Source organism: Amia ocellicauda, chromosome 12, assembly GCF_036373705.1.
Source record: "Amia ocellicauda isolate fAmiCal2 chromosome 12, fAmiCal2.hap1, whole genome shotgun sequence".
Lineage (NCBI taxonomy): Eukaryota > Metazoa > Chordata > Actinopteri > Amiiformes > Amiidae > Amia > Amia ocellicauda.
This window is the reverse complement of record NC_089861.1, coordinates 17,556,766-17,628,854: the sequence shown is the minus strand read 5'-3', so window position 1 is coordinate 17,628,854 and position 72,089 is coordinate 17,556,766. Positions and strand designations below refer to the sequence as shown.

The 72,089-nt window shown below is 43.5% G+C and overlaps 2 protein-coding genes and 2 non-coding genes across 25 annotated transcripts; 2 read left to right on the top strand and 2 right to left on the bottom strand.

The window, feature by feature from the left end:
- Positions 1-6,561: 6,561 nt before the first annotated feature.
- On the top strand, positions 6,562-16,305 carry LOC136764458 (mucin-2). Its single transcript, XM_066718549.1, has 7 exons — positions 6,562-6,642; positions 7,149-7,208; positions 7,891-7,947; positions 8,852-13,800; positions 14,473-14,537; positions 15,349-15,491; positions 15,601-16,305. The coding sequence occupies exons 3-7, from the start codon at positions 7,920-7,922 to the stop codon at positions 15,834-15,836; spliced, it is 5,421 nt and encodes a 1,806-aa protein (XP_066574646.1). The 5' UTR covers positions 6,562-6,642; positions 7,149-7,208; positions 7,891-7,919; the 3' UTR covers positions 15,837-16,305.
- A 14,004-nt stretch (positions 16,306-30,309) lies between these two features.
- osbp (oxysterol binding protein) lies at positions 30,310-47,225 on the bottom strand. 22 transcript variants are annotated; one of them, XM_066718525.1, is made up of 18 exons: positions 47,024-47,225; positions 44,763-45,168; positions 41,191-41,399; positions 40,652-40,974; positions 40,271-40,466; positions 39,896-40,010; positions 39,751-39,808; positions 39,488-39,655; positions 39,103-39,348; positions 38,368-38,488; positions 36,491-36,594; positions 36,271-36,366; positions 34,939-35,123; positions 34,239-34,471; positions 33,770-33,808; positions 33,330-33,368; positions 31,352-31,381; positions 30,310-31,159 (listed from the first exon to the last, which is right to left on the bottom strand). In XM_066718525.1, the coding sequence occupies exons 2-18, from the start codon at positions 44,894-44,896 to the stop codon at positions 31,011-31,013; spliced, it is 2,445 nt and encodes an 814-aa protein (XP_066574622.1). In that variant the 5' UTR covers positions 44,897-45,168; positions 47,024-47,225; the 3' UTR covers positions 30,310-31,010. The 22 variants fall into 22 exon arrangements, with proteins under 22 accessions (XP_066574622.1, XP_066574627.1, XP_066574626.1 ...); XM_066718530.1 differs by having other exon boundaries at positions 33,330-33,365; XM_066718529.1 differs by having other exon boundaries at positions 44,763-44,993.
- A 781-nt stretch (positions 47,226-48,006) lies between these two features.
- Positions 48,007-48,099, bottom strand: trnar-ucu (transfer RNA arginine (anticodon UCU)). The gene is made up of 2 exons: positions 48,063-48,099; positions 48,007-48,042 (listed from the first exon to the last, which is right to left on the bottom strand). It is a non-coding gene; the product is annotated as a tRNA-Arg (tRNA).
- A 2,922-nt stretch (positions 48,100-51,021) lies between these two features.
- On the top strand, positions 51,022-51,092 carry trnag-ccc (transfer RNA glycine (anticodon CCC)). The gene has a single exon. It is a non-coding gene; the product is annotated as a tRNA-Gly (tRNA).
- Positions 51,093-72,089: the final 20,997 nt, after the last annotated feature.

Genomic DNA, 72,089 nt, shown 5'->3' with positions numbered 1-72,089 from the left:
GCTCTCTCTCTCTCTCTCTCTCTCTGTCTCTCTCTCTCTCTCTCTCTAAATCCAGATTTTCCCAATGCAAACACTCATGTCATCGTCTACATACTAATAATGAGATGAGGTTCTGATTGGGTTCTGTTTAATATACAGGAACTGAGTCGACCACAACTGCAACCATAACCACACAATCTGATGAAGGCTCAGGTAGGTTACATTTGAACTTGATTTCTCTGCATTTAATCATCACTCTGTCTTTCTTTCAGTTTCTTTCTGTCTGTCTCTATGCTTATGTCTCTTTCTTTCTCTCTGTACCTTCACATTTTCCCAACGCAAACACTCATGTCATCGTCAACATACTAATAATGAAATGAGGTTCTGATTGGGTTCTGTTTAATCTGCAGGAACTGAATCGACCACAACTGCAACCATAACCACACAATCTGATGAAGGTTCAGGTAGGTTACAATATGAACTTGATTTCTCTGCTGTTAATTCTCACTCTGTGTCTGTCACTGTGTCTTTCTCTGTTTCTCTCTGTCTGTCTCTATGGTTATGTATCTCTCTCTCTCTCTCTCTCTCTCTCTCTCTCTCTCATAAGAACATAAGAAAGTTTACAAACGAGAGGAGGCCATTCGAACCATCGTGTTCATTTGGTGTTCATTAATAACTGAGTGATCCAAGAATCATTTCCAGTCTATTTTTAATTGTTCCCAAATTTTCAGCTTCAACCACATTACTGGGGAGTTAATTCCTGATTGTAACAACTCTCTGTGTGAAGAGGAGTCTCCTGTTTTCCATCTTGAATGCCTTGCAGCCCAATTTACAATTGAGTCCCCGGGTGCGTGTGTCCCTGCCGATCTGGAAAAGCTTCTCTTGTTTGATGTGGTCGATGCCTTTCATAATTTGGAAGACTTGGGTCAAGTCCCCACGAAGTCTCCTCTGTTGCAGGGTGAAAAGGTTCAGTTCCCACAGTCTCTCAGAGTAGGACATTCCCTTCAAACCTGGAATAAGTCTGGTTGCTCTCTCTCTCTCTCTCTCTCTCTCTCTCTCTGTCTCTCTCTCTCTAAATCCAGATTTTCCCAATGCAAACACTCATGTCATCGTCTACATACTAATAATGAGATGAGGTTCTGATTGGGTTCTGTTTAATATACAGGTACTGAGTCGACCACAACTGCAACCATAACCACACAATCTGATGAAGGCTCAGGTAGGTTACAATATGAACTTGATTTCTCTGCTATTAATTCTCTCTCTGTGTCTGTCACTGTGTCTTTCTCTGTTTCTCTCTGTCTGTCTATGGTTATGTATCTCTCTCTCTCTCTCTCTCTCACTCTCTCTCTCTCTCTCATAAGAACATAAGAAAGTTTACAAACGAGAGGAGGCCATTCGAACCATCGTGTTCATTTGGTGTTCATTAATAACTGAGTGATCCAAGAATCATTTCCAGTCTATTTTTAAATGTTCCCAAATTTTCAGCGTCAACCACATTGCTGGGGAGTTAATTCCTGATTGTAACAACTCTCTGTGTGAAGAGGAGTCTCCTGTTTTCCATCTTGAATGCCTTGAAGCCCAATTTACATTTGAGTCCCCGGGTGCGTGTGTCCCTGCCGATCTGGAAAAGCTTCTCTTGTTTGATGTGGTCGATGCCTTTCATAATTTGGAAGACTTGGGTCAAGTCCCCACGAAGTCTCCTCTGTTGCAGGGTGAAAAGGTTCAGTTCCCACAGTCTCTCAGAGTAGGACATTACCTTCAAACCTGGAATAAGTCTGGTTGCTCTCTCTCTCTCTCTCTCTCTCTCTCTCTCTCTCTCTCTCTCTAAATCCAGATTTTCCCAATGCAAACACTCATGTCATCGTCTACATACTAATAATGAGATGAGGTTCTGATTGGGTTCTGTTTAATATACAGGTACTGAGTTGACCACAACTGCAACCATAACCACACAATCTGATGAAGGTTCAGGTAGGTTACAATATGAACTTGATTTCTCTGCTATTAATTCTCACTCTGTGTCTGTCACTGTGTCTTTCTCTGTTTCTCTCTGTCTGTCTCTATGGTTATGTATCTCTCTCTCTCTCTCTCTCTCATAAGAACATAAGAAAGTTTACAAACGAGAGGAGGCCATTCGAACCATCGTGTTCATTTGGTGTTCATTAATAACTTAGTGATCCAAGAATCATTTCCAGTCTATTTTTAAATGTTCCCAAATTTTCAGCTTCAACCACATTGCTGGGGAGTTAATTCCTGATTGTAACAACTCTCTGTGTGAAGAGGAGTCTCCTGTTTTCCATCTTGAATGCCTTGCAGCCCAATTTACATTTGAGTCCCCGGGTGCGTGTGTCCCTGCCGATCTGGAAAAGCTTCACTGGTTTGATGTGGTCGAAGCCTTTCATAATTTTTAAGACTTGAATCAAGTCCCCACGTAGTTTCCTCTGTTCCAGGGTGAAAAGGTTCAGGTCCCTCAGTCTCTCAGTAGGACATTCCCTTCAGACCTGGAATAAGTCTGGTTGCTCTCTCTCTCTCTCTCTCTCTCTCTCTCTCTCTCTAAATCCAGATTTTCCCAATGCAAACACTCATGTCATCGTCTACATACTAATAATGAAATGAGGTTCTGATTGGGTTCTGTTTAATCTGCAGGAACTGAATCGACCACAACTGCAACCATAACCACACAATCTGATGAAGGCTCAGGTAGGTTACAATATGAACTTGATTTCTCTGCTATTAATTCTCACTCTGTGTCTGTCACTCTGTCTTTCTCTGTTTCTCTCTGTCTGTCTATGGTTATGTATCTCTCTCTCTCATAAGAACATAAGAAAGTTTACAAACGAGAGGAGGCCATTCGACCCATCGTGTTCATTTGGTGTTCATTAAAAACTGTGTGATCCAAGAATCATTTCCAGTCTATTTTTAAATGTTCCCAAATTTTCAGCGTCAACCACATTGCTGGGGAGTTAATTCCTGATTGTAACAACTCTCTGTGTGAAGAGGAGTCTCCTGTTTTCCATCTTGAATGCCTTGAAGCCCAATTTACATTTGAGTCCCCGGGTGCGTGTGTCCCTGCCGATCTGGAAAAGCTTCTCTTGTTTGATGTGGTCGATGCCTTTCATAATTTGGAAGACTTGGGTCAAGTCCCCACGAAGTCTCCTCTGTTGCAGGGTGAAAAGGTTCAGTTCCCTCAGTCTCTCAGTAGGACATTCCCTTCAGACCTGGAATAAGTCTGGTTGCTCTCTCTCTCTCTCTCTCTCTCTGTCTCTCTCTCTCTCTCTCTCTAAATCCAGATTTTCCCAATGCAAACACTCATGTCATCGTCTACATACTAATAATGAGATGAGGTTCTGATTGGGTTCTGTTTAATATACAGGAACTGAGTCGACCACAACTGCAACCATAACCACACAATCTGATGAAGGTTCAGGTAGGTTACATTTGAACTTGATTTCTCTGCATTTAATCATCACTCTGTCTTTCTTTCAGTTTCTTTCTGTCTGTCTCTATGCTTATGTCTCTTTCTTTCTCTCTGTACCTTCACATTTTCCCAACGCAAACACTCATGTCATCGTCAACATACTAATAATGAAATGAGGTTCTGATTGGGTTCTGTTTAATCTGCAGGAACTGAATCGACCACAACTGCAACCATAACCACACAATCTGATGAAGGTTCAGGTAGGTTACAATATGAACTTGATTTCTCTGCTGTTAATTCTCACTCTGTGTCTGTCACTGTGTCTTTCTCTGTTTCTCTCTGTCTGTCTCTATGGTTATGTATCTCTCTCTCTCTCTCTCTCTCTCTCTCTCTCTCTCATAAGAACATAAGAAAGTTTACAAACGAGAGGAGGCCATTCGAACCATCGTGTTCATTTGGTGTTCATTAATAACTGAGTGATCCAAGAATCATTTCCAGTCTATTTTTAATTGTTCCCAAATTTTCAGCTTCAACCACATTACTGGGGAGTTAATTCCTGATTGTAACAACTCTCTGTGTGAAGAGGAGTCTCCTGTTTTCCATCTTGAATGCCTTGCAGCCCAATTTACAATTGAGTCCCCGGGTGCGTGTGTCCCTGCCGATCTGGAAAAGCTTCTCTTGTTTGATGTGGTCGATGCCTTTCATAATTTGGAAGACTTGGGTCAAGTCCCCACGAAGTCTCCTCTGTTGCAGGGTGAAAAGGTTCAGTTCCCACAGTCTCTCAGAGTAGGACATTCCCTTCAAACCTGGAATAAGTCTGGTTGCTCTCTCTCTCTCTCTCTCTCTCTCTCTCTCTGTCTCTCTCTCTCTAAATCCAGATTTTCCCAATGCAAACACTCATGTCATCGTCTACATACTAATAATGAGATGAGGTTCTGATTGGGTTCTGTTTAATATACAGGTACTGAGTCGACCACAACTGCAACCATAACCACACAATCTGATGAAGGCTCAGGTAGGTTACAATATGAACTTGATTTCTCTGCTATTAATTCTCTCTCTGTGTCTGTCACTGTGTCTTTCTCTGTTTCTCTCTGTCTGTCTATGGTTATGTATCTCTCTCTCTCTCTCTCTCTCACTCTCTCTCTCTCTCTCATAAGAACATAAGAAAGTTTACAAACGAGAGGAGGCCATTCGAACCATCGTGTTCATTTGGTGTTCATTAATAACTGAGTGATCCAAGAATCATTTCCAGTCTATTTTTAAATGTTCCCAAATTTTCAGCGTCAACCACATTGCTGGGGAGTTAATTCCTGATTGTAACAACTCTCTGTGTGAAGAGGAGTCTCCTGTTTTCCATCTTGAATGCCTTGAAGCCCAATTTACATTTGAGTCCCCGGGTGCGTGTGTCCCTGCCGATCTGGAAAAGCTTCTCTTGTTTGATGTGGTCGATGCCTTTCATAATTTGGAAGACTTGGGTCAAGTCCCCACGAAGTCTCCTCTGTTGCAGGGTGAAAAGGTTCAGTTCCCACAGTCTCTCAGAGTAGGACATTACCTTCAAACCTGGAATAAGTCTGGTTGCTCTCTCTCTCTCTCTCTCTCTCTCTCTCTCTCTAAATCCAGATTTTCCCAATGCAAACACTCATGTCATCGTCTACATACTAATAATGAGATGAGGTTCTGATTGGGTTCTGTTTAATATACAGTTACTGAGTCGACCACAACTGCAACCATAACCACACAATCTGATGAAGGTTCAGGTAGGTTACAATATGAACTTGATTTCTCTGCTATTAATTCTCACTCTGTGTCTGTCACTGTGTCTTTCTCTGTTTCTCTCTGTCTGTCTCTATGGTTATGTATCTCTCTCTCTCTCTCTCTCATAAGAACATAAGAAAGTTTACAAACGAGAGGAGGCCATTCGAACCATCGTGTTCATTTGGTGTTCATTAATAACTTAGTGATCCAAGAATCATTTCCAGTCTATTTTTAAATGTTCCCAAATTTTCAGCTTCAACCACATTGCTGGGGAGTTAATTCCTGATTGTAACAACTCTCTGTGTGAAGAGGAGTCTCCTGTTTTCCATCTTGAATGCCTTGCAGCCCAATTTACATTTGAGTCCCCGGGTGCGTGTGTCCCTGCCGATCTGGAAAAGCTTCACTGGTTTGATGTGGTCGAAGCCTTTCATAATTTTTAAGACTTGAATCAAGTCCCCACGTAGTTTCCTCTGTTCCAGGGTGAAAAGGTTCAGGTCCCTCAGTCTCTCAGTAGGACATTCCCTTCAGACCTGGAATAAGTCTGGTTGCTCTCTCTCTCTCTCTCTCTCTCTCTCTCTCTAAATCCAGATTTTCCCAATGCAAACACTCATGTCATCGTCTACATACTAATAATGAAATGAGGTTCTGATTGGGTTCTGTTTAATCTGCAGGAACTGAATCGACCACAACTGCAACCATAACCACACAATCTGATGAAGGCTCAGGTAGGTTACAATATGAACTTGATTTCTCTGCTATTAATTCTCACTCTGTGTCTGTCACTCTGTCTTTCTCTGTTTCTCTCTGTCTGTCTATGGTTATGTATCTCTCTCTCTCATAAGAACATAAGAAAGTTTACAAACGAGAGGAGGCCATTCGACCCATCGTGTTCATTTGGTGTTCATTAAAAACTGTGTGATCCAAGGATCATATCCAGTCTATTTTTAAATGTTCCCAAATTTTCAGCTTCAACCACATTGCTGGGGAGTTAATTCCTGATTGTAACAACTCTCTGTGTGAAGAGGTGTCTCCTGTTTTCCATCCTGAATGCCTTGAAGCCCAATTTGCATTTGTGTCCCCGGGTGCGTGTGTCTCTGCCGAACAGGAAAAGCTCCTTTGGTTTGATGTGGTCGATGCCTTTCATAATTTTTAAGACTTGAATCAACTCCCCACGTAGTCTCCTCTGTTCCAGGGTGAAAAGGATCAGTTCCCTCAGTCTCTCAGAGTAGGACATTACCTTCAAACCTGGAATAAGTCTGGTTGCTCTCTCTCTCTCTCTCTCTCTCTCTCTCTCTGTCTCTCTCTCTCTAAATCCAGATTTTCCCAATGCAAACACTCATGTCATCGTCTACATACTAATAATGAAATGAGGTTCTGATTGGGTTCTGTTTAATATGCAGGTACTGAGTTGACCAGAACTACAGCTCCCGCTGTAACCACAACTGCAGCTCCCACTTTAACCACACAGTCCGAGGAAAGCTCAGGTAGGTCACCACATTAATTCTCTATCACTTTAGAGCTCCATAACTTCACAAAGCAATAGCACACAAGATCATATTCAGATTTGAATGTAGCAGGTATAGAGCCGACCACAACTGCATATCCCACTATAACCACAACTGCAGTTCCCACTCCACTAAAAAAGAAAATTAACCCTGTTAACAAAAAAGAAAGCTGATAAACTCTTTGGATGGAACATATAGCAACACTCAATCATGCTTGAATAGTTAGAGACGTTGTCCTTAATACTAATTAATATAATATAATTATTAACAGTTGTGTTAACTAAATTGTTTTAGCTAGTTATCCCTTAATTTTATACTTTCCTTGTCTCTCAGTTTAGAGGTTGAGAACCCCCCCCGGCTCTCTCTCCTTCTTTCTCTCAGATCACACGTCTGCTCAGTCTCTCTCTTCGACAGTTTATGCTAACTCACTCACCCCTGTCCACACAGCTCTGAAAATACATTGAATGCTTTTTTGTAATCTGCAGGAATTGAGTCAACCACAACCACAGCTCCCACCATAACCACACAATCTGTTGAAGCCTCAGGTAGGTTATCATATTAACCTGGTCTCTCCATTGCTCTCATTTTGCCTCTTTGTCTCTTGAGACTTGACACGCAACAGATAAATACTAATAAAACTGATTTATTATATTTAAAACCTGCTGCTGGTGGTGCACCATATAATTTTGACCTATGATTTTGATAACACACTAAAAACACTACTGATTTTATAAACCTTTAAATTTGTATTGTTGAGAACTCAAAGTAAACAAACATCAATCTCATTTTATTGACTACAGAAGAATAAATTGTTTGAAAATTGCTCTTAATAAATCAAACATTTTGTGGAACATTTACATTTTCTGTCCTGCCTGCTTCATGAGGTTTGCAGTTAGAATGGCGTGTCTTTTCTCCTCATCCTTGTTAAATCGATAGTATGAACACAACTGATGCAGTTCAGCGAAATAAACAATCAGTACAGTACAGTACAATGTAAAATACAACAGCAGTCACAACTTCCTTTCCAGAAACCGCTCTGTCCTGTCTCTCTTTTTTCTCTCTCTTTGTGTCTCCCCATCTGTGTGTTTCTCTCTCTCTCTCTCTCTCTCTCTCTCTCTCTCTCTCTCTCACTCTAGAGCTTCATAACTCAACAGAGCAAACACACACAACATCAACTAAATACCAATACATAATTGTGGTTCTAATTTGGTTCTATGTAACATGCAGGTACTGAGCCCACCACAACTGATGCTCCAATGGCAACCACAGTGTTTGAAGTGCCAGGTAGGCCAGTAAATGAACTTCTTCAGTCGACAAAATCATTCACAAAATGAGCCTGACATGAGCAGGTAGTGTTGTAGCTTCCCATTTCCCTCCCCACAAGAAGAAGGCTTAGGAATATTAACATGACTCCTGCATTGCTATATAAGAAATATCTGCTAGTTCTCCAATTCAGCAGCCTTTTGTAAGGGCAGTAGTCTGGATGATTATGGAATGAAAATGAGGAGAGGCTGGTGTGCAAACAGATGTCTGCTGGCCCAGATCTCTAGTCCTCAATGAGACACTGATTCTCCCAGACCCATCTGCACAGCTCCAAAGAATAAATAAAACAAACCAAAACTTGATTCCTGTTGTGTTCAGGCACCACTATTGGTCAACTTCTAACCACAACTGCAGCTCCCAATACAACCACAACTACCTCAGCTCCCACTATAACCACAACTACCTCACTTACCACTACCACCACAAACACTGCTGTTCTCATTACAACAACTGCAGCTATAACTATTACAACAGCAGATCTCACTTCAACCATATCTGCAGCTCCCAGTACAACAACTTCAGCTCCCAGTACCACCATATTTTCATTGGAAGGTGTGTGCACATGATCAAACTGAAATATTGACTCAGTAGTGTAGAGTACATAAAAAAATATGGAAACCGAACACTATCAATTCCATAAAAATGTTCTTTAACCTATTTAACCTATTTAAAAACTAAACATTAAAAATAATATTAATACATGTGGATAATATTAATATATGTGGATATATACATGTTCAATGTTCAAATAATATCTTAGAGTATGAAAACAAACCATATCATGAGTGAACCTTAATCTCTCTGCTCTCATATTCCTGCTCACATGGCTCTGAAACGGTCTTTATTGCTTTTCTATAATATTCAGATGCTGAGCAGACCACGAGTACAACTCCCACAACTGCAAATACAGCTCCCACTACCACAATTGAAGCTCAGACTACAACAATTGAAGCTCCCATTACCAATACAACTACAGCTCCCACTACCACAACTACAGCCCCCACTACCACAATTGAAGCTCCCATTTCCAACATAACTACAGCTCGCGCTACCACAATCAAAGCTCCCATTACCACAATTGAAGCTCCCATTTCCAATACAACTACAGCCCCCACTACCACAATTGAAGCTCCCATTACCACAATTGAAGCTCTCACTACAACAATTGAAGCTCCCATTTCCAACACAACTACAGCTCCCACTACTACAATTGAAGCTCCCACTACCACTAAAACTACAGCTCCCACTACCACAATTGAAGCTCCAATTTCCAATACAACTACAGCTCCCACTACCACAACTGAAGCTCCCACTACTACAATTGAAGCTCCCACTACCACCACAACTACAGCCCCTACTACCACAAGTGAAGCTCTCACTACCACCACAACTACAGCTCCCACTACAAAAATTGAAGCTCCCACTACCACAACTACAGCTCCCACTACCACAATTGACTCTCCCATTTCCAACACAACTACAGCTCCCACTACTACAATTGAAGCTCCCACTACCACCACAACTACAGCCCCTACTACCACAATTGAAGCTCTCACTACCACTACACCTATAGCCCCCACTACCATAACTGAAGCTCCCTCTACCACAACTGAAGCTCTCACTACAACAATTGAAGCTCCCACTACCACAACTGAAGCTCTCACTACAACAATTGAAGCTCCCACTACCACTACAACTACAGCCCCCACTACCACAATTGAAGCTCCCTCTACCACAACTGAAGCTCTCACTACCACAATTGAAGCTCCCACTACCACAATTGAAGCTCTCACTACAACAATTGAAGCTCCCATTTCCAACACAACTACAGCTCCCACTACCACAATTGAAGCTCCCTCTACCACAATTGAAGCTCTCACTACCACCATTGAAGCTCCCATTTCCAACACAACTACAGCTCCCACTACTACAATTGAAGCTCCCATTTCCAACACAACTACAGCCCCCACTACCACAACTGAAACTCCCACTACCACAATTGAAGCCTCCACTAAAACAACTGAAGCTCCCACTAACACCAAAACTATAGCCCCCACTACCACAATTGAAGCTCCCACTACCAACACAGCTACTGCTTCCACTACCACAGTTGAAGCTCCCACTACTACAATTGAAGCTCCCACTACCACTAAAACTACAGCTCCCACTACCACAATTGAAGCTCCCACTACCACAATTGAAGCTCCTATTTCCAATACAACTACAGCTCCCACTACCACAACTGAAGCTCCCACTACTACAATTGAAGCTCCCACTACCACCACAACTACAGCCCCTACTACCACAATTGAAGCTCCCATTTCCAACACAACTACAGCTTCCACTACCACAGTTGAAGCTCCCACTACTACAATTGAAGCTCCCACTACCACTAAAACTACAGCTCCCACTACCACAATTGAAGCTCCCATTTCCAATACAACTACAGCTCCCACTACCACAACTGAAGCTCCCACTACTACAATTGAAGCTCCCACTACCACCACAACTACAGCCCCTACTACCACAATTGAAGCTCCCACTACCACAATTGAAGCTCCCATTTCCAATACAACTACAGCTCCCACTACCACAACTGAAGCTCCCACTACTACAATTGAAGCTCCCACTACCACCACAACTACAGCCCCTACTACCACAATTGAAGCTCCCATTTCCAATACAACTACAGCTCCCACTACCACAATTGAAGCTCCCACTACCACAATTGAAGCTCCCTCTACCACAACTGAAGCTCTCACTACAACAATTGAAGCTCCCACTACCACAATTCAAGCTCTCACTACAACAATTCAAGCTCTCACTACCACCATTGAAGCTCCCATTTCCAACACAACTACAGCTCCCACTACCACAATTGAAGCTCCCTCTACCAAACTTGAAGCTCTCACTACCACCATTGAAGCTCCCATTTCCAACACAACTACAGCTCCCACTACTACAATTGAAGCTCCCATTTCCAACACAACTACAGCCCCCACTACCACAACTGAAACTCCCACTACCACAATTGAAGCCTCCACTAAAACAACTGAAGCTCCCACTAACACCAAAACTATAGCCCCCACTACCACAATTGAAGCTCCCACTACCAACACAGCTACTGCTTCCACTACCACAGTTGAAGCTCCCACTACTACAATTGAAGCTCCCACTACCACTAAAACTACAGCTCCCACTACCACAATTGAAGCTCCCACTACCACAATTGAAGCTCCTATTTCCAATACAACTACAGCTCCCACTACCACAACTGAAGCTCCCACTACTACAATTGAAGCTCCCACTACCACCACAACTACAGCCCCTACTACCACAATTGAAGCTCCCATTTCCAACACAACTACAGCTTCCACTACCACAGTTGAAGCTCCCACTACTACAATTGAAGCTCCCACTACCACTAAAACTACAGCTCCCACTACCACAATTGAAGCTCCCATTTCCAATACAACTACAGCTCCCACTACCACAACTGAAGCTCCCACTACTACAATTGAAGCTCCCACTACCACCACAACTACAGCCCCTACTACCACAATTGAAGCTCCCACTACCACAATTGAAGCTCCCATTTCCAATACAACTACAGCTCCCACTACCACAACTGAAGCTCCCACTACTACAATTGAAGCTCCCACTACCACCACAACTACAGCCCCTACTACCACAATTGAAGCTCCCACTACCACAATTGAAGCTCTCACTACAACAATTGAAGCTCCCATTTCCAACACAACTACAGCCCCCACTACCACAATTGAAGCTCCCTCTACCACAACTACAGCTCCCACTACTACAATTGAAGCTCCCATTTCCAACACAACTACAGCTCCCACTACTACAATTGAAGCTCCCATTTCCAACACGACTACAGCACCCACTACCACAACTGAAACTCCCACTACCACAATTGAAGCCTCCACTAAAACAATTGAAGCTCCCACTACCAACACAGCTACTGCTCCCACTACCACAATTCAAGCTCTCACTACAACAATTCAAGCTCTCACTACCACCATTGAAGCTCCCATTTCCAACACAACTACAGCTCCCACTACCACAATTGAAGCTCCCTCTACCAAACTTGAAGCTCTCACTACCACCATTGAAGCTCCCATTTCCAACACAACTACAGCTCCCACTACTACAATTGAAGCTCCCATTTCCAACACGACTACAGCACCCACTACCACAACTGAAACTCCCACTACCACAATTGAAGCCTCCACTAAAACAATTGAAGCTCCCACTACCACCAAAACTATAGCCCCCACTACCACAATTGAAGCTCCCACTACCAACACAGCTACTGCTTCCACTACCACAATTGAAGCTCCCACTACTACAATTGAAGCTCCCACTACCACCACAACTACAGCCCCTACTACCACAATTGAAGCTCTCACTACCACTATACCTATAGCCCCCACTACCACAACTGAAGCTCTCACTACAACAACTGAAGCTCCCACTACCACTACAACTACAGCCCCCACTACCACAATTGAAGCTCCCACTACCACAATTGAAGCTCTCACTACAACAATTGAAGCTCCCATTTCCAACACAACTACAGCCCCCACTACCACAATTGAAGCTCCCTCTACCACAACTACAGCTCCCACTACCACAATTGAAGCTCCCTCTACCACAACTACAGCTCCCACTACTACAATTGAAGCTCCCATTTCCAACACAACTACAGCTCCCACTACTACAATTGAAGCTCCCATTTCCAACACGACTACAGCACCCACTACCACAACTGAAACTCCCACTACCACAATTGAAGCCTCCACTAAAACAATTGAAGCTCCCACTACTACAATTGAAGCTCCCACTACCACTAAAACTACAGCTCTCACTACCACAATTGAAGCTCCCACTACCACAATTGAAGCTCCCATTTCCAATAAAACTACAGCTCCCACTACCACAACTGAAGCTCCCACTACTACAATTGAAGCTCCCACTACCACCACAACTACAGCTCCCACTACCACAATTGAAGCTCCCACTACTACAATTGAAGCTCTCACTACAAGAATTGAAGCTCCCACTACCACCACAACTACAGCTCTCAATACCACAATTTTAGGTCCCACTACCATAATTGAAGTTTCCACTACCACCACAACTGCAGCTCCCAATACCACAATTGTAGGTCACATTTCCAACATAACTATACCTTTCACTACCACCACAAATAAAGTTCCCACTCTCTTCAATACTCCCACTACCACAATTGAAGCTCCCACTACTTTAAATGTAGCCCCCACTACTATCACTAGTGCAAGTTCCACTACAAACACAACTGTAGCTCCTATAGTCAGAACTGCATCTCCCACTACCACCACATTTAAAGCTCCCAATACCAACAAAACTGTAGCTCCCACTACCACCACAACTAAAGCTCCCAATACCAACAAAACTGTAGCTCCCACTACCAACACAAATGCAGCTCCCACTATCACCACAACTAAAGCTCCCACTACCAACACAACTAAAGTTCCCACTACCAGTACAACTGCAGCTTCCACTACAACCACAACTAAAGCTCCCACTACCAGTACAACTGCAGCTCCCACTACAACCACAACTAAAGCTCCCAATACCAACAAAACTGTAGCTCCCACTACCACCACAACTGAGGCAATTCAGAACTCCCCTGCCCGTATTGGACAGGGTTTAATCCTCATGAAGTTCCGAATGGATTATAAATTTGACCAGAAGCTGACAGACCGGACGTCTGCTCTGTTCATCAGCCTGGCGTTCAACGTCACTACAATGGTACTTCCAATCATGTTGAATACCATACCCTGCTACGTGTTTGTGTGTGCACAAGACCGTGTGTATGTGTGTGAGAGAGGGAGAAATTGTGTGGTTTGTTGGTAAGCTTGTCTGTGTGTTAGAGTGTGGGTGATGTGGCACTGGGCTGTTGAGAGGAAGGAGAAGGTGGAGAAGAGTTATTGATAGAAGCTTCGAAGAGATCTATGTGTGCATCAACCTTTCCTTGCATTTTATTAATTTATATCTGTGCTCAACTCGATAGTCTTTATTCTCCAGAGAGTGTTCCTGCTGGCACATCCTCTCTCTGTTTCTCTTGGACAGCTGTGCTCTTACACACATACATACAGAAATGTTTCATGAATTAATTAACTGTGAGAGGCCGTGGGATGGTGGCACCTGTGTAGAGTTTGCCTGTTCTCTCTTGTTCCCCTGGATTTTCTCTGGTTGAATGGCTGTTCTTAATTGCCCAGTAAAGTGCATGTGTGTTTGTGTGTGTGCCAGTACTGTCCTGTCTTGTGCTCTATGTTTGCTGTTTTACAGTCCAGTTTACTGTGACACTGTACTGGTCATTGAAAAAGGATAGTTGGATACACTGTAATTAGGTATTGGCAAATATGCTAACAGATGCTGGTATTAAATGTAAATCGTCTGTATTGCTCTGCTCTGTTGCAGCTGAATGTCATCTTCAGCAGACTGTATTCCATTACTTACAGGGGATGTTACGTGGAGAGTTTCTGGTGAGTAGCTATGTCTCTGGGGGAACATTCAGTATATTTGGGAATATTAAGAAGGCTGAGTTCCAAATGCTCAGTTTACATGCATCGCAATTCCCATATTCTGAGACTATGTTGGCACATGTCCATGGGTCTTGATTCAATGCCACCGGCCTTTGCCACCACAATGCCTCACAAAGCTGAAGTGTCACCATCTGGCCAATAGGACCTGCTCCTCCCTAATGCATGTCACTCCGACTCTTTCCACACAAGCGCTCTTATGGGTTCGGATCATGGCTCAGAATACCTTTAGTATTCCTGGCCAGCAGAATTGTCTGTGCATTCTATTTAGTAAGGGTGCAGCCACTGTGTTCCTTATGCTCAGCTGGAATGTTCCCATTCATATTCAGAATACAAATATTATGTTTGCCTGGCAGAATATATACTGGGAATATTCAGAATTCTTAATGCTAGTGGAATATTGTGGCCATGTACATACAGTGATTGACATAACCTGGATTAACCTTAAGGCCCTTTAAGCCTAAAGCCAAAATGCGTGGTAGTGCGTTTCTATAGTTACTGGGGTTCCCAGGAGTCCAGTTCTGATAGGCCCAGTCGCTCCCATCAATCCACAGATACTGGCCAGACTGGGAAAAGAGGAGAAGGAAGGAGTGACTGTACTACAGAAGGGCAATAAGACATATCTCACTACTGCCACAATCTAAAGTGAAACCAATTAAAAACTCCCCATTCTGAGTTGTCTCTTTACCTGTGTCTCTTTCTGTCTGTGTGTGTCATTGTGTCTGTCTGTCAATCTGTGTGTCTGTGTGATCAGGAATGGGTCAATAGGGACAGATGTGCAGCTGGTGTTCAGCAGCCCCAGTGTGTTGCCAAGTACCGACACTGTGGTGCAGGATCTAAAGACAGGAGCGATCAACATGTCACTCAATGTGATTTCCAGCAGCATCAGTGCCACATGTGAGTATCGAGAGAGAAAAAGACAGAGACACATACAGAGGCAAAGAAGGAGACTACTACTGCAACCACAACAGTGACCTTCAATTCTTGTCTCTCTGTTTTGATCCAGGGGAAGAGGTCACCACTCCTGCCCCAGCTGTCACCACTCCTGCCCCAGCTGTCTCCACTGTTACCCCAGCTGTCACCACTCCTGCCCCAGCTGTCTCCACTGTTACCCCAGCTGTCACAACTAGTGGAAGCTCTACAGTTGCAGCTCCCAGTTCAGTGCTGCTGCTGCTGCTGTCCCTGACTGCTCTGTACAGCATGCTGAGCCACAGCCTCAACCCCGCACCACACAGACCTTAGACACACAGCACTGTTACACCCAGAGCCCAGTACAGCAAATGTCCAGTAGACTGAACCTTTTAGACTAAACAAACAAAAATATTAATATACAAATGTAGCTATGGCAATAGTATGGCCAGATCAGACCTGCTTCCTAACAGACACATAGACTCCATCTGTCCACAGACTGTCCATCACTGACCACATTAAACAATAGCTCTATTATTTCCACAGGCTTGGGGATTATTTTGTTTTGACAAGCAAAATATTGAGCACAACCAGAGTGTGGAGGTCAGTGCATGGCTTCTTGGGGAGCCATTATTGAACTACTCTTTGTCAGGGATATGTATAATTTGCCAAATGTAAAGACATTTTTGTAGCTGAACAGACTTTATCTTATATAATAGCACTTAAGCACTTTATCTTGGTTGGCTTTTAATATACAGTGAGGGAAAAAGTATTTGATCCCCTGCTGATTTTGTACGTTTGCCCACTGACAAAGAAATGATTAATGGTAGGTGTATTTTAACAGTGAGAGACAGAATAACAATTAAAAAAATCCAGAAAAACGCATTTCAAAAAAGTTATAAATTGATTTGCATGTTAATGGGGGAAATAAGTATTTGACCCCTTCGACTTAGTACTTGGTGGCAAAACCCTTGTTGGCAATCACAGAGGTCAGACGTTTCTTGTAGTTGGCCACCAGGTTTGCACACATCTCAGGAGGGATTTTGTCCCACTCCTCTTTGCAGATCCTCTCCAAGTCATTAAGGTTTTGAGGCTGACGTTTGGCAACTCGAACCTTCAGCTCCACAGATTTTCTATGGGATTAAGGTCTGGAGACTGGCTAGGCCACTCCAGGACCTTAATGTGCTTCTTCTTGAGCAACTCCTTTGTTGCCTTGGCTGTGTGTTTTGGGTCATTGTCATGCTGGAATACCCATCCATGGCCCATTTTCAATGGCCTGGCTGAGGGAAGGAGGTTCTCACCAAAGATTTGACGGTACACGGCCCTGTCCATCGTCCCTTTGATGCGGTGCAGTTGTCCTGTCCCCTTAGCAGAAAAACACCCCCAAAGCACAATGTTTCCACCTCCATGTTTGACGGTGGGGATGGTGTTCTTGGGGTCATTCCTCCTCCTCCAAACACGGCGAGTTGAGTTGATGCCAAAGAGCTCAATTTTGGTCTCATCTGACCACAACACTTTCACCCAGTTCTCCTCTGAATCATTCAGATGTTCATTGGCAAACTTCAGACGGGCCTGTACATGTACTTTCTTGAGCAGGGGGACCTTGCGGGCGCTGCAGGATTTCACTCCTTCACGGCGTAGTGTGTCACCAATTGTTTTCTTGGTGACTATGGTCCCAGCTGCCTTGAGATCATTAACAAGATCCTCCCGTGTAGTTCTGGGCTGATTCCTCACCGTTCTCATGATCATTGAAACTCCACGAGGTGAGATCTTGCATGGAGCCCCAGACTGAGGGAGACTGACAGTTATTTTGTGTTTGTGTTTCAACTGTTGTCACCTTCTCACCAAGCTGCTTGGCGATGGTCTTGTAGCCCATTCCAGCCTTGTGTAGGTCTACAATCTTGTCCCTGACATCCTTGGACAGCTCTTTGGTCTTGGCCATGGTGGAGAGTTTGGAATCTGATTGATTGACTGCTTCTGTGGACAGGTGTCTTTTATACAGGTAACGAGCTGAGATTAGGAGCACTCCCTTTAAGAGAGTGCTCCTAATCTCAGCTCGTTACCTGTATTAAAGACACCTGGGAGCCAGAAATCTTGCTGATTGATAGGGGATCAAATACTTATTTCCCTCATTAACATGCAAATCATTTATAACTTTTTTGAAATGCGTTTTTCTGGATTTTTGTGTTATTCTGTCTCTCACTGTTAAAATACACCTACCATTATAATTATAGACTGATCATTTCTTTGTCAGTGGGCAAACATACAAAATCAGCAGGGGATCAAATACTTTTTTCCCTCACTGTATATATATTAATAATATATATTATTTATATATAGTGAATGACAGTAAAATAATCCCTGTTACTTCTAGCAATGTATAACGGGCTTGGCTTTGCTTGATGCTGGCAATAGTTTCATGTAACTGAACTAATGGCTTTAATACTTCCACAACTTTAAGATAAAGACAAGCTTCAAAGTCAAATAACCACATTGATAGTCCATATACTTTGTTTAACACTAATAGTGCTTCATAACCTCTGCAATTGTTCTTTGGACAAATCCACATAATTTAGGTATAAACACTTGTATAATGGTGCTCAAGAAAATGTGTTCTTCCAAGACTCTGTGAAGCTTTTTTTTTAACATTTCTAGGATTCATGTTATTATTATTTATTTATTGGCAGAGTTTGCACAAAAAACATACATATCATAAACATATCACATTCTGTCTTTGTTACGATACAAACAACCAAGATTTGACTTGCCTATCCAAAGTGTAACAGTTCAGAGATTCCTGTATTCCAACCATATTACTGACGGCAACAAACCAAAACATAAACAAAACATCCTAAAATCTAACTTGGTGAATAAACTTATCAAGTAATCATGTTTTAAATCTCAAGACATAATGAGCAACAGAGCCAAATGAAAAGAAACTGCACAGATATCCACATGACCAAGACAAACCATTAAAACTACACTCTTACCAGCTTGCAGGTGATGATGTTTGCTGGATATTGCTTCCAGGAAAATGTCCACTTCTAAGTAATGGCCTTCTTTTTTCATATTCCAAAAAAAGGTTAATTAAAATATACATCCACAAAAGGTGCAGTGAAGGAGAAATTTTAAACAAACCAAAAAGCCTTCAGGTCAGTGTACACTAGTGGGCGTCTTCTGGTCTCTCTTGCACTTACCTGGTGTGCGACTGCAAGGTTTTTAGTTTTGACCTTTTTCCAAGTATATAGTATTGATTGTACGGATTGTATTTATATGAATAAGAATATTGGTGATATAAACATCTGTCTCTAAATGTGTCCTTTGTTTTATCTGAAAATAAAGATTTAAATATGACCCATCTATGCCCAATAAACTGATTTTAATGACCTGTGAAATGTTACAGAAGTTAATTTAGGGGACCCCCTGACCCCCATTCAGATCAACAGGTGAGCACAGTCTGACAGTGCCTGGCCATGTGTCACAATGGCTTACAGCCAGTCTCCCTGAAATAGCTTCTTGATTGCATTGTATTTCCTGATCTCAGAGTATAATCTTTATTTTGATGATAGTTTATGAGCTTATTTGTTTGGCAAAACTGCTCTTTGCTCCCTCCCCCAGTTCTTAAAGAGGTACACACCTCCTAGTTCATCCATACAAAAGAATATTTGAGCACTGCTCCACAGGCCAGTTTCTGTGTCCTAGTACAGGTTTTAGTCATTTAATCTTGCTCTGTTCTTAAGCAAGGTGTGTTTGATTCAAGCTGTCCTTTCAGTCCTGATGTCTAAACAGTTTTAGTCTAATCGGACATGGTCAATGTGCATGCTAATGACATACTGTAACTTCTGCATGCGTCTAAGGATATGTTTAGATAGAGTAGGCAGAGAAGATAGGAAAGCAAGGGTGTGTAGTACTGTGTACTGTACTGTACTGTACTGTACTGTACAGTATAGTAGTAGCAGCAGCAGCATTTGTGGGCATGGGGGTTAGAAGTACAGCTCCATATTATTATTATTTATTTATTTTTATTGCAAGTTATTTTTAAAAATCTACTAATTTCACTCCATTCTAATATTTACAAAATACTAGTGTGATTTTCAAATTTTATTGATATTACTACTGGTTTTAACATTCAGCCCTGAAAGCGGGATACAATTATACATACTGAAACCCAGAAGAGCCAAAGAGGAGCAGTCAATCACCAGTCAAAGAGTTCGAGCAAATGCAGTAGTGCACACATTTATTTATGCAAGTCACATATTTAAAAATGAAAGTAACAGATTAATTCACGTTGGGTCACTGATGTCTTTGACAACAGGTAAGTTCTCTACCAGGTCCAAGTGTATTTAGCCTGGCCCAACATGGCTTTTATTATTATTATTATTATTATTATTATTATTATTATTATTATTATTATTATTATTATTTATTTCAGGCGACTTTTAGTGGCAAAACAGCAGGGAAACATGTCACTATGCCATTTGTCCAGCTTCTAATTCGCTCAGCTTCAAGCTGAATAATGATAAATGAAAGTAATGGATTGATTCACCTTGGGCCACTTATTTCTTTACAGTTTCCTGATGAGGCACACTTTCTCTACCAGGTCCAAGTGTATTTACTTGGCCAAAGTGGGTTTCAGTGGCAAAACAGCAGGGAAGCATGCCACATATGCAAACCTATCTATCCAAGTTAAATAATTAGGTATTAGGTTAAATCACCTTGGGCCACTTATGTCTCTGTACAGTCCTGACAAGGGGCATTTCCTCTGCCAGTTCAAAGTGTGTTTGAATGTGGCCTAATGTGGTTCCCAGTGGCAAAATAATGGGTATACATGCCGCATATGCCTGTCTGCTGGGTGAGAGGATGTTAAGAAACATTTGCTTTTTATACTGTTACTTGTGCCAATTTATTCTCCAGAATATCCAAAATGAGTTGCAGGTAAGTGTAATAATTAGTCTACTATTTAATATTATGGTATAGAGAATTCACAAATAACTGATTTATTTTCTTCTTCAGGTATGACCACCACTGCACATGCCAGCAGCAGAGCAGAGTGAGTAGCAGTGGCTATGAATTAAATGTATAAATCTTTCAATAAAATATCCCCATAATCGCCTCTTTGCTCACCGCTTTGCTTATCATACAGTCATGAGGTTATTCTTAGCTTCAATGCAGGGCGATTCCTCCAACATCAGGCTTCCCTATTGCTGCAATCCGTGTCTGCCCTGTGCCGGCTGTCAGTCATGCAGTCCGGATCTCTCTCCACCCGGTAATCGCTGCAATCTGCAATTTCAACGTCCTTAGTCTGGGCACCCTTTGTCTGAGTTCAGCACCCTGCTCTAATCCATTTCCATTGATTCTCCACCCATGCTGCTGGAGCCCAGGTTCCAGAGGCGGTTTGTCCGATTAGGCAACTGAGGCATGGCTTCACTGAAAATAGAGCGAACATGTGTGACATCCTACCTGTCTGTCACCGCCATCTTGGTAGACAAGCGTACGATTCACCGATTTGGAGGTCAAAAATTTTCAATATTTGTTTACATTAATGAATCGTCAACAATTGATAAACGGTATGCCATCGTTTTGTGCAGTGTTTGGATGTTCAAATAGACATGATAGGGAAAATGACAGAACATATTATATTTGCCTAAGGTGATTTTACACCAAGGAGACCAGACAGAGGAGATTTCACAGGCTTGCCATTAAAAGTGGTTGACAGATATTGGTCGATAGGACATAAAACCCTCCAGCCATGACAATCTCAGAATTTGCTCTGATCACTTTATCAGTAAGTTGAATTTGTTGGGAGTTGTGTGGTTTATTTCATGTTAATCTAAATTAACCTTGACTGTACATTAAATGGGATAAGATGGTTATTTGGCTGGACAAGGGCGTCTGCTCAGAAATAAATAATAATAATAATAATAATAATAATAATAATAATAATAATAATAATAATAATATCTATATTAAAAGCCTGCACTTGTGATTTTTTTCTATTGATTCTTGCAAGTCAAATGTCACTTTTTTTTAATCATTTATGTTTTCATTGACAAAATATTACATAATTGCTGATAGTAGATAAGCTGGGGCGAAAATCTGATATCAACTTTGGAGGGGACAATTACATGAAATTTTCTCAAGAGCAATTCCTGAGGTGGACACCAGAAGTAGTGCTATAACACATAGCCTATGTTGTGATATGTTAAATGTATATTTCCATTAGCATTTCACTTCTTTCTAATGAACATTTTATCAACTAGTCTTTGAGATATTGGGCTACTACCCGCCCGCATTGAGATTTCCCTGGCTCTCCGTAGAAATAATTTAAAAATAATAAAGCACAACTAATGTGTCACGGGCGTAGCATGCTTAACCCAATACACTGACCCCGCCAACCCATGTCACTGTGTGGAGAGGAAGCTCAGTCCCCCAGCAGGGGTGCCGCACAGCGCACCGACCGGTCACGGTTCGGTTCTTTTCCTACCGTTCGTGTAGCGCAGATGTCCGCAGGTCTGCGCGGATCTGCGCGGCTGCACCAATGGGATCGGTGGGATTGTGTCTATCTGCGAAGAGTGTACTTCAAATCACAGTGCTGGTTTACGTTAATTATGTAATGACCCTTCATTTATTATGTTTTACTTTATCTGACGTAGGCTATCATCTACTTTCCTACATCTAGTCTAGATGTGTCCAGCAAATGTACAACTCGACGTGAAAACTTTAATAGCATAATAGTTCACTTTTATATTAGCGTTCACCCTCACTTATTACTGGACTTGAAAGGCATCCAAAACGGGAATGACGCATAATGTTGCGTCACTATATGAAAATTCCGTGAATCCTGTTGTGCTGAGAGGCAGCCGCGCAGCCGCGCACACGCGCAGTGGGGTTCTGGTTTGCGTTGCCCCTCACATTTGAATCACTGGTTCACAAAATGTAATCGTTTGTATTTGATCTTATTTGTACAACTGCAAATAAATTAATATCCAGTTTGGGGGGGCCTTAAGCGAATTAGTAATACTAATACATAGGCTATAAAACTGCCTTTATTCTAATAGGCAATGCAAATATGCTAAAATACTACCTTCACATAATCAAAATACTGAAAACATTAATCCTCTTATTATCTTCCGCAGTCTGGGTAAAACAAAGGCCTTGGGTAGTCATATGTAGATGTGTGAAGAATACACGCTTGCAGTGCATTTTTCCTATTTTGTTGCCTTACAACCTTGAATGAAAATTGATTTTTGATTTACACAACATGCCTACCACTTTGAGGATGAAAAATATTTTTATTGTGAAACAAACAAGAAATAAGACCAAAAAAAAAAAAAAAACTTCAGCATGCATAACTATTCACCCCCCAAAAGTCAATACTTTGTAGAACCACCTTTTGCACCAATTACAGCTGCAAGTCTCTTGGGGGGGCATATCTAGCCACTGGGATTTGTGCCCATTCTTCAAGTTAAAACTGCTCCAGCTCCTTCAAGTTGGATGGGTTCCACTGGTGTACAGCAATCTTAAGTCATATAACAGATTCGCAATTGGATTGAGGTCTGGGCTTTGACTAGGCCATTACAAGACATTTAAACGATTCCCCTTAAACTACTTGAGTGTTGCTTTAGCAGTGTGCTTAGGGTCATCGTCCTGCTGGAAGGTAAACGCCCGTGCCAGTCTCAAATCTCTGGCAGACTGAAACAGGTTTTCCCCAAGAATGTCCCTGTATTTAGTGCCATCCATCATTCCGTCAATTCTGACCAGTTTCCCAGTCCCTGCCGATGAAAAACATCACCACAGCATGATGCTGCCACCACCATGCTTCACTTTGGGGATGGTGTTCTCGGGGTGATGAGATTTGGTCTTCATGGTGCCGCTTGCTCAGTGGTGTTGCAGACTCTGGGGCCTTGCAGAACAGGTGTATATATATATAATGAGATCATGTGACAGATCATGTGACACTTAGATTGCACACAGGTGGATTTATTTAACTAATTATGTGACTTCTGAAGGTAATTGGTTGCACCAGATCTTATTTAGGGGCTTCATATCATAGGGGGTGAATACATACGCACGCACCACTTTTCCATTTTTTATTTTTTAGAATTTTTTAAAACAAGTTATTTTTTTCATTTCACTATGACTATTTTGTGTATGTCCATTACATGAAATCCAAATAAAAATCCATTTAAATTCCAGTTTGTAATGCAACAAAATAGGAGAAATGCCAAGGGGGGTGAATACTTTCGCAAGGCACTGTATATGCAGGTAAGTCTTTGCGTGGCTCCCCCTCTCCCTGGGTGCAGGACACTGGGTCCACAGGTCCAGTGTTAGGATCCACTGCCATGGCTCGCGTACTCTCTCTTTTCAAAACAAAACAAATCCCTCTTTGATGCTGATAATGGAGACAATCATATAACAAAAAGTTAATTATATGACTTCGACAATGTATTAAAATGTTGCAGAAAACCTTTGTCCTGTGTCTGCTAGCAAAGTAAACAAAATAGATGTTGACTAGGTGTTACCGTTTCTCCACTGTCAGTATTCATTAAAAAGTGATTTGTTTTGCATTGAAAGGAGAAAGTTGTAATGACTTAACTTGGGAAAAAAATAAAAATGAATAGTTTAAAAAACAACAGCACTTAAACCCATTTTCCTCAACATTATTACTGCAAGTTATATCATGTTTTGTATTTTATTATTTAGTATTTAACTGAAGCTTTTCTTATTTATAGTCTAAATATAGTAGTTGAAATTGGTTTAACTTTATTGAAGACCAATAATATCTTAACATCTTAATAAATATTAATACTGTCTTCACCTCGCAATAGGACTTAACCCTTTATCAGTGAACAATAAACAATAAAGTATTTATGCCTCCAGGGCATTTTCTCAGATCAATGTGATTGGTTGTTTAATTACTACAGTATTGATGATTAACAGTATTTTGGCCAAACATTTTCTTCACTTTAGAATAGGCGGTGCATTGATTAATACACAATTAGTCATCAATAAGCCTTATTCTGTGTCAAATAAATGTCATATTGTGTGATTGTTAGTAAACAGTTAATGGCTAATACAGTTTTCAGCAGGCTGTGGGTGATATTAGCAGTGAGGAGCACCAACCAGATCAACATAAGAAACAGGATGGCAGAGACTTTGCGTACAGTTCCCACGGTTAGCCACCAGGTGTTGTAAAGGATCCGTAGACCAGCCAAAAGATGCAGGTGTGTTGCAAGTTTAGTATTATTCATTTTAATATGATTATTTATACTTTACTGTACTGTAATGATTCTGTGCACTGTGTATGTCGAATGTAGTGCATGTGTGAGTGACTGAGTGCTGTGTGTAAGTGGATGCATGTATATAATTAATGTGAAGTGAGTACAGTGTGTGTGTAATTCATGTTTACATTACCATACAGTACAGAGTACAGGTAAAGCAGTTTGTAAAAATACATACATATAAAAATAAAATACATAAGCCACAAACATTGATATTGCTTTTTTTTCTATGTGGTGTGAGTACAGTGTTTGTAGAGAGTGAGTAGTCTGTGTGTATGGTTTGAGTACAGTGTACATAGAGTGAGTAAAGTGTATGTAGAGAGTGACAGTGTATGTACAGTGTGTGTGGAGTGAGTAGAGTGCGAGTAGTCTGGGGGATGTCCAGTCTTACAGGTCTGTCTCTGTCTCCCCTCTTTCACTGCTCACTCCTCCTCCACTTCCTCGCTGTGCCCTGCATGACATTGAAGTTGAAACTGAAATTGATGAGCTATTGACAGCATACCGCGAGGCACACTGATAATCATAATGGCAGTGGTATAGATATTGATGGTGCTATTGATAATGATATTGATCATTCTGTTAATAATGATAATGCGATTGTTGATGATAACAGTAGTGATCAAACTATTAATAATTCTATTGATATCTGTAATGCCAATGATATTGATAATGTTAATAATGTTATTCAAACTGATAATGATAATAATCACATTAATATGCATATTGATTAATTATGATAATACATAATATAAATATTGATCATATGACTCTGTGTATTCCTGAGCAGCCTCTGTCTGTGTCTGCAGTACAGAAGCCCCACGCTGGACCAACAGAGCAGCAGGACACACACACACAGCCTGGCCCAGAACTCAAACACACTCCCACCCCCCACTGGAGAGGGGAGGGAGAGGGGAGGAAGAGGGAGAGGGAGAGTTATATTTCATTTATTTAAAATTACAGTCCAGTCCAGTCCAGTCCAAATGACAGTGACACGTGTGTCTCTCATTCAGCCAGTCAGTCAGTCAGCCAGTGTCCCTACAATGTCTCACCAATGCAATAGTCCCCAATATAGATGTTCTTGGACTGCAGACTGACTGGGACAGAGCCCACACAGTTACAGGAGTCAGAGAGGTCTGTGTCTGTGTCAGCGTCACTCTCTGTGTCTCAGTTTCTGACTGTAACTCGCCCACTGCAATGACCACCTCCTGTTGGAGTGTGCTGAAGGACTCCGAGGCTTCAGAGAGGCGGAGAGGGAAGGTAACAGTCAACAGAGTAGTGCTGTGAAAATAGCGGGACAATGTTATGTTTATTAATATATTATGTTTCTCCAATCTCTCACTGTCTCAGTTCACTCTGCTAATTTAGATCATGATTTCTAGCATATTACACCTTTTCCACACTGTAACTACCACACAATCCCATCAACACCATTAGAATGTAGGCTTGCAACAGACATTATGCAAGTGAGTCTCTTTTTTTTAATAAAAGGGTGATTATTGAACAAAGAAAATATTTCTTAAAGCTACCAATCGCACAAAATGTCTTGTGAAATGTAGCATTAAGAAATACACTCACCTAAAGGATTATTAGGAACACCATACTAATACTGTGTTTGACCCCCTTTCGCCTTCAGAACTGCCTTAATTCTACGTGGCATTGATTCAACAAGGTGCTGAAAGCATTCTTTAGAAATGTTGGCCCATATTGATAGGATAGCATCTTGCAGTTGATGGAGATTTGTGGGATGCACATCCAGGGCACGAAGCTCCCGTTCCACCACATCCCAAAGATGCTCTATTGGGTTGAGATCTGGTGACTGTGGGGGCCAGTTTAGTACAGTGAACTCATTGTCATGTTCAAGAAACCAATTTGAAATGATTCGACCGTTGTGACATGGTGCATTATCCTGCTGGAAGTAGCCATCAGAGGATGGGTACATGGTGGTTATAAAGGGATGGACATGGTCAGAAACCATGCTCAGGTAGGCCGTGGCATTTAAACGATGCCCAATTGGCACTAAGGGGCCTAAAGTGTGCCAAGAAAACATCCCCCACACCATTACACCACCACCACCAGCCTGCACAGTGGTAACAAGGCATGATGGATCCATGTTCTCATTCTGTTTACGCCAAATTCTGACTACCATCTGAATGTCTCAACAGAAATCGAGACTCATCAGACCAGGCAACATTTTTCCAGTCTTCAACTGTCCAATTTTGGTGAGCTTGTGCAAATTGTAGCCTCTTTTTCCTATTTGTAGTGGAGATGAGTGGTACCCGGTGGGGTCTTCTGCTGTTGTAGCCCATCCGCCTCAAGGTTGTACGTGTTGTAGCTTCACAAATGCTTTGCTGCATACCTCGGTTGTAACGAGTGGTTATTTCAGTCAAAGTTGCTCTTCTATCAGCTTGAATCAGTCGGCCCATTCTCCTCTGACCTCTAGGATCAACAAGGCATTTTCGCCCACAGGACTGCCACATACTGGATGTTTTTCCCTTTTCACACCATTCTTTGTAAACCCTAGAAATGGTTGTGCGTGAAAATCCCAGTAACTGAGCAGATTGTGAAATACTCAGACCGGCCCGTCTGGCACCAACAACCATGCCACGCTCAAAATTGCTTAAATCACCTTTCTTTCCCATTCAGACATTCAGTTTGGAGTTCAGGAGATTGTCTTGACCAGGACCACACCCCTAAATGCGTTGAAGCAACTGCCATGTGATTGGTTGGTTAGATAATTGCATTAATGAGAAATTGAACAGGTGTTCCTAATAATGCTTTAGGTGAGTGTATTTTCTTTGTTCAATAATCACTCTTTTATTGTCACGTTTCCATTATAATTAGAGCTGTCCAAGGGTAAATCGAATGGTCTTCTCACGTTTGTAAACCTTCTTATGATCTTATATTCTTATCTGTCTTGCAACTAAAGAGACACATTTTTAAAACAATTCACATGAGCAATATAGTTTCACTTCCAAGGGGCGTCGCTAGACTTCAGATTTTAGGGGGGCTACAGCCCCGAAAACTGTATTTTATGAATATCCCCAGATCTCTCTTTTTTTTGTGCTGATGGTGTTTTCTCAGGGGGTTTAATTTCGGGGGTAGGTGGGGGGCGGGGGGAGCTGACGGTGTTTTCGTGTGATTGCAAGACACGCAAGCCCAGCTCTAACCACGCCACTGTCACTTCCTATCCGGTTACCCATAAGAACTACAAATGGTCTTCTTTTTTTTCATGGCAGCAAAATGCCGCCAGAAAATGATTTATTTTGTGTGTGCCAAACTAGTATCTTATGTGTGTGTGTGTGTGTGTGGAAAACTAGTATCTTATGTGTATGTGTGTGTGTGGCAAACTAGTATCTTATGTGTATGTGTGTGTGTGGCAAACTAGTATCTTATGTGTGTGTGTGTGTGTGTGTGTGTGTGTGTGTGTGTGTGTGGCAAACTAGTATCTCATGTGTATGTGTGTGTGTGTGTGTGTGTGTGTCAGCAATACACTTCTGTAAGTTTGTAACGTGGCCGCTAGCTGATTTTTTATCTTATCTATCAGACAATTGTAGATAGCTGTGCTAACGTTACTCTGAAAAACCCGGTTACATGAAGCAAACTTCGTCATTCTGAATTAAATTATTCAAGTTATTCATTTCTCCTCATTGTGATTGAAGATAAAATAATGCTTTTGTTCGGGGTTAATGGTTTCATTGAAAACATAGGTTGTTTTGTTTATGTATGTTTATCATTGTAATGGTTGTTATTTTAAAGAGTTGATACGAGATTTATTAACGTATTTATGCACTTTTCTTGACGGATAATGTCATTACGAAGAAGATAAAACTTTTTTTTTTTCTTGGCAACACCACCCCAACAACCCCCCCCCCCCCCCCGGGAGGTTGGCTACAGTTCCATGGACCTTGAACATCTTAATAATATTTGCAACTTTTGTCACAGGAACATCAGGCTGCTTGGAGATGGTCTTGTAGCCTTTACCTTTACCATGCTTGTCTATTACTTTCATTCTGATCTCATTCAGACATCTCTGGCCTTTGCGTTCTCTGGTCCATGTTCAGTGTGACGCACACAATGATACCAAACGGCACAGTGACTACTTTCCTCCATTTAAATAGGCTGAATGACTGATTACAAGATTGGAGACGTGTGATACTAATTTAAGAAACAAATTAGTTTGGAATATCACTATAATCCAATTATTTATTATCTTTTCTAAGGGGTACCAACAAATGTGTCCAGGCCATTTTAGAATATCTTTGTAGAATGAGCAATAATTCATCTCTTTTCACAGCTTCTTTGCTTTATTCTATGACATACCAAAGGCATGCAAGTATACATGATACAATAGCTTTTAATTGCATCACTTTTCAGGAGGAATGAAGCATTATTTCAATGAACTGTAAGAGTACCAACAAATTTGAGCATGTCAGTACATACATACAGAATTCTGAAGAAAAAATATGATCAACTATGCTACTAAAATAAATCACTCGAGTTTCCCAATTGAGGGGAAACATCCTGTTTGGTAGCAAAACAACAAACTTAACCCTTAGTACGTAGCTGGTGATGATCCCGAGATAATACTATCCTGGCCAGTACGCAACTTAGTACAGAGCTCTGTTCTAACTCTGCAAGTTCGTTGCAATTGTCCCACTTTGATTGACCTGGTATGACCATATGTTGTGTGAAACGGTCGTGTCCATCCCATGGGGTGAATCGTGATCAATGTGTTGCAGCACTAGGCCAATGTGAACACAAGCAGGGCTGAACTCAGGGGCGAGTCACCCTGGAGTCGCCCTGAGTCCACTCAACCAGGAGTGTCAGACTCTAGTCCTGGGGGGTGTCTGCTGGATTTTATCGTGTATCATCTGAAAGTGTACAGTGAGTGTCTGTGCTCTCCTCACAGGGTGGTGCTACTGTCAGTGTCACTGTCTGAGTATTAATCTCTTCCACTCCCTTAAGTTCAAAACAAGTTTTATTGGCATGACAAGTTGACACAAGTGTTGCCAAAGCATTTCCAGATACAGTATAGGGAGGAAATTAATACAATAAAATAAAAAATAGCCCAATTTCCATTTGTGTCCCAGGATCTGTGCCGCGATCTTTCTTGAAGTGTGGTGCCCAGAACTGTACACAATTATATTTTGTTAATATACATAATACATATTACTTACATTAATAAATAATAAAGCATCACTCACCCAGTGGGATATCATGGATTGCTTGTCCTGAATTTGTTTTCTCCAGCGAGGTGTTATGGGTGAGATGCTGCCAATGTGGAGTTTGTCCTGTATTTATTAGTCTGTATTGCTGCCATGACAGAAAATACCCTTTCAACTACAAATGATCTTGTAAATGGCAGAAAATGCTTCATGGGTTTCTGCTCAATGATAGGATATTGACATTTAACCAGCATCTAGAATTGTGACAGACAGCAGTTTGAGAACACTGCTGACAGAACAGTGCCATCTTGTGTTAGAGCACCACACACACACATGCAATCACTGACACACACACCCAGGTTGACACTTCATAATATAAGGTTTTATTTTTCATTGATTCTCTTGTATCTTTGTGTGTAATCATTGCCCAAAGGTACACAGCAAGTACGGGGAGTCTGCTAAATTCAACACACACTCACACACTCCCCCTCCCGTCTTCTCCCCTTCTCTCAACCACAGATACTCCACATTATATTATTAACATTATATTAACAAAGCCCAACCCTTCACCCCCCACCCCCCACCCCCCACCACACTCACACACTGGAGAAATCAGTGACACAATCCAGAACCCTCCACTACTTCCCCAACACTAACTCCCAAAATACCTGCCCCTCCTCTCTAACCCCCATGGAACTGCCCCAGAGAGAAAGAGAAGGAGGGAGAGGGAGAGTGAGTGAGTGTGGGTAAAGGGGTATTTTAGTATTGATTTAGAATTTGAATTTTTAGTGAATAAAATATGAGGGGTATTTACTTATGATACAAGGTGCTGGGACAATTGCTGAGATGGTGTATGTTTGATCTGAAATCATCTTGGGCAGAGGGAGACACACAGGGAGGGCGAGCGAGAGACAGAGAGCGTAGTGTTTCTGAGATTTTTGGCAGGCAGTGAGATCGACAGAGACAGACACACAGGGGCTGAAGATGCTATATGTGTGTGTGTGTGTATTTGTCAGTGTCTGTGTGTCACTGTGTGTGTGTGTGTGGGTCTGTGTGCCAACTCAGAAGATATCAGGACAGCTACTCCAGTCCTGTGGCTCCTTGGCCTTGGCCTCCCAGTAGCCCCCCTTGTAGATGTGCGTTTCTTCTTGGGTCACTGGGTCCTTGCAGCGCTCGAACCACATGGCCTTGTAGTTGTCCACATGGGGGCCTGATTTAAAAAAAAAAAAAAATTATATATAAAGAACATAAGATTACGTTTTTTCTTGGCTTTATTATTAACTACATTGGACTGCTGTTGAGAGATAGGGGTAGAGCAGGTACTGATATACTGACTGACTGGACACTACACTAATACTGCACAGAGAGAGGAAGGGGATATGGATGGAGTGATGGTACTTGCTTTTCACAGTGTGTACAGCAGGGATCTCATCTGTGTTGACAGAAGAGGGAGAGAGAAAGAGACCTGTGATCAGACACACAGAAGAATATGAAGGAGGAGGAGATGGGGGTGAAGGGGTGAACCCACAAGAGCTACACTGGAGAGAACTAGACAGAGAGAAGGGAAGAAGGCAGGGAGAGATAGAGGGAGCAACTGAGATGAGGAAAAAGATGGAGAGTGTGTACTTGCTTTCCACAGTATCAGACGATGGACTATCATCTGCATCAACTGAGAGCAGAGAGAGAGAGACAGACAGACAGACAGACCAGTCAGCACACAGGAATGGACAGAAACAAAGAGGGAGGGAGGGAGACAGGCAGGGTTTTTTTTTTCTAGCCCAGAATGCTTCAGAAGGTCTAAGGCAATTAAGGCAATCAGGTGCTATGGTGACCTGCCAGGCAATTACAGGAGACTGTCTAACTGCAGAATTCTATTCACCACAGTACACAGAGTAGAGTACTTCTATAATGTACGAGAGAGAGAGAGACACACGCGCACACACACAGGTACCGCTACACCTCCCTGGGCTTGATCATTAGTGCCTCAGGGAGTTTAAACTGGGTCACCAACGCAATGAGAGAGAAAGCACAACGCTTTCTATGCCATAAAAACACAATTTGGCAAAACAGGAATATCCATACAGATTTGACAAATATTTAAAAAGTCAGCCAATCCTGCTCTATGGGAGTGAGGTGTGGGGTCCCCTCAGTGCGGGGGACCCCAGCGGTGCTGGGAACAAGGGTATCTGTCTGGGAGTGGACAGACCTTGAGACAGCGGGCAAAGCAGCAGGATTGTGATGCAGGAAGCTCTCAGCGCAGGCCCAGCACCGCAAACAGGTTCTCCAGCCAGCCTGTAGTCCAGCTCAGTCCGGCAGGCAGCATGGCCACCACACGGGCCTGCTGCCCTGTCAGCAGCACTGTCACGCCTATAATGTGACAGGACTGTAGTGGCAGCCGGGCAAGACCAGGCCACTGATGGACCCTGCAGGGCTTGATGGACAGTGCGTAGCCCTGAGTATCCTTGAGAGAGGCCTGCCCCCCCGCAGACTGGGAAGGGCTCGATCAGTGTAGAGCACATGCGGTACACCAGTGAACCCAGGGCTGAACCAATAGGCCTGCAGTTCCCTTCACTGGTCCTCTTGCTCGACCCTGTCACACAGTGTCTCCCAGGCCAGAGACGCCTGCTCTCCACCCCAGTCCCTCAGAGGCCACTAACGCGCACAAAGCAAAATCATGCTCTCAAAGACGGGCCTCCCTGCAATGCAGTACATCAGGTGGTGGAGCACTATAGTCTGTTAGCTGGGGTTTGGACAATCTCCGTTAACCTGCACACAGTAACGCTACTGGCCTCCAGCTCTTACTGAGGCAGGGATCCCTTTTATTTGGCAGCAGTGTGACATCAGCTGTGCTGCAGCGGAGAGGCAGCCCCCCCAATCCCCCATGCAGGATCTCCTGCCCTTTTCTCTGCCCATTGCTTTTCTCGATTGCAAGAAAACAAAAATGTTGTGTGCCATCTGTTTGTACTGTGCTCTGGTCCCTGGCTCTGATCAGAGCTCCTGGCACTTCATTTTCTGTTCGATCCTTTTCGATTCTCTCGTGCATCAGGTCTGTAGCAGCCTGCTTGTCACTATGCTATGCCAGAGCTCTGTGCAGCTCTAGGGCTCGAGGTCTCCGCAGGGGACTCAGTGACACCTGTAGCACACTGCCACCGGAATGAAGGGCAGCAGGTTTTAAAACTCAAGTGTTAAAAACCCAGTATGCACTGCAAGAGTTTAAGAGGATACAACTACACTGCAAAGCACGATGGTACAAACCGCCTCAAAGTCCCGGGCTCCCTACTTGGTTCTAAACTGTAAACTGTCAACGAAACTACACAGTCAGCCAAGCTCCTCCCACCTGCACAATCACGAGAGAGAGAGAGACAGAAAGGTGTACTTGCTTTTCAGAGCTGTTCCAGTGGGACCCTCCTCTGAGTCTGCTGAGAGGAGAAAATTAACCAAATTAATCAATTAATAAAACAGCTGCCATGGAAAACAGAAATGAGTGTGCATGGAGGGGAAGAAAGGGGGTGAGATCTATACCCATCTTTAGATCAATCTATACCTATAGAGTGCAACGTGACCAGAGACGCAAACCCAAGCACTCTACAGAGCTAACACCACAGCCGAAGAGGAGGAGGAGGAGGGTGGCACAGGATGAGGGGCTGAAATGTTATGGATCAGGTATAGAAACATTTTCAGGCAGAGTGGGGGTGAGAGGGAGAGAGAGACTGGGAAAGGGAGAAAGAGGGAGAAGCAGGGAAAGAGAAGAAAAGGGGATGAATGAAAGCAGGGGTGATGGAGAGAGGGGGGGAGGGACAGATGGAGGGAGGGTACTTGCTTGTCAACAGTGTCTCTGCAGGGCTCTCCACTGGCAAGGCTTGAAAGACAGGAGATGAAATGAGAAGATGTAACAAACAAAAATGACAACAGAGAACGAACGAGTGGAGGGCCATAAATGAGATGCAGAACAGCAGACCGGGGAGGTAATCGGAAAACAAGTGGAAAACGACAACACAGCGCCTTCCTCCTCCTCCCTCTTTCTCTGTCAGAGGTTGCATAGTCAATGTACTGTAGTGTCTCAGTCAGTCATACATAATACTTTGACAGTTATCGTATAAATATTCAATATGAAAAGAATCACTGATAAGTTTACGTCACAGCGCAGCAAAAGTTGAAAATACTTGATCTCCTGTGCGCCGCTCTGCTTTGCCACGTCTCAGCTCCGCCCCAGTGTGAAAACCCCTTTAGTCAGTGAGTCAGTATATCAGTCTGTGTGTCAATCAGTGAATAAATGTATTAGGCCTTGCCTCTCTCCTCACCCTCCTCCACCGCACGGACAGCTTCACTCTCCCTCTTCCTCCGCACGCTCCTCTGCTTCTCCTCCAGACGCTGTTTCTCGGCATTGGCCTCGTCCCAGCGGCCCTGCTCCATCAGCCGCTGGTCCGGCCGTGCCCGGCTGTCTGTGGGTGCCACGCCCTCCTCCTCCTCATTCAGGGTCAGCGCCAGCTCGGAGAAAAAGTACATGTTGTCGGCCCCCTCCCTGGGAGAGAGAGAGAGGGGTGGGTGGGGAGAGGTAGAGAGATGGAGGGAAAGAGTAAGACAGAATTGTTATATTGACTGGCTGGATGGTACAGTATTTTAACACACTAACTCAGCGGTCCGCAACCTTTTTTGCATCACGGATCGGTCTCATATATACAATATTTTCCCGGACCGGGTGTCGGTGTCGTAAAAACATTGCAACTCACCATGTCGCTGTCATTGCGGAAAACCCCGCTTCGCAGAGATAGGATGTTGGAAATGGAAGCAACGTTTTCAGTGCTTTTGTGGGCTTTTATCTCGGGATATTCAGCCTTGATTTTAATAAAACAAAACAAAAAAATATATATATATATTTATCCTTTCCTTGCGGCCTGGTAGCGAATGGCCTGGTGGTTGGGGACCGCTGCACTAACTGACAGATTGACCGAGTATCGCTCTCGCATGCTCCCACACACTCCCACTCACGGCAGGGGGTGTCTCCTCCACAGCTCGCGGGCCCGTAGTGTCTGGTACACGGTTTTGTGCTTGCCCTCTGTGCCGTTCTCTCCCCGGCTACTCTGCATAACACGACTGAACTCCATCTTCTCGTCCCAGGTGCCCGAAAGCACGAAGTGGGCCTTGCCTGCTGCATCCATCACCACACCGGTCACCTGGAGAGGGGAGAGGTTGAGCATAAACTGACTGGATACCATTTTCAGAGAGAGAGAGACAGACAGGGAGTACAGGCAACCACTGTAATACACAGAGGCAGAATGACGGACAAAGTCAGACACTGTAACAGACAGAGACTGACACTAAAAGACAATGCAATACACTGACACTAACAGAGACTGTAAAACAGAGACAAACAAACACAAACAGTCAATGCAATACAGAGACAGACAGACAGACAGACAGACACAAACAGAACTGGAACAGACAACAGACACTGTGAAGGGGCTTTCACAGCATGCACGGCAGTGCTGCACAGAATAGTCAATAGATGTCAATGAAGGTGGGCCATGCAGCAGGAAGGGGGCAGGGCACTCAAGTGGCAGGAGATGCAAGATTTTCAACTCTCAGCATGCTGTGATGTGTCACCCATCAGCCAATCAGGAAATACCAAAAATATTTTTTTTTAAAGAGTGTCCAAATGGAGTCAGTGGGAGAGTGAATATTAAACGTGTGCTTCACACCGTCATCATGATGATGATGATGCGGATCTTCTGAAGTTTAAAATGTCTCTCTAGTAATAGAACATTTCAGCAGCAGCCTTTGACAGGCTTTTAGGCACAGACAATCACTCGAAGGTGAAATCACTGCAGGTGCTGCCTGTATTCCTGTGGCCCCCAAAGATGTTGTTCATGCTGTTGGTCTTTCTGCAGTCGAGGAGGAACGTCGCCGTGGCAATGAGTGCTGTCCCACGTCGGTCAAATGCCACTGACTGTTCCTCTCCAACGCCAGACAATCAGGTGTCACACTGCATTTTCTGAGAGTCATGTTTATACAGCCATACTAATATCTTCACACACACAATAGCCTGCAGGAAGGTTACTTTGGATAACTGTGGGAGGATTAGAATGCTGCATGGGGGGGCTTAAATTACTTAAAATTATAAGAATATTTGTATCCTCCCTTATGGTTTATGCTACATATCTATTTTATAAAGTTTTGTGTCTTCTGTATGAAATCTGTATGATGGCGCTTCGCTGGCGTGTCTGGTGTGAAAGTCCCTTAACAGACAGAGAGACAGAAACAGACACTGTAAAGAGACCGAGACAGACTCTTTGAAAGAGACAGACAGACCGACTGACCGACCTTGCGCGCCACGTCTCTGGAGAAGTAGCTGTAGGGGGCAAACTTGAGGTGACAGCGATCCCCAGTCTTGTGATTCACAACATCTATCTCTCCAGACTGAGAGGGGGAGAGGGAAGAAGAAGAGAGGAGATGGGAGAGAGAGAACGAGAGAGAAGAGGGTTAAAATCTTGACTGACAGACTGACTGACTTGACGGACTTGAATGACTTGCTCTCCCTCACCTGGTCTATCCACAGCTTGCCCACGATGATGTTGTGCACAGTAGTCGTCACTTTTTTCCAGGTGTAGTGATTCCCACTCTTGGCAAAACTGCAGTGGATTGTACCTGAGAAAGAGAGAGAAAGAGATAAACCGGTGAATAAAAATATTCTTAATGCTTTCAGTCCCAGAAACATTCTAGAGCCCTCCTGTAGATTCAAGGGGATTTCTGTCAAAATTTAGATTCCGCCCGTTTTATTGATATTATTTGTACCATTTAAAAACAGACAAATATATAAACACCATTTCTGTTTATCGTGGTTTTAAAGGAAACCAACCCTGACAGTTTTTGTACTGTAGAAAAATGTGCTTGCTTAGTTGTTTTTTTTTTTTTTTTTTACTATACAAACATCTACAAAACATATAGTATATACTAAAGGACTTTTCATATTCATAATAAATATATCACACATACAAGAATTTTTTTTAAGAAATATACATCATATCTTGACAGTTTTTGCCAAGCAGCAATACTGATTTAACATTTATTGGCAGCTGTAAAATAATAAAACTGGCAAACACAACAAAAGAAAAAAACATGGTCACTGACTAAGATGATTAAATATAATGCCTAGTTCATAACCATTATATTCAATCAATAATAATCATTGCTCCCACTGACGTGGAACATTCAGTTCTCGCTGGGAATATCAGGACAGAGACGTTCAGTATAACAGCCGCACAAATTTCCCAGTGCACCACCGTCTTCTCTCTGGATTACGGTTAACAACAATATAGCTCTTTCTAAACCCTGACAACAAAAAACTCTTTTATCTGAAAGTCCTCCGCATCATCCAGAGCGATGCCTCAGGCTGCCCAGATGGATTCTGGGCTACTTTCTAAACTCATCTCAGCAACATTCTCTGCCAAGAACAGCCTCCTTGTGGGTACCACCATGTTTACTTTGTCAAACACCAATTGCTTCAAAAGATCAAATATAGACCTACATCGTTTCCACCTCCACGTATAAACTGAATGTCTTGTGTGTATGGGGAAGTGTCACTGGAAAATGCTGAGGCAGTGACAACTGCAGGCTGGCTGGCACTCTGGGCTTAGATGGTTAACACACAGAAAGAGAGAGAGAGAGAGAGAGAGAGACAGACACACACACACACACACACACACACACACAAACAGAGTGGGAAAGAGAGACAGACAGACAGAAAGACAAACACACCAAGACAGAGAGAGACACAGAGACAACCAAACCTCCTATGGGAGGAATAGAACTAGATAAAGTAATGCGTGAGAAAGACCTAGATGTCTATGTGGAATTCCTCACTTTCTCCATCCAATGTGGGGAAGCAATAAAAAAGGCAAACAATGTTAGGGTATATTGTCAAAAGTGTAGAATTTAAAACAAGGGCAGTAATGTTCAGACTGTACAATGCACTAGTTAGAGCTCATCTGGATACTGTGTACAGTTCTGAGCTCCACACTTGAAGAAAGATATCGCTGCTCTAGAGGCAGTTCAGAGGAGAGCAACCAGACTTATTCCAGGTCTGAAGGGAATGTCCTACTGAGAGACTGAGGGACCTGAACCTTTTCACCCTGGAACAGAGGAGACTACGTGGGAACTTGATCCAAGTCTTCAAAATCATGAAAGGCATCAACCACATCAAACCAGAGGAGCTTTTCCAGATCAGCAGGGACACACGGACCCGGGGACACAAATGGAAATTGGGCTTCAAGGCATTCAAGACGGAAAACAGGAGACACCTCCTCTCGTTTGTAAACTTTGTCATGTTCTTCTTAAAGACAGATGCGGGGTGAGAAAGAGATGGACAGACGGACATTCCTCCCCCTCCCCCCAAGTCTGGGAGCCCAGTGTCTGCCCTACCCAGAGGCATGATGGAGAGGTATTTGCCACGGAACTTGCTGGCCAGGGCGATCTCCTGCCGCAGGGTCCAGCCGCGCTCCGACTCCACATGGTGCGCTGCTGCCGGGGGATGGTGACTGACCTGAGACAGAGAGGGGGAGAGAGACACTTAATATAGTCCAGTATTGACCGACCGACCACCTCGCTCTCCCTCACACAGCAAGTGACCTGGTAGAGAGCGATCATAAAGAGTCCTTCACTGACACACTGAATGGTGAAGGCAGAACATAGCTTCAGGGTGACTTCATGTACACAAACACCCACATGCATCTCTTTCAACTAGAACATTCTTTTGTTTTTAACTTGGGCCGACTCTGCCACCCTAGTTGATCTCGACAGGGAATTTCCCAGCTACACCCCTCTGCTGCAGCTCAACCAGCAGTGCAAAAGCAACAGCTGTCAAACACAACCAACATGACGAACTCCACTGAAATGTGTTATTATTACAAAAGTACAGAGCTGTAACAATGGCATTCGTGGTTATTCGCTGTACTAGTCAGTGTGGTTATGGCACTGCACTGTCAATGGCATTTGCTGTAACTTTCTGCACTGTGATGGGAATGCGGTGATGTCGTCGTTGTGGATGTTGATTTGCTGCAATGTTGCGTAACTGGTTAATGTAGTACAGTACGACACACTGACTCCCTGATACAACAATGGACTGACAACCTCTCTCTCTCGCTCTCTCTCTCTCACCTGTTCACAGAGTGACCGGTACCCCCTCTCAGCCAGTCGGTCCAGCTCGAAGGTCTCACCCAGCAGGGGGTTGAAGGGCTTGCCGGTGCGGTGCACAGTGGTGGAGTAGGACGACACAGTGAAGGCCGCCACGTAGCACAGCTGCTCCAGCGCGCTCTCGCACTTGGCCGCCCGATCCAGCAGCTCCGAGTACTCCAGGTCCTCCGACAGGCGCTGCAGCATTGACAGGGGCTCGTTGAAATTCACCTGGGAGAGAGGGAGAGAGAGTTAATACTGACTGAACACTACAGTACGTCCAGATACACAAACACAGTACACTACAGTACATACAGACACACACAGACAGTACGCTACAGTACAGACACACTACAGTACAGTGTCTTACAGGCATGGGGATCTTGGACAGCTCCTTCCCTATGCAGTTCTTCATGATACTCCAGAGGTTCAAGCTGTAGTTGGGCTTGTCCGGGATGCGGCTCCGCCTCTTCCGGTGAGGCACCAGCTCCTTGGACTGGGACGACTCGCTATTCGTCGCCAAATGCTGCTCATCAAGCTGAGAGAAGAACAGAGATGGGGAAAGGGGTTTTAATGCCAGGCTGTGAGTGGTAGTCCAACACTGATGGACTGACGGACGAGACAGAGACTTACACTGCTATCATCCATTCCCATTTCACTGCTGATGCCACTGACATTACTGCCCGACCTCCTGAGAGACAGAGAGAGAGAGTTAATACAGTATGTTAACATTGAGCGAGAGAGCAAAGGAGAGACAGACACACAGGGAGAAACTGACTTGTGGTATTTGGGGTCTGCGGGGACAGTGATGAATTCGGGGGCATCCTCCATGGCATCAAAAAACTCGTTCTCGTCGTCCTCATCACTCAGGTCTCCCTTACCTGGGGACACACCTGAGGGTGGGCAGAGAGAGAGAGTGAAGACCTGTGACATTCTTCAGTGTGTAATGTTAATCGCTGCTCCACATCACCCAGTCCTGAGCACTGCTAGACTGCTGTGGCAACTCTTAAATAAAGCTTTATAAGCTTGAATTTGAATTTCAGTGAGAGGGTCAGTGTGTCAGTGAGTCAGTGTGTCACAGCATATTAGCATCTCTCAGTGTATACATGAGCAGGACGGTGTTTATAGCAATGTCGTCATCCCCCCACGGTACCCTTGTGCTGCGCGGTGGTGGGGGTGGTGGCGGGCAGGACGGTGGCCCCTCGGAAGGCCCTCTCCAGGTGGTTGTGCTGCTTGGCCAGCTGCTCCAGCGTCTCTTCCAGCCGCACACGCTGGTCTCGCTCATACTGCAGAGCCTTGTGCCAGCGCCGGCTGTGTGACTGCGCCAACGACAGGAAATCACGGCATGCCTGGGGAGGGAAAGAGGCAGGGAGGGCAGTTGGGAGAGGGAGGGGAGATGGAGGAGCAGAGACGGATTAAGGTTTAACACAATACAGGCACAAAACACACTGGTCTGACACTCAGTCAGTCAATGTCAGTGTGTCAAGGAGTCAGCCAGTCAGTCAGTGTGTCAGTGCGTCTCTGCCTCACTCACATTGATCATGGCGTTGGAGGTGATTCTGAAGAGTGTGGCCCTCTCGTTGACCTGCCTGATCTTGTCCGTGGGGTCGGCCGCCCCCCCCCGCAGCCCCTCCAGCTCGCTGAGAGACCGCTGCAGGGCCGAGCCGTGCTTGGCGATGAGGTCGTTGCAGGTGCTCAGGTCCTCCACCTTGCTGCTCAGGCTTCGCAGGGTGGACTGCACCTCCGCTCGGTCCCCAAGCCCTCCACCTGCCCCCCCGCCACCGCCGCCTCCACCTCCCCCGCCTGCTCCCCCTGCCCCGCCCTGTGCCACTGTGGGGTCGTCATCGCCAGAGTCGTCTGGAGAGAGAGAAAGACAGACTGTTGACTGCCTGACTGACACACTGACTAACTCACTCACTCACTAATCAACTAACAGATTGACTGACCAATTCCACACATTACCCTGACTTCCTGTCTGATGACTTGACTGACTGACGGATACCCTTCCTCCCTGCCTGAACGACTAACTCCTCGGCTTCTGCCCCCCCTTCCCTCTCCCGCTGCCCCTCCCACCTGATTCAGCCTGCATGCGCACGGCCTTGGCTTTTGCGAGCTCCAGGGCGGTGACCCAGCGTTGCCGCTCCACCTCGGAGCTGGCCTTCAGGTGGTAGGTCTGCGCGCCACCATTGGAGATGACAAAGTTGCAGGAGTCCTCCACCGCGATGTTGGCCGTGGCCAGGTTAATAGTGCCCCGGCAGGTGTGGCCCATCTCTGCCTGTGTCCTGAGATAGGGGAATGGAGAGAGAGGGACAGTAGGGGGTGGGATGAGAGAGGGACAAAGGAGAAGGGAGGGAGCAGACAGAGGTGCAAGGAAAGAGAGGGAGGGAGAGTGTGGGAAGAGAGAGAGACAGGGAGATGGAAAGGGTGGGTGGAATGAATGAGAGGAGAGAGTGGGAGACAGGGGGTTAAGATTGAGATTGTCTGTATCATACTATGCCACACTGTACTGTAGTGTTGCACGGTATAACGGTACTGGAAAAGTACTATGGTACTAGAGTTTAGAAAACAGTACTATACCAGCATTTTGAAAAAAAAAAAAACTACCCTTTTTTATTATGCAAATGGCGATTTGATGTGGCTAACCAGCATCTGTCTCTTTAAGAAGAATGCTGGCAGTGTTGATGTAGGGCTATTGGCATGTAAACAGCACAGACCATGAGCCACGCAGCAATCGTGAAGCGGTCTCATTCGTGAAGCGCAGTTCTGCATAGAAATAAAAAGATGCTCGTTCTTGGAGTGTCTCTGTGTGACATCACTAAGCCCCACCCTAAGAAATCTGTGCAGAATCACCACAGCCCTGCGCAGCTCCAAAAAGATGCTGCTGGAAGCGAGCTGTGGCTGTGAGACAAAAGAGACGATGTCCAGAGATCAAGAGGGACACGTTGAATGAATACTACTGTTGCCCCCTTGTTAGCGGAGGTGAACGTCAACTTATCATCACAGAATAAAGCCGTGAACTGCATTCTGAACACCATAGATATATAATTCTTTAGCACTGTCATTGCATTATTAAACATTTTCATCAAATATTTTAACAAATATAATGTAAATCTATGGTGCACAATAAAGCTGTAACTTAAAAACTGTACATAATATTGAAATAATAAAAGATCAAGTCATCCAATCACAAGGATTTCTGCAGGGTTTGTGAAGAAAGGCGTTCTTCGATGAGACGTGTGTGACGTCAGACTGAGCGCAGTCACAAGCAGCCGGTGCAGCGAGCTGTGGGATGCGCGAATACGACCAGTGTTCTGAGAGCGTAAAGTAGAGACGGATTCTCGTCTTGTCCAGCCACTCGTTTTGTTCTTTTGTTTTGAGGTCAGAGATGGCAGCTGCACCACCAAAACGTTGTCCAGGTTTGAAATAAAGCACAATAATCGCATTTTTAGGAAAAGTATCCAGTATCGGTACACTTGGTACACCGGTATCACATATTTGGTATTGTGACAACACTACTATACTGTACTGTACTTTCATGGTCACTGTATCGTTCTTGTACTGCACTGTCACTGTACTGGAGGGGTCAAGGTGTTGGCTGAGTGCGTTTGATTTCCTTGGGTGCTGCTCTGCTACATTGCACAATACTGCAACTCAGCACAGCACAGCACAACCCAACGCACCTCCCTAAAGACACTCACACACATCCACACTAGTACAGACACAGGATGTTATAAGGGACTTTGGGGTGGCAGTCTCTCTAAACAAGCTTTTTCTAAAGCTGCTCCCAAACACACCATCAGAGAGGCAGATGGTAGATGTAAAGAACTGTGTTTAATAATTTACGGTGTGCTTTAGTGTGTAACAGACAACAGGAAATGTTTTCAGTATAGTCTCTCAAACTCAGCTATTAATATGGCAGGGCTGTTCTGTACAACACAGTAACTAACTGGGGAAACACTACTACAAACAATAATAACAATACTAACAACACAACTACTACCAATACTACTAATAATATTCTTATATAAATAAATGTCAAACAACAGGACATTTTTTCTGTCATCCCCATCTTCTCCCTCTCTTTCAAGGAAAAGTTGATGCAGTGCCTTTACTATATTAACTTTATTCATTCTCTCCAGCTACAGCGCAGTATGTCTATACTGTATTGACCTGTCTCTCTCTCCAGCTAGTGTATATAGTCAGTGTGTCTATTCTGTATTGACCAGTCTCTCTCTCCAGCTACAGTGTATATAGTCAGTGTCTATACTGTATTGACCTGTCTCTCTCTCCAGCTACAGCACAGTCAGTGTCTATACTGTATTGACCTGTCTCCAGCTAGAGTACAGTCAGTGTCTATACTGTATTGACCAGTCTCTCTCTCCAGCTACAGTGTATATAGTCAGTGTCTATACTGTATTGACCTGTCTCTCTCCAGCTACAGCACAGTCAGTGTCTATACTGTATTGACCAGTCTCTCTCTCCAGCTACAGTGTATATAGTCAGTGTCTATACTGTATTGACCTGTCTCTCTCTCCAGCTACAGTGTATATAGTCAGTGTCTATACTGTATTGACCTGTCTCTCTCTCCAGCTACAGCACAGTCAGTGTCTATACTGTATTGACCAGTCTCTCTCTCCAGCTACAGTGTATATAGTCAGTGTCTATACTGTATTGACCTGTCTCTCTCTCCAGCTACAGCACAGTCAGTGTCTATACTGTATTGACCTGTCTCCAGCTAGAGTACAGTCAGTGTCTATACTGTATTGACCAGTCTCTCTCTCCAGCTACAGTGTATATAGTCAGTGTCTATACTGTATTGACCGGTCTCTCTCTCCAGCTACAGCACAGTCAGTGTCTATACTGTATTGACCTGTCTCTCTCTCCAGCTACAGCACAGTCAGTGTCTATACTGTATTGACCTGTCTCCAGCTAGAGTACAGTCAGTGTCTATACTGTATTGACCAGTCTCTCTCTCCAGCTACAGTGTATATAGTCAGTGTCTATACTGTATTGGCCTGTCTCTCTCTCCAGCTACAGCACAGTCAGTGTCTATACTGTATTGACCAGTCTCTCTCTCCAGCTACAGTGTATATAGTCAGTGTCTATACTGTATTGACCTGTCTCTCTCTCCAGCTACAGCACAGTCAGTGTCTATACTGTATTGACCTGTCTCCAGCTAGAGTACAGTCAGTGTCTATACTGTATTGACCAGTCTCTCTCTCCAGCTACAGTGTATATAGTCAGTGTCTATACTGTATTGACCTGTCTCTCTCTCCAGCTACAGCACAGTCAGTGTCTATACTGTATTGACCTGTCTCTCTCTCCAGCTACAGTGTATAGTCAATGTGTCTATATTGACCTGTCTCTCTCTCCAGCTACAGCGCACAGTGTGTCTATACTGTATTGACCTGTCTCTAGCTACAGCATACAGTCAGTCAGTATGTCTACTGTATTGACCTCTGTCTCCAGCTACAGTCAGCGTGACTCTCCCGGGTCCGCTGGCTGACAGTGTGTTTACACTTGTTGTAGCCCCTGACTGATTGCAGAGTCTTCTCATATTACCGATACACAATCGACGGCAAACCGCTACAACAACATTGTCATTTAAACACATGAATTGTAGTAGTACAATACAATAATGTTACCTGTAGTAAGACAGCAGGCCGTTGCTCAGGACGAACCATCGCCGCTGGTAGCCCTTGATGTAGTTGGTCCATTTGAACAGCCACCCTTTGTATGTATCCCCCGGGGTCGGTGTTGGCGCTTTGGGCTCCGTCATCACGACAGACCGGGGCTTCGGGAAGAGCAGTCGGGCCTAAACTGGGTTTGGCCGTTACGGGAAGACCGATGGCCGACTCTCCAACCCAGCCGCGGGGCTTGTGTCGGATGTGGAAAAATGAAAATAATAATACAAATAAAAACAACTATCGCCGCCTGGTCTGTTCTGCGCCGGATTTATTGGGGTTTGTTTTGCGTTTTTCAAATCCTCAAAAGCACGTCTTGTGGGAGAAACCAGGACTGGCTTCCGTCTTGAATAATCCCTTCATTTCTCTAGAAGAGAGAGAGAGACATCAGACTAGTTCAAAGTCCACCCGTGTTTAAAACTCCAGTGTAGACAGGTGTACAGACTGAACCGAGTATAGCCTATATCGCGAGTCCACTGCGGTGAACTCGGTTACCTAGACGAGATGTTGTGCCCCTTTCCATATCAAATCGCCGACAAAACAATACAACACCCATGTTTTAGTCGCTAAGCTTCCCTCGTTGTCACCCCCAATTAACGCCACTGTGTCACTAATTCGCACGACAAACCCGTACCTGACACCAAACCCTCGCTACGCTGCTGCAGAGATGAAAAGAGCCGTCAGGCCTACAAAAGCCTGGGCGCTCGAGTGCAGCGCCCTGCCCAACCACCGCACCCCTTCTCCCCTGGACTCACCCCGCTAACCGGCCGCCCCGTCTCCAAATCGAGGACGGGCCTAGCACGGCACTACTCCACCATAGAAATATCAAAAAACCGGTTCAACTTCAAATCCCGGGGGGGAGGAATAATCATTAAAAAAAATCAATTTTGTTTCAAAATATGTTTTAAAATTAATAAAATCCTATACAAATGTCTGCAACAGCAAAACCACTTCCTCCAGCGAGCTGTTCGCCGTTACTGTCACGCCAATTACCGTCTAAGAAAAAACAAAACAAAAACCAAAGATATTATTTCTCTGATATGAAACTGTTGTTAGTTAATGAACACCCGGACACCGCCGGACACAGTAACCGCTCTGGGCGTTAGAAATGTAACGATGGTCCCTCGGCAGCGGCAGGGCGGCTGTGCCACTGTCACAGCCCGGCACAGTCCCCAAATTAGCCAACTTCAAAAACACAGGACACCTTTTCACAAAGAGAGAGGGATTCCTGTAGCGTCCTTTCGCTTTGACACAGCTTCATATAATCACATCAAGATGTGTTATTATTACGATTATTATTTATGAAGAAGAAGGGTGTTGCTGTTGTTCTTGACACATTGGCAGTGTCGCGCTGTTTATGAGTATGTGCATTAATGCAAAGTTGGGATGGTAGTGGCAGCCAGGTGTCATCGATATTGACACCCAGACGTGCCCCACATGTGATACTGCAGGAAACGGCAGTGCCAGGAAAAACACTGAGCTCTAATAAGGACTACCACCTAACACAGCAGAAAGTTAGCGCACGTTTTATCCGTCTGTCTCCACCTCTCTCACTGTATTTCAATCTGTCACTCCCTCTGTACTATCCACCCAGTGTGCTTTAAACTCAAAATTCCCCGTCCTTTTCACAACAACAATCATATGGCAATGTTTAATGCTGGCTGTGTTGTTTGCAAGTGTGTCGAGTCTACTTGTGTGAGTGTGTGTGTCTGTGTGACTGTGTTTGTGTGCGAGTGTGTATTGAGGAGTGTGTGTGTGTGTGTGTGTGTGTATGCATGTTTGTGTTCGTTGACAGTATCTAAAATTACACTGTATATGTGATGACACACACACGGCATGTTTATATGTATATTGCAGGTGCAATGCTGTTCACAACACCGAGATCATGCCAGGCAGACAGTCGCGTCAGGCAAAGTCACGCATGAACTGTCGGCTGACTTACGTGTGACAGGAGAATCGCCCTCTAGTTCGTCCTCGTCGTTTCTATTTCCTTCTCGCCCTCTCCCCCTTCCTCTCTCTCCCTCCCTCCCTCTCCGCCTCTCTCTCTCTCTCCCCCCGTTGGCAAAACAGATCGGGTTGAACACACGTCTCACAACAACAACAACAACAACTACTACTGTGCACGAAAAGCAAAACACGCAAGCGGCATGCAAATGTACGGCAACAAGGAGAAGTGTGCGTGTCTGTGTGTTGGGGGAGTTGGAGACGGCGGGTAAAGTTACCTGCCCCTCGAAGGCCCGGTGAGATCGCTATGGCACCACACGGACCCCGGCGGGTTTGTGTCCGTGCTGACAGCAGCGCAGCGGAGACGGTCCGGTCCGGTCCGGGCCAGTCCAGGGAGCACAGAGCGGGACTAGAGGCGGCCGTGCTCGCCACATCGGAAAGAGTCCCCACCAGTGACACGGAGACCCGTATGTGCCACAGTATAGGCGCACTACACAAATGATCATTGATGGGAACACTAATATTTAAGTGTGTGTACGTAGTTCTGTCTTAGTATCTGCGTGTGTGTATCAGTCAACCGTCTGCCGCTGTTGTGCGTGTGTGGAGCCTGCCTGCGTGTCTGTGCCCTGTGTGCGTCTGCCCGAGTGGGACGCTGTAGGGTACTGTACGCTCCTGAACCAAGCTGCGACTCTTCTCTGTGTATTACGGTCAGCGTGTTGGCAACCTGACTCCGGAAACACACGTTTGCCAACGAAGCCCTGACGTACTGCCCTCCGATTGGCCCTGGCCTGGGACCTGGAGGCATCAGGTGACCTCCCCTGTCCCTGGAAGGCGATTGGCTGATTCTCCTGGGGAACACGCCCCTCTCTTGGCTGGCGCTGTCTGTCATTCTGCCCTATGATGTAATCTTTCCAGCGGATTGGTCAGCATGGAAGTTGCCTGCTCGCCATGATTGGCTGGACAACTAGTACATGTGGTGGTTACGTGGACAGTATCGGACTTAAAATAATACAAAATATACTACTAATAATAATACATTGAACATATTAAATATATATTTTATATTAGGTCCAATTATTATTAGACAGAGAAAGTATGATGGATATCAATCAAACACAATAATCCAGAATAAAGGAATCCTAGTATGGAGTTATAATAATAATAAGAATAATAATTGAAAAGCTTAAATAAAATGAAATGAACTCAGAGAAATTCTTAATCATTATTATTTTTATTCAATAATGATAAAATTTATAAAACGCGACTCCGGTGGGACTCGAACCCACAACCTTTGAATCACCCCTCACAGTGCTTGACTAGAAGTCCAATGCGCTATCCATTGCGCCACGGAGCCACCTGTTGAAAGCTCAGTGAAAGTGCTTAGACAGACACAAGCCCCCCACGTCACGGATGCCCAGCTGGAGGGGGTCAGCGTGCTGTGCCGCCTCCTTGAGCCACCCTGAGCCCGGCTGGCGTAGTAACACACACGATCAGCGTGGTTGTACATTTATTATTTTAAATCGGCTGTAACATGGCAATGGCAATAATATTAACGCCAACCGTAACTGCAATACGTGCAGTCGTGTAGCAGCACTGATTGTAACAGTAGCAGCTGCAGCAGTAGTAGCAACTGCTGTTATTATTAATGTTAGTTACAACAGTTACTATGAATTGGCACCAGTAGTCTGAGCAGCAGTAGTTTGTAGCAGTAACAGTACTAGCAGTAATATTAACATGAATAGTAGCAACAGTAAGTTCAATAGTAGCAGTTTTGCAGTGGTAACATTAACAGAAGTAGCACAGGTAATCACTAAAATAAGAATATTAATCCATGTCAATTCAAAAGCAGTTTTTCGTTATTATAGCTCCCTTTGCAGGATAGCCACAGAGCGCTTCACAAACTGAAAATAAACAGACAAATAAACAGAGGATTTCTTGTGTATATTTTTGACCACCAGATAACCAGCTTCCTGGGATCAGCCTGGAGTGTAGTTGATTAGAAGATCTTTAGAAAACCAATCTTTCTGAATGTGTGATTCAAAGGATAGATTATGGTCTCAGATGACACCCAGGTTTCGTGCCATCTACTTAGGGGTGATATTGTATTGATAGTGTATTGTATCTGTCAGTGTATGATGAACATTTCAATTTTGTGTCCCATAGAATTAAGACTTCTATCCTATAAGGATTTTTTTTGTAATCCAAGTTTTAATCTCAGACTGACAACAGATTCGTGTTTGTATGTTCATGGTACTGTTTGGGTTTACTAACAAATATAATTAGTGTCATCTGGGTAACAGTGAAAATTAAGATTATGCCATCCGATCATTTCAAATAAAAACACTATGTGGGGTGTGTGGGGGGGGGGGGCTGAGAACTGATCCCTGTGGTACTCCACACTAAACCTCTGATAAATCTGAGCAGCTTTCATTAATCTGTATTGGAGGTAGTTTGTCAGTTATGATTTAAACCAGGACAGCCTGGTGAGATAAGCTCAAAATGTTTTCTAATCAGTGTATCTGCTAACTCAGGAACTGCTTGCTGGAAATGAATGGGGAAAATCAGAAAAGTCACACAAAAAATTAAAAACTAACATTTTATGCACGTTCGATGGACCCATCACCCGAATTTCCCGAATGAACAATCGGTTTGTAGTCATAAAAAGTTTATGTCACCACCCAGAACTGTCACTACAGTTGTGTCCATTATTATTCAAGGGCCCGTGAAAGTTACAGCGCAGTGCGAAGTGTGCACGCATGTTCTCCAAAGAGGAATCCACACCCTTTGTTTTGATCTGGCTGCTTGCAGAAGCGAGAAGACTGAAGAAGAATAACTACATTTTTTGAAGCTATTGCATGGAGAGCAAGCCGGTGTTCAGTCAAAAAATTTAGTTACTCTTCTTCAATCTTCTCGTCAGCAGCCAGATCAAAACAAAGGGCCGGGATTACCCTTTGGAGAACATGCCTGCAGAGTTCGCACTGCGCTGTAGCCTACACGGCCAGCCATCGAATAAAATAATAGCAACAGTTCTGGGTGATGAAATGAACTTTTTATGACTACAAACTGATGGTTCTTTCAGGAAAATAGGGCAATGGGGCCATCGAGCATGCATAAAATGTTACTTTTTTTGGTGACTTCTCTGCTTTTCCCCATTGACTTCCAGCAAAGCAGCTCCAGAGTTAGCACCCACGTGGTGTCATGGCCTATTTCCCGATATCTGATTTCTGGTACATAGAATAATCTAGACATGTAAGTGCACTCCACAGATTATGTTTCTACTTGTAGAAAAACATGAGAAACTATGGAATTTCAGTGGAGTTCCCCTTTAAGTCTAAAATATGAAAAATATGTATATTAACATGCATCTATGTCTATGTCTATGTGCATGTGATCAAGTGTACAGTCACACAAACAAAAACCTTGGGAAGCACGGAAGCCCTTAACAACCTATTGTTCCCCAGTTTTGGCGCAGTCGGTACAGCATCAGGCTTTTAATCTGAGGGTCCAGGATCCAGGTTCCTATTTGTTTAGTCCAAGTATTCTACTAAATAGTGCAGGCAGCAGCTGCAGTAGCACGCAAAGCAATGTTTGATGTTTATTAAAAAAAAGAAGAAGCGTCCTAAAATACATAGGATAATCCAAGCCAAAATTGTAGATAAGTACACAGAGAAAATAATAAATACATACATAAATGTTGAAATCAGTGCGCTCAGAACACAGTGTGGAGGGGTTCCTGTATGGTTTAATTGTTTTTGGAGATTATTACATAATTAAATAACTAAAGTGTATCGATTGGAATGAACAACAACACACGTTTTGTCTCTTTCGTTCAAACTCTAAATTTCCAGCCGAACTCGATCGATCCACACTACACACAGTGACCTGATTAGCCAATAAGCGCAGTGCATACCGCCCACTAGTAGCTGTGATTGACAGAGGGGAGTTTGTCTCATTGAAAAAGAAAATGAAATGCAAGGGACGCTTCGAAATGTAAATAGCAAAGCGGTAAACGGGAAATAAATAAATTAATAAATAAATGTTTAAATAAATACATGAATAAATAAATTCATGTCCAGGTATTTTGTTATTAATTGTGAAGGTTTTCTGTATTTTATTATTCATTTATTTATTTCAGCATTTATTCATTCATTATTTTCTCTCTGTATATATTCTTAATTTTGGCATGGATTATCCTTCATACTTAGAAACATGGCATTATTTTATAAGTATATAAGTTATAAGCTTTTATAAGTAGCTGAGCTGTTGCGTAATGCAAGCGCCAGTGGTGTAGTGGTATCATGCAAGATTCCCATTCTTGCGACCCGGGTTCGATTCCCGGCTGGCGCACTTAATTTTGTAATGCATTATTATTTATATAAAAATTCAACCTTATATATAAATCGTGTAATTAAATAAAGCTAATTTACCCATTGTTGACCAATGGATTGCTCGTGATGGTTTTGTTTTTCAATTTGTAGCCTATTATTACAGCATGACTATTATGGCATCTCCAGGTTGGTGTCGCCATATTGTTCTTGAATCACATGGTGGCAGCATTATACCATTAAAACAAAGTCAACCAAGGACCTCTGTATGTTTGCATTACATTTCAAAACGGACATTTGTCTCGGTTCGTCCACACAGTTTAGTCCAGTATTAATATTGAGAGGATATTTGTGTTGGTGAGTTGTTAAGTGGTTTTTCACCAATTAGTCTATATGTTATTAATTTATTTGGCTTTTCTCCCACCTCGTTCTTTGGTTTGGGGTTTTATGTTTGTATTTTGCTTTTTATCACAGGTCCACATGTAATGTCTAATTTTTAGTAATAACTATTTAGCTCCATATTACTTATTTAAACTGAATTGTGTACCCGTCTCCTATTTTAAATTACTTGTATTGTCCAAATTGTCTTTTATTCTGTTACTATGCCCATCTTATTTGAGAATTTAACATCTACAGTTAGCATGCCTTTTCAGTAACATATCTATTTGTTAACATTTATCTATTTTTATCTATTCAATTGCATACATTTATCTATTTATCGGCTTCTGCACAGCTCACTCCACTGAGACGGCTCTCCTGGCAGTCACTGACTCCCTCAGCTGTGCTTGGGTGGCCTCCCTCTCCTCAGTCCTCATCCTCCTTGACCTCTCCGCAGCATTTGACACCGTTGATCACTCCAACCTCCTCTCCTGCTTTGCTGACCTCCTACCTCAGCGAATGGTCCTACCAAGTGACATGGCGAGGTTCTTCATCCACCCCCCAACCTCTCCTCACAGGTGTACCACCAGGTCCCCTCCTGTTCTCTGCATTAGTTTCATAAGCTAAGTTTCTTTCTATTTCCCTTTTTTTCCGGATCCCTCTCTTAACATCTCTTTGCTGTTCTATATGTTGTAATGATACGTGCTTTTTGTTTGCCATATCGTTGTTAGACTCATTTTTTGCACTTTGTTTTGCACTTATGTTGTAAGGCTGCCAAGAAATAAAAAATAAAAAATAAAAATAATAATAATAATAATAGACTTCACCACTAAGGGCAGGAATGGGGTTAACCACAGCAGGAACTTTATTATGCACAAGATCTTCAGGCTGGAGCAACCATCTGTCTCACTACCCTCTCATGCTCTCACACACTCCTAAGTTCTACCACTCAACTCTAAACTGAACCACTTCTTTAACAAGTGTCCCTCTGACGTAATCTTGGTCATTTGAAAATATCAAATCAATGCATGCTCGCTCTCTGGTTGGTGCCCTGACAAATTAAGTTAGAAAGCAGTCCATTTACCATCTCAACTATTTCTATTTCTGCTTCTGCAGTCCAAACAGTGTTTAGCATCACAGCTAAGGGTGGCCAATTTAGCTGCAGCACGATTACAACCATGCCACCCTCTGTTCAACGAGGGAGGGAACTCGTGCCACCAACCACACCCTGCACGCAGGTTCGGACCAGGACCCCAGAACACACAATAGACCCAGGTAAGTAACGAATTTTTATTACAGTAAACAGAAATAAAAGCAGGGCATGAAGTCTGCAATCAAGACAGTGTGCAAAACAAATGTCAACTAAAAACCGCCTTTAATTAAAAGGGGTGATAAAAGACGCTGAAACCCTGACCTAATGAAAACAATCCATGAAAAAGAAAACCAAATGCTAGTAAAAGAAAACAATAAAAATATCTATACCACACTGTTCTACTTAAAGATCTCAATGTCTTTCCCACAGGCAAAAGAAACCAGCTATACAATCACAGTAAGTATTTATCTGATCACTATAGTAATACTTTAGTTGGGCAAAAGCACATTTACTTATAACCAACGGATAACTAGAATAACCATATTTATCCTCCTTCATATAGAGGCTGTAGCAGGAGCTCTCGTCAGGTAAGTGGAGAAGTTCTTAGCTGCGCTGTACACGGGGGAGTACAATGTTAATCTTCTCTCTGGTTCCTCTGTTTGCAGGTTTCCAGCTGCCTTGCCGACTGCACAGAGAAATACCCCACAGCAACACAGCTCCTTTGTTAGTAAGCCCTCTATGTAAACAAACACTGTAATGTTCAATGTCTTTCCTCAATGGGTTTAATGTCCAAGGAGGGGAGAGAGGAGGAACAGCAGGAAATCAACCAGCAACTGGGCGTCTTATGCATCTCTTCGTTTCCACACTCTGTGGAAAACGAAATGGCCTCTGGAGGAATCCGTCTCTCTCTACTATGCACTCATTCTTTCCTTCTGCCCTCCGCAGCCTCCTGGTCCTGGTCCTGGTCCTGGTCCTGCTGTGCGCACTGCCGCCTCCCCTCCTATCCGCCTGTACTCCGCAAGTCGGCTCCCTGCTGTCTGGTCTCCATTGCGGGGAGACCTGCCTCTCGTATCAGCCGCTCTCCTCTGATCCTCTCCCAGGGCAGGGTGATTAGTGAGGACGGTGGTGATGGATGCAGGTGGACCCAGGCGAGTTGTGCAGCGGTGATTCGGTCCAAGTAACAAGTAATAAGGCACACGTGCAGGCAATCAAAATAATAATAATAGTGAATAAAGAATTAAACAATAAGGTGAAGGATAAATCAAACACAAATCCGATAGAATAAAATAAAATACGCACAACCATAATATTCCTGACTATCTGAATTGGGAGATCTGTAACACACTCCTAAGGAGATGTGTAGATTACTGAGATTGCTAAGGAGGTGGTGGGGGGCATTTCTAGCCCTTGTGCTTTCTCTTCAAAGATGTGTGTTCACCCTTCACACTTTCCTGCTATAAGGTCTCAACCTTCCTAGGTTTGGGCGTGTACACCATCTCTCTAATGGGCTGATTCACCAATTATTCTAGATCACTAATACAGCACAGATTAGCAGCTGAGCCAAGATCACAGACTCTGATTTCTGGGACCTCAACATTCACAGATTAAACCTTCCTGGGTGAGTTAATCCAGGAAGGCAATCATTCTGCAAACCTGACACATAGTGACCATATGCTTCTAAATTTAGAAAGTTGTTGGTGCCCTAAAACTCTGTCTCTTGGTTTTTGTCCCTAAATCAACTGCTTGACTTTTTTGTTAACAGCAGCTTTTGGACCTTTTGCCTAACTGCCACCAATCGACACCTAACTGGCTCCACCTGGCACAAGGCCACTCCATTTCATCCCCGGCCCCTAAGTGCTGGCACGACCTTCCCACTGAAGTCAAAACAGCAAAATCCCTGACCTCCTTCTGGTGATTACTCAAGACACATCTTTTCAGACTGTACTTGTAATTTAGTCTTTCATTCTCCTGTAAGATTGCACTTATACAGTGTTTTGTCATACTCTTGCCTTTCTATTAATAGCACTTGTATTGTTTATTTTGATTTCCCGTATGCTCCCTCCCCTTAGTTCTTAATTTTGACTTAACATCTGGTCTGCACTTATCAGCTTTTACAATCTAGGATGTAAGACCTCATATATTGCTTAATGTATCTCCAATACACTTGTGTAAATTCTAAATTTGTAAAATGTATTATGCCTAAACTGTGCTGTATTATTGTACTGTATTATTACACTTTGTATTGCTCTTATATTTTGTAAGTCGCCCTGCACAAGGGTGTCTGCTAAGAAATAATAATAATAATAATAATAATAATAATAATAATAATAATAATAATAATAATAATAAAACAACAAGGCAAGTAACGGAATTCCTTAAATTCCTTGACTATATCACCTTCCCTTAAATCTATGTATTATAACAACCACAACAGTTTTACTGAATTAACTTCAATTAAGGTACACCAGGAAGAAGATTAGGAATGTTATGACAATGAGGGAAGCTGGGCTGAGAGTATAGCCAAACCTGAGCCGTCTCACTATTGGATTGTCTTTGGACTTTGAGAAATTAAAAGGGGTAACTTACTGTAAACTTATCTGACTACTGTGCTGACTAACGTGTTTTCTCTACTGTACTTTGTATGCATTAGCAGAAGCAGGACAGTACTAGAAAATTACATGAACTTGAGACTTGTATTCATATTTTATAAAATGTATCTAAATGTATATGGTAGGCAGACACTTTTTCTTTTTGCAGAATTGAGAGATATCCAGTTGATTGTGGTAGACTACACTTGATTTCTGAGGCGCAAGAACTAGCCATTCTGAACTTGGTTGTTGAAAACAACCTGATACAGCTCAGAGAAATGGGTGCCCCTGCTGGAGAGCATTGATTGAGCTGGGGAGTGCAGGATGTGGCGTCCCTTATAGAGAGTGTTGATTGAGCATGGGAGTGCAGGAAGAAGCAAACCTGCTGGAGAGCATTGACTGAGCAGAGGAGTGCAGGACTTGATGCTCCTGAACGTCTCCAACAGTCACACATAGTTCTACAGATGTAAAGTAAATGAAAAAAACAAAACAAACTCCTCACGTACAGCATTCTCACAGTAAGCATGGTGTTGTGTATTCAATCCCTAGAAATATTGGGAAAGTCCTTTGTTATGTACAACCAGCAGAACAACACAACCATCAAGCCCTCCCCACCCGGAATTTCGTATTTCAGTGCATGGCAGTTTTGCAATTCGGCCAGTTCGATCTGCTAGATCAGTTTTACATTCACAGAAGGCAAAACTCAGTAATCTACACATCTTTTGAGCACTTTTGTTTTATTCGTCTGATATTGGAGTGTGGTTCACGTTTATTTTGCCTTTCCTTCTTTGCTTTGTGCGGTTTTTGTGTCGATTATTTCATTGTTCCACTTTCATTCTACACGTTGGTTTGTGTTGATTTGGTCTGAGTTTCTCCCTGCTGAGACAGATCCAGCCTCGGATTGGTTCCCCTTTCAACGCAACCTGATGGCCTGCATCTGCTCCCGCTTCCATGTGCGCATTTAAGCCGGGTGCGGCGCCAGAGACCTTCATATCGTAGAAAGCACAGCAACACTTTGGGGCGGTGTTCATAATTTCGTGCACATAATTCACATTTCCTGAACTTGCTAAGCCGATCAGGACAGGCGATACAGGCAAATCTACAACACATAATAATGAATAATCGCGTGTTTTATGGGCTCAAATTAGTAACGAATTCAAAATAAAAAATATTGTAAACAACAACAACAAAAAAGTTGAGAAAAAATTGATGTTGAGATCAAAAATAAAACAATCGAAAGCATGTACAGAATTGTAAACAAAAATAATTATATCAAAAGCAAAAAACTAAGAACTGAAAGGAAATCATGTTAAAGCGAGCGCACTGGAGTCGCTGTCTTTGCTTGCGATGCTGTGAGCCTCGCTTTCGCCGCCAGTTTCTTTGCTTTTTTTTATTTTTATTTTTTTCGTTTACGAGTTTTGGCTGTTTTGGCGTGAGGGCGGGGCTTAGTGGGAGGCGTAGGTCATGGTTCTCCATTGGTCCAGTAGGCTTGAGTGACGGTTCTTCCTAACCCAATCAGTGAGCAGGTGAGCTGCTCTGACAGTCACCACTATGCAACTGAGTGGGTGCAACTATATGGCTTCGAAATTTAATTATAAACAAAGCATGTTTTTAATGAAAGTTATAGATAATCGTTTTCTACATATTACATATGTGTTTATTTTATACAGCGTTTATTCTCATCTCTCATCTTATCAATGGTGCCAGTGATTTTGTAGGTGACTGTGCATATGTGTATATATATATACACTCACCTAAAGGATTATTAGGAACACCTGTTCAATTTCTCATTAATGCAATTATCTAACCAACCAATCACATGGCAGTTGCTTCAATGCATTTAGGGGTGTGGTCCTGGTCAAGACAATCTCCTGAACTCCAAACTGAATGTCTGAATGGGAAAGAAAGGTGATTTAAGCAATTTTGAGCGTGGCATGGTTGTTGGTGCCAGACGGGCCGGTCTGAGTATTTCACAATCTGCTCAGTTACTGGGATTTTCACGCACAACCATTTCTAGGGTTTACAAAGAATGGTGTGAGAAGGGAAAAACATCCAGTATGCGGCAGTCCTGTGGGCGAAAATGCCTTGTTGATGCTAGAGGTCAGAGGAGAATGGGCCGACTGATTCAAGCTGATAGAAGAGCAACTTTGACTGAAATAACCACTCGTTACAACCGAGGTATGCAGCAAAGCATTTGTGAAGCCACAACACGTACAACCTTGAGGCGGATGGGCTACAACAGCAGAAGACCCCACCGGGTACCACTCATCTCCACTACAAATAGGAAAAAGAGGCTACAATTTGCACAAGCTCACCAAAATTGGACAGTTGAAGACTGGAAAAATGTTGCCTGGTCTGATGAGTCTCGATTTCTGTTGAGACATTCAGATGGTACAGTCAGAATTTGGCGTAAACGGAATGAGAACATGGATCCATCATGCCTTGTTACCACTGTGCAGGCTGGTGGTGGTGGTGTAATGGTGTGGGGGATGTTTTCTTTGCACACTTTAGGCCCCTTAGTGCCAATTGGGCATCGTTTAAATGCCACGGCCTACCTGAGCATTGTTTCTGACCATGTCCATCCCTTTATGACCACCATGTACCCATCCTCTGATGGCTACTTCCAGCAGGATAATGCACCATGTCACAAAGGTCGAATCATTTCAAATTGGTTTCTTGAACATGACAATGAGTTCACTGTACTAAACTGGCCCCCACAGTCACCAGATCTCCACCCAATAGAGCATCTTTGGGATGTGGTGGACCGGGAGCTTCGTGCCCTGGATGTGCATCCCACGAATCTCCATCAACTGCAAGATGCTATCCTATCAATATGGGCCAACATTTCTAAAGAATGCTTTCATCACCTTGTTGAATCAATGCCACGTTGAATTAAGGCAGTTCTGAAGGCGAAAGGGGGTCAAACACAGTATTAGTATGGTGTTCCTAATAATCCTTTAGGTGAGTGTATACGTGTGTGTGCATTTCGTACCTAAACATAAACTGGGACATTACTTAATTAATACGATGCCCCTACCTTTGCCTCTTGCTAAATGCTGTGAGCTCCATCAGTCTGGCACTGTTATCTGAGGAGCTGAATTAAAGTGCTCTACAGGTTATATTAATATGAACATGATATTAAACATGCTACTGTGCACGTAGCAGGTGAATCCTGTGTTTTGTTTCAGTGCTGTATGGGGGGGTGGAGGGGGGATCCAGTGTGGGGAGTTTCCAGCTTTTGACTGTAGAGGGGTGCACTACAAAGCGAGGTAACTGGCTTATCCAGGTAAATTCAGGAGTAACTTTGCTAGGTCGGGTGTAACTTCCCGGTTAATCCGCACTGCAAAGGTGGATAAGTTTTACCCGAGGTCTGCTGTCATGGAAATTTATGCACATCTCTACACTGCTCAGCAGGGTATGTTCGTGGTTAACCTGGTGTTACCCTGTATAAGCACCGCCTCTCCGCCCACAGTCTTGTCGAGAAAAATGCTGGCACATTTGGAAGACCCAATCGACATTGGGCCCGGCTTTTGAGAGGCTCACTCCTCAGGGCGAGGGTGTTTAGAGACCGGGCAGCTCCTCTAGCTCACCCCGATGATGCTCTCTATGAAAGACATCGATTCTCATCCAAGGGAATTCAGTGTCTTTGTTGCTTCTAGGACCAGACGTCTCAATGCCACTCGCCGGAGTGATGCCCTCACTGTTGTGTGTCTTGCTGTGTGATATTTTGCCAGCGGACACTTCATGTATCCCATCGGTGATGCTGCACCTCTGAGCAGGAATACTGTGGGCGGTGCAGCTCGCAAGGTGGCACTTGCTCTCACTGAACTGCTGGATGCATGTGTTGTGTCCCTGGCCATTTAAGCGTGCTTAAGATCAAAGAGGCTTTTTATTAGATCGCAGGTAATTTGCAATTTAGAAGTACTTGATCTATTTTTAATATGCATAGGCTGGGCCTATAAACAGAACACATTTTTTAACAATGGTAGTATGTTAAAATTGCCTGAATTCCTTTGTCAGATGACACGCAAGCACCATTTAATGGTGACCAGTCAGGAGGCTAGGGGTCAGTGCATGAATCACGCATATTTCGGGAATCCACTACTGGTCAGAGATTTGAACAAGGTAAGACAACCACCAGCCTATATTTCACACATCATGCTGTATTATGACAATTTCTTTCTATCGTTCAAAGGGCGTTTTGATGGTCTGCTGCTTGGGGACAGAGGCTACCCGTGTCTGCGTTACCTGATGACCCCCTATCTTCAACCAGAAACAAGTGAACAAATAAAATATAACATGGGTCACAGTAACACAAGGGTCAGGATAGAGATGACATTTGGGGTCATCAAAGCACACTTTGCTTGCCTGCAAGGCTTACGGGAGAAAGAGCACCATGCCAGCTGCCGATGCCGCCAGATGTAGTGGACCAAGTGACGTTGGATCACCCAACAGGAAGAGCCATCAGAGAGGCCATCACAAATTAATTTTTCAAGAGACACATGAAAACATTCTTTATTGATATGTTTATTTATTTATTGGCATTCTCCCTTTTCTGAAAATTAAAAAAACAAAAGTTATTGATGGTAGATTGATGAAAGGATGGTCACTATGTAGCAATGGTCAATGTATACCAATACCTTTTTGTCATGTTCCAATTTTTTTCGATTTCCAGTTTAAGTTTCTTTATTTGTAGCCTTTTTTTCTGGCAGTCGAGCTCAAGCATACACTTATACAGCAAGCGCACATTGTCAGATCCAGCCTGCACAGCAAAACAATTGAGAGAATGAACATGGCATGCAGGATTCGACATAATTTGTGTTTCATATTGTCAGTATGAATACTTATTTTAATTGCAAAGAAAAAGCTACCCTTTGGATTCTCTGTGAGGCTTGAGAGGAGGTAGCCATGGGTGGGGAGAGTGGTTGATTGAGCTCCTCCTGAAAGACAATAATGCGAAGGTTCACTCTCATTAAATAGATGTATGACTGGAAATATCAGCTCATGACAATTTGCCATACATAGCCTAGTATTAGCCTATGTTAGTCACTGTTAAATAGAAATGAAAGTACAAGTGATTAAATTAGTCAACCTGGATGTGTGTGTCAGTCTTCTCACCTGAAAGTCCTCCTAAAAAACTATTTAAGAGAAAAGCTGTTAAATTGTGTCAACATATCAGCATTGATAAATCCACTAAACTCCTCAATTATTTCCACACTTACCTCTACCTGAGAGTCAGATGAGGGACATGCCGGTGGCTGGAGCAGATCAATAGTATCCCCCTGAACTGTACATAAGACAGGCATTTGAACTACATACAATTATTTTAAACTGGGCAATCAAAACAATTGATATGATATTACCCTGTACATAAAGGGTGGACATCAAGCTGCCACCAGGGTCAGAACTGACTGCCCCCTCGAACCCCTCCATTATGGGCCTTCCTTTATTGTTTGCCAGTGCCAACTCCTCTGCCTGTGAAAATGTAGCAGGGGGTGGCCCTCCTCCAGTTTTCACTATGTCTGCCTTTTTTCTGTTTGCTGTGAACACATAAATAGGCTATTATAAGTGTAGGCTACAAACCACATATATACTGTGTATTAAAAGGTATTATTAATACACACCACTTGATAGAATATTTTTCTATTTCATCTGGACTTGCTGCAGGTGTGCTTTCCACTGGGGTTGCAGCTGAAATGATTGTTAGAATGAACTTATTCTGAATACAATAGCATTAAATTCATACAGGCAGCCCTACAGCCCAGGTGCTTTAGGGAGTAGATCTTAATTCATTAACAGTGAGTAACGGGTCAATGTCAGAGATGTAGCCCATGTGTAGACTATAACTGAAGTATCCTAATTGTCTTCACATATTTAGATTGAGTAAAATAATCTATCATATTATAAATATGAGTCCGTAAGACAAAATAGAGAACATATGACAAGATCACAGTTCTTACGAATGGACTTTTTATCACGCTTCTCGCGTTGTTGATTGTTTTCCTCCTTGCTCCCTTTCCCGTAGCCCTTGACTGTGACCCTACATCTTGACAGCACTTAGCTTTCACCGTCCAGGATGTAGGACCTCACTTACTGTACTTGCTTGTTTAAATTGTAAATTGGAATTTGTAAAATGCATTATTTTGAATTGCTATGTTTTAGTTAAATTGAATTTGTAATGATTGATGTCTTATACTTAACTGTATTCTTGCACTTTGTATTGCACTTATGTTGTAAATCACCCTGGATAAGGGCGTCTGCCAAGAAATAATAATAATAATAATAATAATAATAATAATAATAATAATAATAATAATAAAATGCATTCTTCCGGAGCCCGAGCCATTGTGCAAAACCTCAGCCTGCGCTGCCCAACAGGCCCCTTTTAAGTGAACGTGCACTAACTCCAGTTAAGTTCCACCGACTCAACTAACAGACATTTTAACCACCGTTGTAGTACCGTTTAACACCAGTTTAGGCCATCAGAGTTTGTCAACCCTGACTTTCCTTGATAACCCCGAGTTAACTGTAGGTTAAACTCGCTTCGTAGTACCGCCCTCAGGTCTCTGCACACACAGGATGTTTCCAATGAGGTGCTAGAAGCTTATTAGAGCCCATAGTCCTACTGTTAAGTCTCTAGCCAACTAAATGTGGAGGATGTAAAAAATATAGCTTTTATTCTATGACATCTAGAACGCTCTATTTGATTGATAGTTTGCCTGTCCAATTAAAGGTTTAGGATTCTGCAGTTTCTAGTGAGGTGCATTGCGAAGTGATTAGGCGTGCTACAAAAATACATACATTTCGTTCTTATTTCCCAAAGGAGAAAACGTTTTGCAGTGGTTGGGGATGTAATAATTGCTTCCCCCGACACTAAACTGTCATCTGCCAGTTTTATTGTATCTACACAGTTTTTGGAAGAAAATACTGTTTCCCGCGTTCTTCGGCGATAAAGGGAACCTGAGCGGAGTTACGCAGGTTAACTAGGAGCACGACTGGAGGAAAGGGGATTGCAGGTTGTTTTTTTTACACAAGACTGAGGTTTTTTGGTCGGAAACGAAAGGGACTGGAGGCAGCGCAGGTCCTACCAGAACTGAAGGTTTGCGCAGAAAACTTTGTGAAGAGGAAGTAAAAGCAAAGTGAGTACGTGCACTTCTACTGCATTGGATTGATTTATTTTAGCAGCACATTAGCCTTAAGATCACTTATAGGCGCTAGAAAATAGTAACCATAAATAATACAGTGTTGCTCTATAGGTGTTGTTGATTACAATGTTAAACCTATGGTAGCATAAATATTTTGGTGATAGGAAGAAGTCAAGATAATTTTGTTTTAAAGGTGAAACTATTGTTTCTGTAGGAAAGTGAATGTTTTTTTATTTGATTTTAGTCTGTACAAGGATTATTTGACGATACAGTCCAAATCTGAACTAACCTATTTTTTTCTTTTTCTTTCTGTAACATAAGTGCTATAATAAATAGACAAAGAACTGTAAGATAGAGCTTTAAAGTGTTTGGACGTATTGGGCAGCCCGGACCTATGTGAACGTCTGCGTACGACGCCCGTGCTTGTGCGCAGTCGCAGAAGTATAAATGGCAGGGGAGGGGGCGGGTTGCGCGTTTGATAGCTGGGGGAAGAGATGACGGCAAACGAAAATGGCCTTGCATACTTGGTGCAACAGGACGCTGTCTCAATCAAGTCAACTTCTGAAGAAGCCTAGCCATGGCTTGGATTCGCAATTGGCAGAGCTACAGGGCTGATAAGGACAGGAGCTCCTGCGACAGTGTCTGCACTGTTGAAAGACTGTTATTGAAGCCTGTTTCCGTTCTTACCCCAAGCTGCGCTGCTCCCCCTAATAGTTTTGATCTTGTGATTGTGACTTCACTATTTATGTCCTAAGCACCTTAAAACTTACCCGGGGTTACTGCTGTTCCTGTTTGCCCGAGGTCAGCTACTGGGACCTAGAAGGACACCAAAGTTGAGGGCTCACTTCAATAATAATTGGCTTGTACTTACCATTATTTGTGTTTATCTTAGGAGAGCTGGCTGGAAATTCCGTGGGAGGTCTACACTTGAGAGAGCCATTTTAATATAGGATTTTATTATTATTATTATTATTATTACCCATTTTTAGTAAAGGCATTTTAGCATAGGTTTTATACTGCTCTTAAGATTTTCGCTTTGATTATTTATTCTGTATTTATTGTGCCTGCCAGATTATTAGATTATTTAGATGTGTGCACTTACTCTTTCTATGATCACGGTTGTCTTTTTACTTATGAAGTATGTTTTTTTTTGTTTTGTTTTTGCTTCCTTATTTTGTTTTATCACCTTTCTTTTTGTATAATTGGTTTATTGAGTTTAGATTGATTTGTTTTTCTTTCCAAGCACACGCCACCAGCCCACATTCTCGCCTAGACTCACCTGCATGGTCTCTCCTAATTACCTTCACCTGCACCCCTGGCTCTTTGTTTCAGTATTTAAGCTGAGAGACCGAGTCATTCAGCGTGCAAAGTGCTCAAGAGACACCACTGCTTGATAAGTAGTACGGATGAGCAAGGAGAGGGAAAGCCAGGGCTGAAGAGGGGGGACGTGGAAACCATTGTGGAGACGGTGACTTGTTTAATTTTTTTCTTGGTGGATTATAAACCATGCAAACGGAGATCCTGAACCCCGAGATGGTGACAACAAGGTGTAAACAGTTGTTGGATGTAGCTGTTGCCATTTACAAAAACATTACTCAGAACATCATAATATTTTTTTTTTTTCAAGTGAACAAACTATAAAAAAAAATACAAGGTGTATATATAGTGAATTAAAACCAAATCAACCAAAAACACAAGCCAGTAAATTAAAACTGACACTTAATTCCCAGTCATAAGCAGCATTGACTCAACTCTCCACAAGCAGAAGTTGCGTGTTGCAGTTGGTGCCTGTTCTGTGTTCTCTGGGTCTTGAGCCCATGAATGAAGCCTCACCCTTCCCCACTCGATACTTCATTTCCAAACAAACCCTGCCACTAATACACCACAGGTTTGTATGAATGGAGTTCACTTGCCCTTCTATGCAGGCGCTGCAACGTCATTAACCATTTCCCTACTGCACTGCTACAAAAGAAAACGTGTTATTATAGATTAGACACTAAAGTTTGCATCGAGAAACCAACAAGGGTGTAAAGTAATGAAGTACAAATACTTAATTCCTGTACTGAAGTACATGTTTTGAGTATTTGTACATTACTTAAGTATTTATTATTGGTGGCTACTTTTACTCCACTACATTTATGAACAAAATAATATACTTTCTACTCCACTACATTTCCCACGGACGACTCCGTTACTGTTACTCACTAATATGAATATTAAATCGGCTATATGCTTCATTCTGCAATTCCATAGCACCATTCAAATGTCAGTCACACATTTTACCATTTGGGGAGAAAAACGTTTTTTGATTTGCTTTCACACAGTAGAAAGGTGGGGGTCAATTTGACCATTTAGGTTTGCTTTCAAAGTAGTATGCCCACAACGAAAAAAAAAAAAGTTTAACCTTGCAGCTGCATGAAAAAAATTATAATCTAACGTTAATAATGGGTCTGCAAAAAAAAAAAAAAAAAAAAAAAAACACGGACACCCGCTCTAAGTGCACGGCACAGAGAAATGAGTATTGATTTGAAAGCGCATGTGTACCTGTGTCCGAGTGGTAGTGCACAGCATTGTTTGTTCCCTTTCAAATCCCTTTCAACTACTACCCGCCATCCAGCTCATCCAGAACTCTGCGGCTCGTCTGGTGTCTCTCTGCCACGATTCACACACGCTACTCCACTGCTCCGCTCCCTCCACTGGCTCCCGATAGCGGCACACATTCAGTTCAAGACATTGACCCTCACCTACCACTGTCTTGACCACACTGCACCAAGCTACCTTCAGACACTCGTCTCTCCATACATTCCCTCCAGACCACTGCGCTCCTCCAGTGCCAGAAGTCTAACTCTGCCTCCTCTCCACTCTCCTTCCTCCAGAGCCGCTCCTTCTCATCCCTGGCCCCTAAATGGTGGAACGACCTGCCCACCGAAGTCCAAACAGCAGAGTCTGGCGCTTACTCAAGACGCATCTTTTCAGACAGTACTTGTAATATTAGTCTTTTTAATCCCCGTTAGATAGCACTTCACAGAGTTTTATCATGCTTCTTGCATTATTGATTTATGTCCTCCTTGATCCCTTTTCCGTAGCCCTTGACTGTGACCTAACATCTTGACAGCACTTAGCTTTTACTTTCCAGGATGTATGACCTCACTTACTGTACTTACCTGTGTAAATTGGAAGTTGTAAAATGTATTTTGAATTGCTATGCTTAATGTAAATTTGAATTTGTAATGTTTGATGCCTTGTACTTAACTGTATTCTTGCACTTTGTATTGCACTTATGTTGTAAATCACCCTGGATAAGGGCGTCTGCCAAGAAATAATAATAATAATAATAATAATACTATTTGAAGAACTAAATTTAATATTTCTAGATACATTTCACATTCCTTGAGTTTTAAAGCTGACTCTGTTACTCTTTGGACCTGGTTAAGGCCTCCCTCAAACAGTATAGATTATTTCTCTCATTTCAGATATAGCTATCTTATCTCTAAGGCTATGCATTCTTTAGTTTCACTACATCTTGTTGTTTAACAAAACTTGCTGTGTTAGCATCCTTGACCAAGAGGTTATTCAGTAGTCTACAGTGAGGGAAAAAAGTATTTGATCCCCTGCTGATTCTGTACGTTTGCCCACTGACAAAGAAATGATCAGTCTATAATTTTAATGGTAGGTGTATTTTAACAGTGAGAGACAGAATAACAACAACAAAAATCCAGAAAAACGCATTTCAAAAAAGTTATAAATTGATTTGCATGTTAATGAGTGAAATAAGTATTTGATCCCCTATCAATCAGCAAGATTTCTGGCTCCCAGGTGTCTTTTATACAGGTAACGAGCTGAGATTAGGAGCACTCTCTTAAAGGGAGTGCTGTATAAAAATGTGCATCAGAAACACAGACTGCGTCCCAAAATGCACACTTGCTCCCTACACCCTTTGACAAGTGTACACTTTGCGTGACGTTGTGCTTACGTCACAGAGTGTGCACTTGAGTGAGGAGGGTGTAGGTGAAACACTTCAGCACCAGAATTCAGCGCCTTTGCCTTTGTCTGAAAAAGTACCTACGCAGTCTTTTCTTGTATTTGTATGTAATTAAAATAGTAATAATAATACTACTAATAATAATAATTTTGAAATACACTTCGTTAATATCACCTCCTAGTTTTATAGCATACTACTTCAGTAATTCATTAAATAATAGTTTCCAAAACATGTTTTGGTTTAACTTTCTAATCGTATATTTAAATCATGATTATATAATCATTTTATTTTATCTATCTACGTATTATTTCCTTGATACATCATTTAACAATTTCTACTACTGTCTAGCTAACATTACCTGTATATGCACTTGCCGCAGGTATATTTTCCCAGTTGACGTGTCTCCGCCTTTAACGCAAAGAGTTCTGGGACTTGAGCGCTAAAACACTTCCGCGTAAGTGCGCTCTTTTGTACACTCCGCTGAAGGGAGCGTTGAAGGGCACAAACGGCTCGATTAGGCTCCTTCACTCGCTCCCTAAGGTTTTGGGACACCCCTTGAGATGCCACCGTAGTACTTCCGCCCCGCAAGGGAAGGGAATGAGGGAACAAGTGTGCGATTTGGGACGCAGCCACAGACAGACATGAGGAGAGTGAAGTGACACACAATAACCCACACAACCTAGAGATACTTTAGTGCGCAAGCGCACACGTTACACGCCGCTCTCGTCGCCGGGCTAAACTCGATCTGGAAGCACCCACAGCCCCGCTAATTTAGATTGATATCATTTGTATAAAATTAATAATAACGTTTGTTTGCATTTTAATAAATTGGAAAGCAATGCAAACACATGCAGAAAGTATCATTTTCTTTTTATTAAGATGGTGAAGTGGTTCAACAGTTGTATTATTATTACTATTATTATAACTATTTTGTATTAACAACGTGCTGTACTTGTAAGTAGAATCGAAACGCGACAGTCAGAAAGAAATGTCCCTGTCTAGCAGATGTTAAATGCGCCATGTGGTAAATTTACATGAATCTGTACCCTTTACAGCGCATATGTTGCATAATTACTATTACTTGTGTTATTGTTGTTATGTGACAGTAAATCATAATGTGTATATGTATATTTGTGCTCTGAGGAAGATAAGTCGAAATGCGTAAGCATTATGATGTTCACTTTTTCTCTAATAAATATTTTTGATACATCGGTGTATATGGACTATTTTTAGACGGGAGCTGCTCTCCCATCCTTCCTTGACCGGATAATTGTTCTATATAAAATCCCTGGGATAAGGCACTCAGCATTTAAGATTTATTAAAACTATTGTAACGCCAGCTATTTTTAAACTTATGTATATATATATGTGTGTGTGTGTATATATATATCCCATAACAACATAACACACATAATAGTAATCACACACCACTTGCGCTGTAATGTGTTGCATTCTGCATATATTTACCATGACAGCCTGCATGTAGTATTTGTTAGTTTTGCTTATTGAAGGATTAACGAAATACTTGTAGTTTGAATGTTTTTGGTCTTATTTTGTGGCTTGATTGGATAAAAACAAGAAATATCGAGATATATATTGTGTATCGCCCAAACTTCTAACAATATCGAGATACTATTTTTAAGTCATATCGCCCAGCCCTAGCCAAGACCAAAGAGCTGTCCAAGGATGTCAGGGACAAGATTGTAGACCTACACAAGGCTGGTGAGCAGCTTGGTGAGAAGGTGACAACAGTTGTTGCGATTATTTGCAAATGGAAGAAACACAAAATAACTGTCAGTCTCCCTCGGTCTGGGGCTCCATGCAAGATCTCACCTCGTGGAGTTTCAATGATCATGAGAACGGTGAGGAATCGGCCCAGAACTACACGGGAGGATCTTGTTAATGATCTCAAGGCAACTGGGACCATAGTCACCAAGAAAACAATTGGTAACACTATGCCGTGAAGGACTGAAATCCTGCAGCGCCCACAAGGTCCCCCTGCTCAAGAAAGCACATGTACAGGCCCGTCTGAAGTTTGCCAGTGAACATCTGAATGATTCAGAGGAGAACTGGGTGAAAGTGTTGTGGTCAGATGAGACCAAAATCAAGCTCTTTGGCATCAACTCAACTCGCCGTGTTTGGAGGAGGAGGAATGACCCCAAGAACACCATCCCCACCGTCAAACATGGAGGTGGAAACATTATGCTTTGGGGGTGTCTTTCTGCTAAGGGGACAGGACAACTGCACCGCATCAAAGGGACGATGGACGGGGCAATGTACCGTCAAATCTTGGGTGAGAACCTCCTTCCCTCAGCCAGGGCATTGAAAATGGGTCGTGGATGGGTATTCCAGCATGACACTGACCCAAAACACACAGCCAAGACAACAAAGGAGTGGCTCAAGAAGAAGCACATTAAGGTCCTGGAGTGGCCTAGCCAGTCTCCAGACCTTAATCCCATAGAAAATCTGTGGAGGGAGCTGAAGGTTCGAGTTGCCAAACGTCAGCCTCGAAACCTTAATGACTTGGAGAGGATCTGCAAAGAGGAGTGGGATAAAATCCCTCCTGAGATGGGCAAACCTGTTGGCCAACTACAAGAAACGTCTGACCTCTGTGATTGCCAACAAGGGTTTTGCCACCAAGTACTAAGTCGAAGGGGTCAAATACTTTTTTTCACTCATTAACATGCATATCAATTTATAACTTTTTTGAAATGTGTTTTATTTTTTTATTTTTTATTCTGTCTCTCACTGTTAAAATACACCTACCATTAAAATTATAGACTGATCATTTCTTTGTCAGTGGGAAACTTACAAAATCAGCATGGGATCAAATACTTTTTTCCCTCACTGTATGTAATAAGTAATGTCTCTTGTTAATTAGTTACAGTTTGCTTAGTTATCTTGTTTGCACCAATGAAAAAGGAAAGAACTACTCTTAGGAGTGCGGTTAATTCTTACCTTTGCTCTTCGGAGTATCCTTACAGTGTTGTCTCTTCGGAGCTCGGACCTTTTCATTATATTATTTGCTTCTCATCGGAAGTAAGTGTGCGGTAGGAGTCTTGATCGGAGCCGGTGTCGGTCCCTCCGCGGAGATATACTGTACGGATGTTACCTTCTTGTACCATTATTCTCTTTACAGATTTGAGTGCTGTAGGAGAGGACAGAGACGGAGACTCCTCCCCTAGAGCAGCCTTCCCGTGGCTGGTCAGCGACCACCCCGCTCTGTCCCGGATTCTCTCGACCTCTGTTGGCGGACATTAAACCACTCAATACATCCAGAGTAATGCTCGATGAATACCTTATCGACCTCAATCACATCGACCTCGACAAACTGTCGATCCCTTGACTCGATATTGATATGTCGATATTGACCTATCCTGTCAATTCCTCCACCCTTAAGCATCCCGTGTCAACCTCGACCGACCTTGTCGACCTTCATGTTTCCTCGACCTCTCGACAACACAACCCGCTTTCGACCTCTAGACGCCCGTATTGACCTCTTGGACCTCAACGTCAACAACCTCCAACCTCAACATTGAGAGGGACAGTATCAGTGCTTTGGAGTTTGGCGAGATCCATCTGCCACAACAGCTGTCGCTATACCTAGAGAGTCTGAATGAGGGAAACATAGACACAGATCTGCTGATCGGGATGAAGCTGAAGGGGTTTTTCCACCATTGTTCCGGGTGACACTGTGTGGCATTTATGGAGGCCACACGCCATAAGAGGTCCAGGAACTCCCCATCGGCCAGCCGCCACAGCGGAAGCTCTGCCCGCTGCTCTTCTGTGGGCTCGGCTCCGCACGGGCCCCCGGCGAGTGTCTCTCAAAGGAGTCGGCACTTGTCTTCCTCCCAACCTTCACCAGTGAGGGCGCAGTATCTCCCCCTCTCCGCCTCCTCGCAGGCGCTCCCCCGGGAGGAGAGCGTGATCCCCCAGACGAAGGTCCCCAAGAGCAAGGCGATCCTGCTCCAGATCCGCCAGGCGCTCTGCTGCGCGAACTTCTCCAAGTCGCAGGAAGCAGGAAGTGGACGACATCACGTCTCTAATCAAAACAGTGGGGGAACAGTCACACAGGCTGGACTCCCAGCAAAAAATGCTGCACTCCATGGCAGCGCGACTTCCAGCGGTAGAGGATGTTCACTGCCTCCCTCAGCTGCCACCGCCCCCACTGGAAGAAGCACTGTCCCACGTGGCCTCGTGCTCAGACATATTGGATCCTCTATCCTTTAAATGGAAACTGAGGTGGCAAGTTCTGTGTCGGAGCATTTCCAGGCACCAAGTATGGAGTTTAAAGCCCGGATGCGACGTGCGGCTCTGGCAGTGGAAATTCCCTGGTGCCCCCAGGAAGAAATTCAGAAAAATCGATTGGTAAGAGAGAAGACCGCTAAGCCTGAGGAGACCCTCCCTTTCCTTGAGGATTACGTGGACATTATATAATCCATGTGGAGCCAGCCGGCATCTGCTCCTACGACTTCTAGGCAGGTGGATGCCATGTACGCAATGGCGGGGGCGGAGGTGAAAGGACTGGGATCGTTTTCCTCCGATAGGAGACTCCGTGTCCAGGCTGGTTCAGGTAAATGCTATGTTGGGCAAAGAACCGCTCTGCCTAATAAGCAGTGCAGAACAACGGACGCTATGCTGAAAAAGGCATATTCGGCAGAGACTTCAGCGATCCGGGCTAATAATGCACAGGCCATCTTAATCCTGAATATGGGTTACCTGACGGGATGTTTGAGGGAGCGCCAGTCTATGGCAGATGTAGAGGAGATGGAGCTAGTCAATGCCTATATGACTGACTTACTGTGAGAAGGGGCAAAGGCCATGGGGAGATCTCTCGCAGCTATGGTTGCAGCCAGATGCCATCTGTGGCTGACACAGGTGAAGCTCCAGGACAAGGAGAAGTCCATCCTCCTCAATGCTCCCATCACCCCGGGCCAGACGTTTGGAGAGACGGTGGACCTCTCTATTGAACGATTGGTAAAGACAAAGGAGACAGCATCAAAATGTGCTGATCCTCCAGCAGGTTAGTCGGCCGCTGCAGCAGCGCCTATGGGGATCCCAGCAATCCAACAGGCCGTGGCAGAGGCAGGGGAGGCCTCAACCGAGATCACAACAATCTAGTGGCTCGCAGCCTGAACAACGCCCCAGAAGCCAGCCGCAGGCGAGAGGGAAAGGTAGGCTCTCCAGCTGGAAGCTGAAGGGCAAGATGGAAGCCCGACAACCCCCTGTGAAGCCGAAGGATCATCCCTGAAGGGACGCGACCGCCATCGCCAACCCCACCCCCACCCGACAGAACAACTGGACTCGACCAATGGTAAGCCTGCACCTGGGTGCAAACGATGGTGACCCACGGATATGCCCTGCAAGATGGGGTGCTGCCCACTACTGTCCAATGTCCAGAAAGGGCTCAAGCTCTCTCTCAAGAGATCGCCTTGATGCAGGAGAAATGAGCGATATGACTAGAGCAGGCTTCTACTTGGGGTACTTCCTGGTGCCAAAGAAGGATGGAGGCTTCCAGCCCTTTCTCGATCTGAGTGGCCTCAACATATTTCTGAAGAAAAGACCCTTCCGCATGTTGACGGTGCAGTGTATCTTCCAGTCCGTCCAACCGGGCGACTGGTTTACGATGATAGACCTCAGGGACACTTACTTTCATGTCCCCATCCTCCTGGCACACAGGAAATATCTGCGCTTCGCCTTCCAGTACCAGGCGTACGAGTTCAATGTGCTGCCGTTCAGCCTTTCACTGGCTCCCCGCACATTCTTGAAGTGCATGGATGCAGCCTTGGCCACCTGTAGGAAAAAGGGGATAGGGATCCTGAACAACCTGGAC

Bases quoted from the DNA above. Each gene is read 5' to 3' on its own strand.
- LOC136764458 (XM_066718549.1), top strand. From the start codon at position 7,920: ATGGCAACCACAGTGTTTGAAGTGCCAG. The intron at 7,948-8,851 runs GTAGGCCAGTAA...TATAATATTCAG, and splicing joins CACAGTGTTTGAAGTGCCAG to ATGCTGAGCAGACCACGAGT. The intron at 13,801-14,472 runs GTACTTCCAATC...GCTCTGTTGCAG, and splicing joins CGTTCAACGTCACTACAATG to CTGAATGTCATCTTCAGCAG.
- osbp (XM_066718525.1), bottom strand. From the start codon at position 44,896: ATGACGGAGCCCAAAGCGCCAACACCGACCCCGGGGGATACATACAAA. The intron at 40,011-40,270 runs GTACCGTGGGGG...GCCCACCCTCAG, and splicing joins CACCACCGCGCAGCACAAGG to GTGTGTCCCCAGGTAAGGGA. The intron at 39,809-39,895 runs GTCAGTTTCTCC...TCTGTCTCTCAG, and splicing joins GCAGACCCCAAATACCACAA to GAGGTCGGGCAGTAATGTCA.